The sequence below is a fragment of the Saccostrea echinata genome, unplaced genomic scaffold, assembly GCF_033153115.1.
Source record: "Saccostrea echinata isolate AGI-Se365-2 ecotype Australia unplaced genomic scaffold, CSIRO_AGI_Sech_v1 ptg000062l, whole genome shotgun sequence".
In the NCBI taxonomy this organism is placed as follows: Eukaryota; Metazoa; Mollusca; class Bivalvia; order Ostreida; family Ostreidae; genus Saccostrea; species Saccostrea echinata.
In genome coordinates, this window is record NW_026889811.1 from 7,777,402 (window position 1) to 7,849,490 (window position 72,089).

The 72,089-nt window shown below is 32.8% G+C and overlaps 2 protein-coding genes across 2 annotated transcripts; both read right to left on the reverse strand.

The window, feature by feature from the left end:
- Positions 1-5,432: 5,432 nt before the first annotated feature.
- Positions 5,433-24,936, reverse strand: LOC133175247 (sushi, von Willebrand factor type A, EGF and pentraxin domain-containing protein 1-like). Its single transcript, XM_061310349.1, has 12 exons — positions 24,804-24,936; positions 24,570-24,662; positions 24,239-24,468; positions 17,010-17,271; positions 15,023-15,202; positions 11,992-12,168; positions 11,125-11,304; positions 8,766-8,942; positions 7,862-8,035; positions 7,413-7,628; positions 5,949-6,125; positions 5,433-5,740 (listed from the first exon to the last, which is right to left on the reverse strand). Exons 1-12 carry the CDS (start codon positions 24,934-24,936, stop codon positions 5,433-5,435), a joined length of 2,307 nt encoding a protein of 768 aa, XP_061166333.1.
- A 1,681-nt stretch (positions 24,937-26,617) lies between these two features.
- On the reverse strand, positions 26,618-38,247 carry LOC133175249 (uncharacterized). The gene is made up of 3 exons (XM_061310350.1): positions 38,196-38,247; positions 30,177-30,497; positions 26,618-26,790 (listed from the first exon to the last, which is right to left on the reverse strand). Exons 1-3 carry the CDS (start codon positions 38,245-38,247, stop codon positions 26,618-26,620), a joined length of 546 nt encoding a protein of 181 aa, XP_061166334.1.
- Between the last annotated feature and the right edge of the window lie 33,842 nt (positions 38,248-72,089).

Here is a 72,089-nt window from a genome sequence, read left to right on the forward strand (position 1 = left end):
GAGGGTAAGTTGATATATCTTACGTGGTATTTGAATGTTATCAAAGTTTTACTTTATCATTTTTATAATAACAATATACAATTCAATGAGTATCATGTATTTTTCTATTAGCAACAATACAATTGAGCAACATCTCATCATCTAAATCGGGTAAACTTAGTTATTTCTGTTGCAAAATGTTACATTGTAATGAATGTTCTAAGAATATTTTACGTTTCTTCTAAAAAAAAAAATAAAGTGTGAACAATCACAGCTAACGAAATTATTCCCTTGTGAAAAAATGCCATGCTTGTAAATTATTTGTTGAAAACAAACAAATAAACCAAAAATTCTGTATTTTACTGTCCCAGTTATAATATACTTCAATTTGAATATTATGATATTTTTAATGATAAATTATAAGTTCATAAAGAGGAGGAATTGGCAATAAAAAGGTTAAATTCTCACGTTTATCATAAAGTTTAGTTGATAGTTTGCCATCAATGTCTTTCTCTGGTAAAATAACCAAAATTGAAGTAGTCATGACAGGGTTCTTATATTTCGATATCGATTTCAGTGGGTTGTATCGGGTTATATCGAATAAACGTATGAATGAATAATTGGGGCAATCAGTATCTTCATGAACATGTCAATTCGCCTGATCACTCTATTCTTTCAATGAGGGTTAGAATTTTGGAAAAAGTATACTATTCAACTAATAGTCCTACTTTGAGTACTCCATTCCGTAGACAACGAGAAGAATACTGGATCAGGAAACTAGGCACGGCTTATGGTTGAAACGACTATTTAAATTATGCAGGAAATCTCTCAAGCCCATAATCTGCGAATGTGAATGTAATGGGACTTTTTACAATACACCTAGACTTAGGCGTAGTCGTAGACATCGATCATACAATATACATGTACCAAATATACATGATGTTTCTTTTGATTCACTTTTGCCTTACGTCAATAAATAATTAGGGCTTCATCACATTCGAACTAAACTCTGCTTGGTTCCCTTGAAATTTTTGAATGGACCATTTAAAGAAGCTAAATCAAGTCCAAGCAAGTCCATAGTTTGATTCTTCAACTGCAGAATACTAGCTAGTATTTGTGATTATAAATGTTGGCCAGTAGGCCACCACGTGTGACGGAAGATAATTTTGACTCAATCTGTCGGTTCCTTAAACTTAAATTTGCCAACATTGTGAGTATAAATAACATTCTTAATCATATAAAAGTCCAGTCTTGCATTCCACCATATTTCAAGTTGAATTCTACATCCTGTATTAATTTCCTACAGATATTCCCTTGTTGCTTGCTGTTGCTTTTAAACTTTTCAATTATAAACAAACCTTGCAGTGTCTAGATATTGAACAATTATACAAAATCCTTTTAAGTATTCTTGCTCTTCCTCTTCTTTCAACTATAGTTTCGCTGAACACGTCATCACTGCTGATTTTAATATATAGTTGAAAATGACGACCAAAAAGCAATTATTTTAAAAGGTCCTAAAACAGGGAGAAGATTATGCTAGACGTTGGGCTAATTATAAAGGGAAGACCTAACCACGTTGTCAGAATGAATTAATTGTTTCAAAAATATATTAAATAATCATGTAGAAAGTTAAAAGGCAATATGCGAACCATTTATCCTTCTGTTTTTCGTAAATCGGAGGTGATAAAAGAATCAGAAAGACTAGATGAACAAGACATGTTAGTTATGGTTCCAGCAGACAAAGCTTGTAACAACATCGTCTTAGTTTGTAAGGCTTATTATATTATAACTGTAATTTAGAAAAAAAAATTATTCTACATTTGGAACTCCTACTTATACTCACCAACTGTAGGCCTTTGTTTTAATACTAAATTTGACTACAGATATATTCCTTGTACCTTGATCAATACATCGGTGTGACCGGTCAACATGAGGTGTTTACTCCTCCTAGGCACCTGATCCCATCTCTGGAATTTCCAGGGGTCCGTGTTATATGCCCTGTTCACAGATTTGTATTGTTTGTAGGTTTTCTTGGATCAATCACTGTTCGTTTTCTGTGATACTGATCTTATTAAAGAAATTGTTAACTTATGTAAATATAATATTACAAAACGCTTATGTAACTATATATATATATATATATATATATATATATATATATATATATATATATATATATATATATATATATATATAATGGACTTTGAAGGATCGAGTGACTTTGTCTTGAGTGTTTGGCCATTACGATATTATTTATTCATCTGTTGGTTGTCATTTGACTTGGTATCTTGATTGTGTACCAACATGGTGATGTCCATAAATTGAATTGATAGTAAACTTCTCTCTCTCTCTCTCTCTCTCTCTCTCTCTAGATTTTAAACTGTCTTATGTTGTGAGTTTCTGACGATTCTTCCCAAAGCTTAAGAAAAATATTGTTACTTGGTAGTTTATTTTTTCGTATTATAGATAATGATAAATGCATTTCTTTTCATAATGCAGAGTCTTTGATCGGACTAAAGGTTATGCATTAATATTCGAATCTTTGTGTTTCTGTAAGTAAACCGTACCCTATCTAAACTATGAAAAAAAAACCAATTAAACTTCTATACTTTAAACATTATACAGGTATTAAGGCTTGTACTTAACTCTTCTCTAGGTTACATTTCTGTCAGGGGCAGCTGGCCATTAACATTACCGAATATTAGTACTTCAGTAAAGTGAAAAATGTGATAATAACAATCTATAAACAATAGAAATCTGTGAACAGGACATAAAACATGGACCCCTGTAAATTCCAGAGGTTGATCAGGTGCCCATGAGGAGTAAGCATCTCCTATAGTCAATTTCCCCCCAAACATTAGATACTCAAATTTATTTCTGTAAGAAGCAACCACATTCTTGCGAATTCTTTCATTTCTTTGCAAACATTGTCCCCTCTACTATTAAATTCATATCAAACCAATGCTTTGTATATTTTATAATCTCTGATAAAGCTAGAACGTGCACAGATACAATAATATTTCGTGTAGAGCCAGCACATATCGCATGTACGGTAACTGTTCCCTTCCCCTCTAATTATTGGAATAAGTTGGAATTAATTTCCTTCGTCATCCCCTTGCTTCATAATGAATTATCTAATTATAACATGGCATGATTTAATTATGCTATAACTTTTTTTTAGCGATAATAATATTTGCGTTTTTACATGATAATATAGATTTAATCAAATACTTTTAAAAGTTAAGTTCAAAATGCACTACTTTATCAATACGCTAACCAGTTGATGAGGAAGATAGCGCTTAATTTTGAGTGCACTAACTTACGTTCATATTCAGTATATGCTTCAGGCCAAGGAAACAGAGTTTGCATTTAGAAATAGAGAACAAGGAGAATTTGCAGGGTGCTTTAATATTGCAGACAGTACTTTGATCGGATAAAATGCTAAGAAAACCAGCATGTGTAAGCATGACCATTTCTCCATTTTTTAATATCAAATTAATCAATTGGATTTCAAAATCGATATTCCATTTTCCAAAATGTACACACGTTTTTGTTCACTAGTCAAAACAGTTAGTAACGTCAAAGACTGAGATAGGATTTTCATTGTTGCGGATCTTGTAAAAGCAGTGTTATACGGTTAAAAAAATGAAAACAAAAACAATCGAATCCATGCTACTAAAATAATCATTAGAAAACTAAATGTTTTGTAGTACAGCAATTCTAATGAGAGGATATGGCGCCAGACCGAGTATGAAATGTATCCGGAGAGTATTTTTGAGACACTTATGCCGTTATGATTTTGATGTTACAATATTGTCAAGAGTGCTCCGTGGTGACAGAACATTGAGATTTTAGAATTATAGGAAACATGATTTCCATTGATTCACAAGAAATGAAACTCCAAACATTAAGGTCTTGCCAAAGGTCAAGATGTCCAAAAATTTATTTTTACTATAGCTCCAAAACTACGTGAGGTATAAAGTTAAAACTTTTACAGTTTATAAATATATCATTAATTAATAGATAGAAAGTATCACTTGAAAACAAATATTAAAAAAAATATATTTTTAAGAAAAAAAATTTCAAAAAAAATTGCATATTTTTAACAAAAATGCGCCTGCTTAATTCTGCACTTTTAATAAAAATCATCATTGCAGAAATAATGCACATGTATGTTTATCAATGAAGGGCAAGTTGGACGTGAATGGTCTCTGAAAGGCTGTTATTGAAAGCATGACATGTATAAAGACAAGACTCCTATAAAATCCGCCATTTGCAATGTACTCTTGGTTTCAAATCTTAACATTTGGACAAAATAAACAGGGAAAACAACTTTCCAGAGGCTATCGAAGTCCAACTTGCCCTTCATTGATAAACATATATTGTTTCTGCAATGATGGCTTTCACTGAAAGTACGGAATTAATTAGGTGTATTTTTAAAAAATATATGCATTTTTTTAAAAGAATTTTTCTCGATAAATTTTTTTTATTAAGTATTTGTTATCAAGTGATACTTTCTATCTGTTAATAAATGATATATTTATAAACTGTAAAAAGTTTTAACTTTATAAACCACAAAGTTTTGGAGCTATTGTAAAAATAAATTTTCGGACATGTTGACCTTTGGCAAAACCTTTAAAAAAATTTTACATATGATAATGTGCTGATTTCTTTTAAAAAAATAATATAGCAAAAACTGACACTGTCTGCGAACTTTTCGAACAGTCATCATATATTTATGAAATAACAGGACATCATGACCTAAGAAAAAACTTTAATTACAAGACAGACTATTGACAAATAAGTTAATGATACAAAGATACATGTATCAACAATGCCGTTCAAAGTTTCCATGGTCGATACATTGAATTTTTTTTTTGCAAATACAATCTGTCGTTGGGTCGAATATTGACTGATGTCTTTCATACAAATTATTAGACCATTATTTTCACACTGAATTTACTACGAATTTTTCCGTCTACCCGATTCACATTAAGGCACGCAGCGGGTGTGATTGGCAGGGGATGCTTACTCCTCCATGGCATCTGATCCCATCTCTGTTTGCAGAGGTCCATGTTGGCTCTGCTCTTTGTATTGCTTAAATACTACTTTTGAGAATTATCACTGTTCAACATCACATTTTATTTTCAATATTCTTTCAACCACTAATTTTCATTTTCAATATTCTTTCAACCACTAATATTTCACTATACATTACACTGCGTCTATGTTTCTTAAAGAATACATTAGATATATAAATCAATGGGATTTGATTGTCAGAAAAAAAGAAATAAAGAAATAATTTTAGAATATTTGAAATAAATAAAAGACTCATTTTAATCTCCTCATTTAACAAGCAAGCAAAATACTGAGTAGATGGTTTGTTTATAAAGGAAGTAAGAAGGTACATGTAACTGTTAGCACTCGCCGATAATTTAAAAACAAAGTAATTGTTATTTTATTTGTCTAGAAATAAGACGTCTTGTACACACAATTTTTACATGTCTAAGAGCTGATAATACATCAGGAACAATTATTAAAGCAGCCATAATTAACAGAAGTATCACCCAAACACTCCCAGAAGCATTGGTAGAAGGACGAAAATCTTTCACAGATATCTTTTTTCTCAGAGCAGCCGAAGTTTCTAGAACAAGAAGTTCTTCTCGCATCTTCTCGATCTCTCTGATCAGTGCTTTGTCACTAGTGTTTGTATACTTTGGCTCATGCACCATATTACAGGGACACATGCACTGTCCTAAAGCTGTCTCAAAAGAAGCAGTTATGAGAGATCTATATTTTTTTTACGATATTTTAGGTGGACGTGACTAAACATACTGGTAACTTTTGGATTTACATGCCATAAATTGACATATCTTATACACGTATTGTAAAATTAATTACGCTTGTGAGTAAAATTCATTTACTTTGGTGCGATTTTTCTTTTTTTTTTCTAGAAAACTTCTAAATACCTGTACAATTTGGAGGTTTTCCATCCCATTCTCCATAAGAAGTACATTTTCGCTGAAGACTGCCGTTTGCTAGAATATACCCTTTGTTGCATTTATAGCGCACTGTTCCATTTATAGATCGGTTTATGTGTGTAATTGTGCTATTTGGTGCCTCATCAAGTTCTGGACACAGGATTTCTTTGGTAGAAAATACAATTGTTTTAAAATCCCAGCTTTTCATAGATATATATTTTCATAGAGAATTCCAATTTTTTTCTATGTTAAGGCCCTCATGCGGCATGGTTTCAGACACTCCATATAAAAAAAAAGACACGCACAAAGAATCGGAAGCTCTCAAATTGATTTACGGTTATTCATAATTGAATAATAGTAGAGAATCTGTGAAATTAGATGCATACATGTACTTATACTTATTTCCAAAAAAAATCTTTCTACGAGAAAAATAGAATTATGAAATTTAATCGATTTTGATGATGATGAAGTTTGTGTTTTATCTTTCGGCTTGTGTCTGTTTATGTCAGAGAGTGAGTGTGTGTGTTTCTGTGTGTGTAGGTTTTTGAATTATAGGTGGACATTAAACTGTGAAAAAAAATTGGAATGGCATTATTTCATCTTTACATTCACCCACAAATTATCCTTTTATTCCTGTCTACCAGGATTCCGGATTAATCAATAATGAAATACAGGGTTGGGGTCAATTTATACTTTGAGATGTAATTAAATATGTACTTTAAAATACGTTGATAATTTTGTTAATTACTTGCAATTACAATTACATTGATTTTAACAAATGTAATCAAATACATATCAATTACTTTAGTTTTATTTCCAAAAATTTTGAAGAACATACACATGAATATTTTGAAGCTGCAATATTATTAAATTTGACCTTTCTTATTGCCCTGGGCAGTGCATTTATGTTGTACAAACATAAGGCATTTAGTTATTGAATAAAATCAAACTCATGACAACCAGTACTGATATGCATCATGACAAAACAACACTTTAAATATGTACTTGAAAAATAAAGTATTTGAACTGTAATTGAAATGTAATTACATAAATACAAAATACATGACATTTTTGGAATGCATTTAAATACATTCAATTACTTGTAATTGAAAACAAACTCAATTACAAATACTTTCAATTACTTTGAAAAAATGTATTTAAATACGGTAATTTACAATTACTTATTTCTATTACCCCAACCCTGTTGAGATACATTGAATATTTCTAGACTCTCTTTGTCTGTTACCAGACAGGGGCTAAACGATCAAAGTTAAAAAAAATCTTTGCTTGGTTATTTTCATGACCTTTTTTTAAACTGACATTTTTGAAATGAAGTTCAATTTTAGCTTCAAAATCAGTGAAACAATAACATTTCTTAGTAATGATTCTTGTTATTTTTCCTTCGATAACAAAAAGCTTTTGTTTCTCGTAAATACAGTTGTACATGCTCACCTGAGCAGCTGAATGGTGCCCCATCCCAACTTCCATTTACGAGACAGATGCGTTTGAAGATAAATACAGACGCCGCTATATAGTACCCGGGGTTACAGGAGAATGTAGCGATAGTGTTAAAGGGAACACCTGACATCCCAATATTCGTCATGGAGATGTTGTTCGACAATGTAACGATGCCATTTTCTGGATTTTCTACTACTGGACATAATATTTCTGTAAACACGAGTAAAGTTTAGGTAATAAGACAAGGTAATTAAATATGTTCATGTAATTTATCAATTTAATTAAAGGAAATTCTTTTTAAATAGCTATTCACTCATGAGTATTCATTGTAAAAGCATATATATTTCTCTCGCTCTTTCTTTGACTCTATCTATCTCTCTATAGACATTGGTATAGATGGAAAGAAAAAATATTTTGTTTACATTTAGAATGAGAGTATTTACCAGAGCAAATTACAGGGTCTCCATCCCAAGTTCCATTGTCCAGACATGTAAGATTTGAATCTCCACCAGATAACTGAAACCCGGGATTGCAGTAGCAGTAAGCTGTTCCACCTACAGAGGTGTTCTGGATGAGACCTCCATGTTGAGGAGGAATCAGTGATGGACAGAAAATTTCTGTAGGAAAACAAGGCTAGATGTAATGTCGCAACTAGCATTACTATGCAAGTTTAGTGGCAGTTAGCAGTTTTGTGTATATCGTGCCCTGGTTCTATTACTTATTAGGTTATTTGTTTTGTCTCGGACTAGAATGTCGCTCTGTCATTGGATAAAGGACGTCATGTGCCTGCAGTCAATATTTCTTTGGACGACGAGTAGCAAAGTTTGGATGGCAACATGACAGGTTGTTCAAGTCCATAGGCGCTGCAATCCCTATGTTTTGGTAGACGGAGTATTCCTTAGCCAAATTTAGTATAAGAATAAGGACCTAACAATTGGTATAAAATATGTCAATCAAATACTACCCTATGATAGGTTTTATTTGCTAACAATGTCAGTATAAAACGACAATTTACAAAATGCTGACCTTAAACGAGGTTGTTGAAATTCCTTTAGCATCAACTTATCTCTCAGTAGCCTGCCTCAGTTTCTAAATTGATCGTATTCAAAGCATGCTCTTGAGTGTCAAGTTGGGAGACATAAACATCAGTTGATAGCAGAATAGTAATACATGAATAAGAAAAGTTGACGATAGAACGGCTGAAGTGATCATACAGTTTAGTTTGTCCTTATCGTCAAGTTTTTTTTCTGTGATTGGGTTGTGTTAAAGAAATGCTGTACGCGCCCTTAATTTAGCTTTAACAAACCCTTGGTAAGACAAAACTACTAAAAATCAACATTGTAGTACCTGAACATACTGGGGGATCCCCGCTCCAAACACCATCCAACATGCAAGTTCTGCTCAGGTTTCCCGCGGAATTATGGAAGCCAGATAAACAGCTGTATTGTATGGTTCCATTTACTCCATTGTTTACTTCCACCACAATGGCATTCAAAGAAGAAAAAGTATCTGGGCACAATATTTCTGTGGAATGAATACGTTGAGATGCACACAACATAAGGTGAAATAATCTAATTAGCTAAGTTAGTCATGTTAATTTTACATGTGCAAAGAATTCTAGTTTTTCTTCTTTTTTAACAATTAGCAACCTTTGCATTAAGTTCTCACAGTTTACGATTTCAAATACCAAAACAAGGTCGAATAAGAAGTCGGTTTTATTAACCTTGGACACAAGACTCAACCTTTCTCAGAAAAAATATATTCAGATAAATGAAATTATTATGTCTAGTTTTCAGCAATTTTAGTCATATATTGGGACTTGAAGTCAAGATAGAAACTATATTGCAGAGGTTTAAAAACTGAAATTTTACTGTGACGTCATGATTTGGGACGACAATCTGTTCCCTAAACGCGGTTACATGCATGTATTCCAATTTAAAACGTTGTCTCTAAAACCATGAAGAGATCTACATCTATAATTACCAGTGGAGGTTTATTAAATGATAAGCTATTCAAAGTAATTTTGTTTTTGGGAATTTAAAAATAAACCTATATACTCCGATGTAAAACTTTTGATCCTCAAGAGACTCCACTCAAACCCCCCATGGGCTATAATTGAACCAACTGGAATCTATATTGCAATGTTAATAGACTGAGTGTTTCTTTCATTTTGGAAAAGGATATGTTCAAAGAATTTTTTGTTTATTTAAATATAAAACTTTGTTAACCTAGTGTTGACCAAATTGCTTCAGGAACAATGATTTGAACAAACTTACATCTTGATATACTTGTGGAGATTTCCATACTTATACCAGTACGACTAAGGGTTGCTCTTCTGTTTTCGACAAACAAGAAGTCTGTGAGCCAATGCTCACTAGTAATACCCCCGCTCTGATATGTATATACACTCTGATTTGAATATACACAAGTTCAGCAATGGACGGACACAGAGACGAATATGAAATTGACATCACATTCATATAAAAATGAAATCCACCACAATAAATGCTTCAACAAAGAGTGTGCTAAAATTTCAAGTATCTGCAATGAGTAGTTGCTGAGAAAACTGCGACGAAAATTTGTTATATATGGTACTGACGGACGCATGGATAAACAGGATATTGACATCAGATTCGCACAAAAATGAATCCAACCATATGGCATGTTTAAACAAAGTGTACTAAAATTTCAAGCATCCGCGATGAGTAGTTGCTGAGAATACTGCGACGAAAATGTTTTAGTTATGGTAGGGACAGACGCACGGATATACAGGAAGTTGACAGCAGATTCATACAAAAATGAATCCCATCATATGGCATGCCTAAGCAAAGAGTGTGCTAAAATTTCAAGCACCTGCAATGAGTAGTTGCTGAGAAAACCGCGACGAAATTTTTTTTTACGGATGGACACACAGACAGACAGACGGACAAGGGTAAAACAGTATACCCTCTCTTCTTCGGAGTGGGGGTATAGATATGATTTTTTTTCTATATATCCAATGTCGAACTTTCATGCCTTATTGCTACCTCACCCTAGCCCCAGGGGTGGTATTTAACAAACATGAATTTTGAAAACACTGGGATGTTTGTATGTTAAAATTACTTGGTGGAGTCCCTATGGTCATGAGTTTTTTTTTTAATTCTAGAGATTTTCCACAAATTTCTTTATCATTTCCCCTTGAAAGGCTTGTTGTCTTTAATCTTTTAAACTTGATCCATTACACCCATGTAAATTTGGTTGAAATTGGTCCAATAACTCTTTAGAAGTCAATATATATACATAAAAACCAAACAGATGACGGATGAATTTTGATCGTAAAGGCTTGCATGAACATTCAGCTCAGACGAGTAAAAACTAGACAATTTAAAACATATTACGCACGGGAACAGGTAGGAGGAGCTCCATTCCAACTTCCGGTGATAAGACACGTGAGAATCGCAACATCAGATAAGTTGAATCCTGGTGCGCAGGAAAATGCGGCTGATGCATTTACGGGCAAATGCAGCATCACAGCGACTTGTGTGAGGTGAGGATGCGTTATAGTTACAGTGCCATTTTTTGGATTATCAAGAATAGGACAAAATACCTCTGAAAAGTAAAAACATAATGGACCTTAAATTACCGAAGAAAATTCAAAGTAAAAAAATGATTAAAATTTCCTAAAACAAGGTAAGCATAGTTATAATTTGCTTTTAGAATGCATCACCTGAGCATGTTGCAGCACTACCGCTCCAATATCCAATGTCTAAACAGGTTCGAGTGAGATTACCCCCAGTTTTTACAAACCCTGGATTACAACTGTAAACAGCCTCATCATTGACAGATCTACCGGAACTTAAAACAACAGTGCCATCTGTCGGATCCGTTAACGCAGGACATAGAATCTCTGTGACACAAATGATACAGTTAGGTACATTCTCCATTTGATCTTTACAAAAATGCCCAGTGTATATATATTCATAAGCATACTATCTGTGATTGTGTAGAATCTTTATCATAATTATTGCCCTTGATATTTCATATACATGTGTAGATAGTTTTCGTATGGCATATTTTCCCTTCGAGTTATTTCACTTGGTCGCCATCTTGGAGGTCAAATTAGTGAATGTTCCTCTTTGAACAACCAATTTTAAAAATGTATCAGAGATATAAGGGCAATTTTTTTTAAATACTTCAATTATGTATTAAAAGAAGCTTTTGCTAACATATATTAATGGGGGGAAACTGTATTTTCTTCACCTTATTGTCCAGTATGACATGTTTAAATTGGTTGAATAATGAAGGAATCTGGGCTTGTTGACCTCTTGCTAAAATCGCGCCCATTGAAAACTATCCATACATTTAATCCAGATATACTTAATCTCTGGACGAGGGCACCTTTTACTGAATAGCATTCGACCAGGCCAATATTCTGCCTCAATTTGAGTTTGAACGAATAAATAACGAAGAGACAGTCTTTTTACTTGTACGAGAAGATATACATGTAGATGTAATTAAAAAGGCTTAAACGTAATACATGAAAAGTGTTTCATAATACTTCCAGGTAGCTACTGGCGTAATTGTTTACGATCACCTGAACATACGGGTGGATCCCCACTCCATGTGCCGTTTGGTAAACAAAATCTGCTTAGATTTCCCGCCAAAAGATAAAATCCAGTGTTACAAGAATATACCAATTCTCCGTCCACCGTCCTGTTTACAGATACAACTGTGCTATTTTCAGGAGCATCAACATCTGGACAAAACGTTTCTGTATGAATGAAAACAATAATACCTATCTGTAACTTCATTTGTTTTAGTGAAAATAAGTAAGTGCAATGATTTTAAAATTGGTTTATTTCTCATGAATCTTTTTTAAAGATGGAAAACGTTGACTTATTCTTGAGCTCAGAAAATATGAAAATGAAATGACGTGAACTTTTGTTTAAGGACAGATGATACAAACAAAAAATGAATGTCTGGATTGGTATATATTTTAACCTATTCTGGTTGTAAATGATACGAATATTAAATTTCTAAAAGTTGAAGAAATTTTAAATTTCTAGGATGTCTTTCTGCAACCATCCTTATTAATCTATGCAACTTTTTTGTCTCTTTAAATCACATTTTTGTGAAAGTTTGAAAAAAAATCTATGCGGTTAAGCTTATTCATTTTACTTATATAAATATGACCTAAGTTTTTTTTTCATGGTTTTTGATAAAATGTTGTTTGTATCATCTGTCTTTAAGAAGAGTATTCCTTTAAGTGAGTATTTCTTATTAAATTATCCCTGTTTACATGTACTGTATGATGGTTGGATGAAAAATGTTATATTTTAATTTTTTACGGAGCAACTGGTCCAATTTCAACTTTAAATAATGTTTATACATCACAAAGGTTGAATTGAAGCTGTATAGGGATCTTAAGGAATTTAATTTATAAAATTGAAAGGATATAATTTCTTTTTCAAAATTGTCTTAAAAAAAGAAGGTTTAGAAGGAAGCATTTGGTCTCCAAAACATGACCCATGGGGCTAGTTTAGAGCCCAACTGGGGGTCAATGTTTAATCAGAAATACCTAAGGAAGTATTAATTGATTGTATGTTGTTTTACGTCCCATTCGAGAATTTTTCACTCATACAGAGATGTCACCATATACATGTACCTGTGAAGAGTTTCAAATTTAAACCTTTACTCGGCACTCAGGGCCATTGAGCAGTGAGGGTTCTTTATCGTACCAACGCCTACCGTGACAACAGGCCTCGAGTTTTAAGGTCTCATCCGAAGGACCCGCAACTTTCACTTCAAAGTGCCGAGCGCTAGGTGGAGGAATAGTTGCTACCTATTGTTTTTATCGACTTAGGTCAGTCGCGGCAAAGGAAGTATTGAAGATAGAACATTATACAGAGATACATCTTTTAAAATCTTCCAAAGAACAATAGGACAACAATTTTTCAAATCAAAATCAAAGCTTTTTCATTTTCTATTTTGTGTAGCTTCAATTTCTTCAAGTCATCATTAAAAATGTCTTTTCTAAAAGCAGGACCATATTTTGTCAAAATTTAATTGAGAGCATTTCTTTAGAGGGGCGTTGAAGAGATCCAATAGTTTAAGAAAAATTCAAAAGAACAGCAAGGTAATATAATAGGTCAAATAAATATACAAGTGTTATGAAATAGAATTAGCATTGTGGATTGAAACAGATCTTGAATCATCCAGTCGAATCACTTTATATGTAGCCAATCAGCATTGACATTTCAGCCTACCAATTGTTTAGAATTACTAACTAATCAGTACTAATGGAGCAGATGCAAAATAATGTAAATACAGGGGCCCATCTAAGTCTCGTTTACTTTGGTGTAATTAGGTGACTTGGTCTAGGTGCTTTGGCTGTGTCGGGGAACAACAGAATTGTTTGTTAGACCACTCAGCTCAGGGACCTAGTTCCCTAGTGTCTTTGTGACTAGCTATAGTGTCTCGGTGACTTTATTTTGTGTCTGTAACAAAAAGTAATAGAGTGTCTTGGTGACTAGCGATAGTGTCTTGGTGACTTTAGTTTTTGTCTCTGTGACTGACTTCAGGGTGTCTCTGTGGCCTTGTGATAGGGTGTTTTAGGTAGTTGCAGGCTTAGCTGCAGTAAGTTCTGTATAGCGTATATAGCGTTATGGTCTTACATTTTAGTCTTTGACCATCACGCCCCATAATGCAAATTTTGTGCAATTAATGGCGCAAGATTTTCTGCGCACGGCTGGGGATGTATTTCTCCACTTTCCAGCATTGGACAATCAACTACCTTTCATTCCCTAATTCTAGACTTATTCCATTACCAAAAACTGATGTTTTATACACCTCTTTACCCTTTATAGTCGTCTCTGCAGACCAATAAACTCGTTTCTGCCATCCGACAAAAAATTCAAAATAAGAGTTTATTGGTCTGTAGAGACAACGTAAATTGCATAACATTTGCATTACTGGATAGCGTTATAGTCAAAGACTAAAATATAAATTTATAATGCTACAGTTCTGCAGCTATTGCAGGCTGTGTCAGGAAACAACAGAATTCTTTGTTCAACCACTCATGTTAAACCACTCATGCAGTCTGCAGAATCAGGGATAAGTTTATAGAGTTAGGTTGGAATCATTGATTTAATTGTAGTTGATTCTTTGTTATAATTCGTTATTGCTTTGTTTGACAACCATTATCCTGATAGGACCTAGGATAACTTATATTACAGATTTCAGTCAGTTTTCTACAATTGAGTGTAATTTTGTAGTTAAACAAAATTATTTTTGATTTAATATAAGCGTGATTCTTAGGAAGGAAACATAAGCGGAGGACTCAATTAATAAACATTTGTATTGTTAAAAAGTACACAAGCATCATTAATGAGAACTTAATTTGTTTAAATCATGTCAATGGGGCTAGGGTGAGGTTAAAATAGGGGCATAGATACATTTTCATAGACTTCATTAAAAAAGCATTATAATTTATAAATTTGACACCAATACTCATCAATATAAGGGTATAGAGAGAGAGAGAGAGAGAGAGAGAGAGAGAGAGAGAGAGAGAGATGCCCTCAATACACATCTGAGTCATAATTCAAGAAATATTGAGAGCATCTTACCAACACATTCTGGTTCACTTTCCTTCCAAATTGCGTTTAATTGACAGAGTACCGTCTGGAAACTGCTATTAACAAAATGGTACCCATAATCACATGTTACTTTCTCCTCCGTACACGGCCGTACCATGTTTCTTTTGATTGTAGCTTTCGCTAATGTTAAATCTGTTTTGTTGCATATACCTAAAATATGCGCTTAAAGTTGTGACACTTGCGAATTCTTTTTTTTTTTTACATATTATCATTCAATATACCGGTACGTCTCTCTTACATTTATACGGAAGTCCGTTGAGGCCAGTTCAGGGAAAGAAACATTTTTATTGCGTTTAAAAGCAATAATTATTGCATTTAAACGCAAAATATTGCGATTAATTGCAATAAACGTTGCGTTTAAACGCAACAGATTGCGTAAACGCAATACTTTTTGCTTTTAAACGCAATAATATTTTTGCGTATAAATGCAATAATTTTTGCGTTTAAACGCAATTATTATTTTGCTATTAAACGCAATACATTTTCGATCAAACGCAATAAATCTTTGTGTTTAAACGCAATAATCTTTGCGTTTACACGCAATAATCCTTCATTTTAAGGATTTGTTTGCATTTAACACAATAATACTGTTGTTTCAAAATCAGACATTAATTACCTAAAGCTTACAATTACTAGGATACGACACTTCAAAAAAGAACTATTTGGTTCTGTGACTTTTTGCAAAATTTTCCAGTTTTTAAAAATTGTAGTAAAACAATGGCATCTTAACAACCAGAGTATCTTAAACGTATTATAACCCAACATTCTTAATGAAGCCTATGATCAATTGCTTACGTATACTAACAACTAATTAAGAACGTTTCAGTGGTATTAATAGCCCCTGTCAATTTGGTAGTGCACATCGATCAATCTGTTTTTATTCGATTTTGATCTCATATGATTCCATCGCCTATGTACTCGTGTTTACTGTATGCAACCATAGGAAAGGTTGTAAATATACATTTAAGTTTAAATATTTCATTTAATTAAGTTTAAACACTTCTGTTGTACGCAATTCCAACATTTCATCCGTCGTTTCCTGAACCTCTTTATACATGCAGGAATAAAACGTGGGGGATATTTTTAAAACCATTTTTTCTTAATTCTTTAGCCTTCTATTAAGAAGATCCATTCTAATTGTTTACAGAAATTGTTAAAAAGTAGACAAATAACAAAATAGAAAATGTGATTTGTGATTGTAAGCAATTGACCAAATCTTCATTAAGAGTATAGAGATCTAATAAGTTAAAGACATGTCTTGTTGTAAGGTTGCCTTTGTTTTTATAACCCAACATTTTTTTTCTCTTCTATAAATTCATATCAGTGATTTTTCCTTTCAGAGAGCGTTTGCTCGGAGCAATCTGATTTTATAAAGCTAGACAATGCACAATTTCTTATAAGTAAAAAAGAAAAAGAAATAAAAGATAGTATGGTTGGGTCCATTGTTTGATACAAATGATTGCCTTTAAACACAAAGATTATTGCGTTTAAACGCAAAATTATTGATTTAAACGCAAAATTATTGCGTTTAATCGCAAAAGGTATTGCGTTCAATCGCAAAAGTAATGCGTTTAATCGCAAAAGTAATGCGTTTAATCGCAATCACAATCTTTTGCAATTAAACGCAATGTGTTGTGCGCAATGATTATTGCGATTAAACGCAATAATTTTGCGTTTAAACGCAATAATTTTTTTTCTCTAAACTGGCCTCAACGGGCTTCCGTGCATTTAGAGTGATTGTGAGTTTAAAATGCTGTTTCTTTATAAAATACTGAAATTTAAAATAGTACTCAAAAATTTTAAGTTTCGTACTTATCTTACATAAAAATTAAATATATGTTAAGAATATTTACTTATAAAAATAGCCAAGGTGTATCAGGAAATTTCAGCGTAGTAATCAAAAAACTTAGGCCTATTTCCGAAAATACATTCGCGACATGTGATTTAAGAACTTAACCTCTTGACATCATTCCAAGGGCGATAATGTCAATCTCCACGTCATTAGTTTGTTGGCTATATTTTCCGCCTCCCCATGGACTATCGATATCAAAAACAAAAGACCTTGAGGTAGGCTTGACCCTCCAGACGTACACCCCAAAATTGTTGTAGCCAAATACCAGACCCGTGTATCTATTTCTTGTGTCATAGCTCCCAGATGTCACTACTGAACCAGCGCCATAAAATGAGAAACCTACGTTTGGACCATCCACGGGTCGAATCTGTAAACAAATTATCGTTACATGTACATGTACATAGGCTTCAGAGATATGTATGAACTATTAATTTTTGGAAATTTGTCAAGTTCTATCTCAGTGTTTTGTTCTGTTAACAAGAATGCGCATTAAATATTTAATAAGCAAAAAAATAATGCGAAGTAAAAATAATGCGAATTAAACTACTGCGAATTAATGCCCTGTTCACACGGAGAGTTTAATTCAAATTAAACGTTAGTTTCTACGAATTATATTTGATTCGCGTTCACACAGAGAATTTAATGCGAATTAGTTTAATTCGAATTAATTTACTGCGCATCAAATTACTTCGCATTAGCTCTGTGTGACCGCTAAGCGAAGCTAATGAGAATTAAATTTTGACGCATGCGTAATGGCAAAATTAAGTCATATTCCACAATCATGTCGGTGGTCAAATATAGGTACGTGTGTTATTTTTTAGTGAAAAACAAAGGAAAATTATCTTAATCACTAAAATGTGGACAAACACTATGAAATTATGTCAAATGGATTTGCTCTACATAAGGTGACGTGATTTGCATATGACGTCATAATAGCCTTACTAAATAGCCTTACTGTAGAAATAAAATTTTAATTCGCATTAGTTTACTTAAGAAATAAATAACAAGTTTAAAAACCTCAATGGGAATTGAAGTGGGTCGGTCACGTGATCAAATCCTGTGAAGGCCGAAGGCCTTGTCAGAAGATTTGATCACGTACCGACCCACTTCAATTCCCATTGAAGTTTTTAAACTTGTTATTTATTACTTATATATACATTTGAGACGGACAATCGAATGTAATCGAATATAAATATTGCACTAACTGTACGTCGTAGATTTTGCTAGGTGTAAATCGGCTTGAAAAGCGGTTACGCTTCAAATTCATCTGGCAAAGGATTCTGTTTTGAAGGGAATATTCTGTGAAAGGCTACTTGTGATCAATTATAGTGAGCATATTGGTGTCTGGGAAATTCATGAGAACCCATATTCGATGTTAAAAAAACACATGTTTGATAATAAAAAGTTGGTGGAATTTCGGTCGGAAATGGATGGATGGAGACACTTGTCTGGACCAGATAACTTGAAATCAAGTACAAAATTTGATCAAAAACATAAAATCTACGATTTCAGTCAGGCATATTTATTAATTTATGATGTTGACATGGAAACACTGGCGACAGCTTACTGTGACAGTATTCTATATATGTATAATGATTACTCCCTATCATTATTATGCATGATACAATGACTGCTCCCTTGTCACGTGTTCAATAAAAGTGGAAGCCATGCCAAAGCCATGCTTGTTGTTCCTCATGAATTCAAGAGTTGATTTATGAACAAGTACATCGTGAAACATGGTGTCAGAAGTGTTTACTAAATCTTTATGGTGAGTCAAACGTCTTGATTACCTGTCATTTGTTTAAATTGCTCCAAATATTGAAGAATCTACCCGATTTTCCTTTGGATCGAATTTCCTCTGTTCGTAACAAACAATGCCTGAAGAGAATGAGCAAGTTGAAGCAGCACCTGCTGCAGTACAAAATTTACATGTTTTTCCTATGAATATACCATTTCCTAAGCCCTTAGATTTGAAAGGTGACCTCGCTACCAAATAAGGAAACATTTCAAAAGAGTGTTGGAAAACTATGAGATCGCTACGGGGTTAAGGGAGAGAGATACCCAACTCAGATGTGCAACATTTCTCACTTGTCTAGGATCTGATGGTTTACGCGTTGTAGATGGACTAAAATTTGATACAGATGACGATAAGAAAGATATTGATAAGGTTATTACAGCACTTGACACTTACTGCGTAGGCCAAACAAACGTCATATATGAGCGTTACACATTTAACTGTAGAAATCAGGAACAGTCTGAACATATAGATGCTTATGTTGCAGAATTGCGTACACTAGCGAAAACATGCAAATTTGGAGACATGGAGGATGAGATGATAAGGGATCGTATCGTTATCGGAGTTCGAGATAACCATACCCGTAAAAAGTTGTTACAGGAGAAGAAACTGGACCTTCAGTGTTGCATAGATATATGCCGGTCGAATGAGAAATCTGAATCTCAACTCAAATCTATTGCAGATGTTCACCATGTCAAGGTCAAACAGAAAGTGAAACAAGACAATCATGGTAAAAATGAGAAACGTAGAGACAACCGCACACAAACCATACCAACTGTTCAGACTTGTCGTTACTGTGGGAGAACACATCCGCGCAGTCGAGAGAAATGCCCAGCGTTTGGACAGACTTGCAACTTATGTGGCGAGCAGAACCATTTTGAGAGGAAATGTCCTAAAAAATAGCCTCCCAGAGCAAAACATCATGAAAAACGTCGTGGTACATGGAACCGCAGAAAGTTCCAAGTTCATGAGATTGAGACTCGTGAAAGTGACTCATCAGATGAACTCGTTCTTAGTATTGAACAAGTGCACTCGCTATCATCAAAACGTCATACGGCTGTTATGAATATCCATGATAAATATGTGGAGTTTCAGTTGGACAATGGGTCTACAGCTAATATCTTGTCAGCTCATGTGTATGTACGTCTCACAGGTGACAAAGAACTCCAGAATCTTAAGAAAAGTGATGTTACCCTACAGATGTACAACAAATCGGAAACCAAGGCTTTGGGCACCATTAGAATGTCTGTTCGAAATCCGTGTAATGGAGAGAAGTATAATCTAGAATTCGTTATTGTGCCAGGCAAAGAGCTACATTGTATTTTGGGTAAGCGAGCTATTGAAGGAATGGAACTTATTACTGTACATACTGACAAATTCCTCACAAAGACACAAGTTCAGAATGACGTCATTTCACAGATTGACATTAAAGAAGAAATAAATGAGAAGTATGCAAATGTGTTCAAGGATCTAGGTAAACTGGATGGCAAGCTTCATTTGGAGGTCAAGGACAGTGTGCGACCTGTACAGTTACCGCCTAGGAAAATACCGTTAGTCTTGAAACCAAAAGTGAAAGAAGAGCTAAACCGACTGGAGAAGTTAGGTGTCATTAAACCAGTTAACACACCAACCGACTGGGTATCTGCCTTAGTGGTGGCACCTAAACGCACGGTGACATTCGCCTATGTATTGACCCGAAACCACTCAATGAGGCATTAATGCGGAACAATTACCCAACACCTACTATAGAGGATATTCTACCAGAATTGCATCAAGCTCGTATATTCTCCATTGTTGATGCAAAGGATGGTTTTTGGCACGTTGAGCTTGACAGTGATAGCAGCTACCTAACTACATTTGCTACGCCATGGGGCAAATATCGCTGGTTAAGGATGCCATTTGGTATCTCTGTCGCACCTGCGGAGTTCCAAAAAAGAATGGACGACGCCTTAAGTGGCATTCCAGGTATCAGACCTATACACGATGATGTGTTAATTTACGGATGTGGTGAGACAGATGAAGAAGCTGAAAGGGATCATGATGTGAAATTTCGAGCCCTAATGCAGAGATGTAGGGAGAGAAACATAAAGCTTAACCAGAGTAAGATGAAACATAAGCTTACATCTGTTACTTATCTTGGATATGTGATCAGCAAGGATGGGTTGAGTGTTGACCCACAAAAACTCAAGGCGATACATGAAATGCCTACCCCAGAAGACAAGGCAGGAGTTCAGAGATTATTGGGAATGACAAATTTTGTGCAACGTTTTGCACCGCAGTTGTCTGAGATCACCAGTCCACTTCGAGATCTTCTGAGAGCAGAGACTCATTTTGCATGGGATCCGGATATCCACGGACAAGCATTTGACAAGGTCAAGGACACCTTGTCTCGTGCACCTGTTCTTAAATTCTTTGATGCAAAGAAGAAACTGACTTTGCAATGTGATGCTTCTTCTACTGGACTAGGTGCATGCCTTATGCAAGATAATCATCCTATCGCATATGCTTCACGTTCACTGACAGCCACAGAACAGAACTATGCACAGATAGAGAAGGAGACTTTAGCCGCAGTGTTTGGCATGGAACATTTTGAAAATAATACATATGGACGACATGTTATGATACAGTCGGATCATAAACCCCTAGAAATCATTGTACGTAAAAACCTGCATAATGCACCCAAGCGTCTGCAGAGAATGCTATTAAGATTGCAGAAATTTGACTACAGCATTGAGTACAAAAAGGGCACAGAGATGTATTTTGCTGACACTTTAAGTAGGGCCTATCTTATTACTGACTCTGATTCAGTTGAAGAGAACATGCATGACATACACAGCATCAACCACCGCACCTACTTAGCAATAACTGATGAACGATATTCACAGATAAAGGAAGCTACAGAAATAGATGAAGCTCTACAGTTGCTGAAGAAGATCATACTTGATGGATGGTCTCACTCTTCGAAAGAAGTCCACCCGGATATACAAGTGTATTTTCCGTTTAGAGAGGAGTTAGTCGTTCAAAACGGTGTCATCTACAAGGCCGAGCGAGTCGTTCCTAGATCTATCACACATAGTATAGTACAGCGTATACATAACTCTCATATTGGTATCCAAGGATGTATCCGTCGTGCCCAGGACTATGTCTACTGGCCAAATATGTCGAAGGACATTGAATCGTACATTGGTCAATGTGCTGCATGTAATACTTACCAGGATGATCAACAGAAGGAGCCTATGATCAGCCATGAGATTCCTATTCGTCCTTGGCAAACAATAGGATGTGATCTGTTTGAATGTGAAAGCAAAGATTACCTCATGCTCGCAGATTACTATTCAGATTACTTTGAGGTGGAGAGACTTCACAGTAAAACAGGAAGTTCAATCACTCGCATGATGAAATCACAGTTCGCACGTCATGGAATCCCAGATAGAGTAATATCGGACAATGGACCGCCATTTGGAAGTCGAGAGTTTGCAGAATTCAGTAAAAGTTATGAATTCGAGCATGTTACATCGTCCCCTAGATATGCACAATCTAATGGCAAGGCCGAGAATTAACTCTGTAAAGATTGCCAAACGGCTTATTCATAAGTGTGCAATGGACGGTAAAGATCCATTTTTGGCGCTTCTGGATCTACGCAATACGCCTACTCAAGGAATAGGCTACTCACCTGCACAACGGATTTTTGGTAGACGCACCAAAACGCTATTACCAGTAGCTGAACATCTACTCAGACCACGTTATGCTGACCGCACCAGGGAAAAACTCTATGAACGCAAGGAACGTCAGACATACTACTATAATCGAGGAGCTAAGGAGCTGAAACCCTAATCAGAAGGAGATACCGTTAGTATTAGACCTACAGGAAATAAAAAGGGATGGAAAAAAGCATTTGTTCAGGAACAGAGTGATATACATTCATACAAAGTGACAACCGAGGATGGTCGTGTATACCGACGCAATCGACGTCATCTCCGATTTAGTCGAGAACCATTCCGCCCTGATCATGAAAATTCAGAGCCTGAACTGTTGACTGATCAATCACAGTGCAATGATGACCCAGTTCCTATAATAGTCAGTAATGAACCAAAACCAGCTCCACCAACATCAGAATTACGCAATACACAAGATTCCGTACCTGTTCAGCGTCCCAAGCAACCAGTATCATCAAGTTCAATGAAAACACGTAGTGGTCGTGTAGTTGTGAAACCAAATGCGTTACCATGATGTGTAGGGCAAAGGTAGATAGTGAAAGAGGTAATAAAAACTCCTCTTCTACCTATTTCTAAGTTTAGCTTAGACTTCATTGTAAAGGAAGACTGTGTTGAGGGCATAATAATCCCTAGTCTCCTTAACAGGGCAAATAGCCTTGTATTTGCTAGTCAGTCTTGATTGTTATGAAATCTTGTTTCTCATTCTCTGACATAATATTGCATGTTGAATGTACAAACTGTTTGTTTAATGTTTAATTATTATAGTGATTTGGTCATGGTTTTCAAACACTCAAATGGACAATCATTCAAGGACAGTAAAGTTTCAGTATTAGCAGAAATTTGTAAACTTAACATTTTAAAGAAAGGGGGATGTGACAGTATTCTATATATGTATAATGATTACTCACTATCATCATTATGCATGATACAATGACTGCTCCCTTGTCACGTGTTCAATAAAAGTGGAAGCCATGCCAAAGCCATGCTTGTTGTTCCTTATGAATTCAAGAGTTGATATATGAACAAGTACATCGTGAAACACTTACATTGTTAAGACAACGTCACAACGATCTCGATGATGGAGGTGTGCCTACCGAACTTCCAAAGCGCAGTGTTTGTCAGCTGTTTGTGGCGTGATTGCATTACATTGATGTTTTTCAGCAGATTTTTAAATTTATTGTGAGTAAAGTTTAATGAAAAAAAAATTATTATCACAGAGGTCTGCGAGAAAAATAAGGGTAAACGTTGAGACTATGCAGCTCAGACATGAAACTTATAACACGTAGTTTTCTATTCTGTATGTAAAATCGATCAAGAACTGTATTAAATACTCGTTTACATTGTAAATAAAATGATTATTATTTTACTTGCGTATTTTGTACATTTTTATGCATGAAAAACATGCTATATTGATAAGTAAGTCCTTTTATGTAGATATTGCTGCGCTGCGTGATTAGGTCACGTAATGACCTATGACTTTCGAAAAACTTCATACAGGTATGAAGATATTTGCTCTCTGCATGTTTATATAATACAGAGATACCACAAATGTATATATTTCGCATTAGCTATCGTGTGAACACAGTTTAATTCACATTAGTTTAATTCGCATTATTTTACTTCGCATTAATTTACTGCGAATTAAACTCTCTGTGTGAACAGGGCATAAATTGCGTTCACATGGCAGTAAAATGCAACGTAAACTAATGCCCTGTTCACAGGGAGTTTAATTCGCAGTAAATTAATGCGCAGTATACTAATTCGAATTAAACTAATTCGCATTAAATTCTCCGTGTGAACAGGGCACTAAATGAATGACGTACCTTCACCATCACAAGAGAAGCTTCGGTTACCACTTCACGCGTGAATATCATCTTCGGACTTGTTTGTACAGATACTGCAATGTCTGTTGTCAATGTTTCTTTCCATTGACATGTGTTCACTGCATTGTCAAAAATCCAGGCAAGAATCCTGACTTTCACTTCCGAGGACATTAAACGGTTTGATGGATAGTCTCTGTCTCCCCATCCGTCTGCTGCACTAGTTATCGGATCTAGCAATTATTGGAATATTTCCTTATCTTTGTATGATATATGTTATTATCATTTTGTTATACATATAATCGAAAGCTAGAAGAAAAAAATGTTTTCTTACAGTTCAGTTTAACCCACAGTCGAACATGAGAAGCATTGTATGCAAATGACAGTCCACCAGCTTGTTCACCACAACCAAGACATCCCGGAACGCCTATGTCAGATGAATTAATAAAAATAGAGATTTATAAAAACGAAATAGTGACTCCTCTCTTCAATTTTTGCTTGCAGAAAATAATTCAATTTTATTAAAGTTTTGTTTGAAAATTAAAGTGAACAATTGCTACAAAACTACCGCCTCCTTCCGAAATAAGTCCCGGCATTTCGTCCAAAATTGTTATTGGTTCAGCTTGGACTACAATCATATCTGGATTTGAAGTCAAATTGATGGGCACCTCTAATTGAATTTTATCTACAAAGTATGGCATGTCAAACGTTGCAATATTCGACCTTTTCCATTTGTAATGTATAATTTTCCATTATTTTCTATTTGTATTGTAAAAAATACTTTTTTATTTGCATTATATAGTCGAATAATGCAACTTTTGACATGCAACACAAAAGAAAGATGAATTTTATTTTCTTTTTGTTTGCCAAAAAAAAGCTGAGAAGTATATATATTCGTTTTGTTTTTAATCAACTTTATATCCATTTAGGTTTTTATTTGCTTTGCTGCAAGGACTTTAATAAATTGTTTGAAAAAAGTTCTTCCTAGGGATGTTAAGTTTGCCGATAATTCATATTTTAATATTCAATGAGCATGTTAATATATTAGAATAATCGAGGAAATAAATAAGTTCTGATTTATCTTCATATGTGTCATCCTACCCTCATGATGCAATAGGTTTTTGACATTGGTATTAGGAAATAGAATTGGATGTAGACCTTTGTATGCATACTGTAAGGAATTCTACGTGTTTGTCAATGTTTGAAATAAGTATATAGATTTGAAGTGTATACAACCAAAACATAAATTTGAAAAATGACATTTTGAAGCTCCAAATGATGAAACCAATCGTCTTAAAAAAGGCTTGATTGTTACAGTTTTGTTAAATATACTGCTTGGGTTAAAATATTTAACAATTGTCGGCCTGATTAAAAAAATAATTATAATCTTCGATGCAATGTTTTGAAATATAAACAAACATTTCCAAACTTGCGACAATTTTTCTTAACCAATCTCCCGAAAATGCTTTTTAATTTTGGAATACGTATTGCCCCAAGATATTCAAGTTATTCAAGGATTAATTGGGAAAATAAGCTCAGCACAACAATACAGACTGATGAAAAATATAAATAAATGAGCACAATAAAAATAAAAGCGAGTAATTTTATTTCGCTGGTGGCGTTTCTCGCGAATTTACGCGATAATTAATTCCTCGCGTAAATTTAGGAATCTACAGTATGACAGGGATAATTCCGACACTCCGGAACAAGAGAAAGTATATACTACATGGTTATTTTTTTTTTTTACAAAATAAAAAATTCGTTTAATTAAAACTGAATTCATTAATATGACGACTGTAAATCACTTTTTTATTTCCGAGAACTTTATTAACGCTAGACCGCGTACTTGCGAAAATTTTAATCCCGCGTATACTTATGTCACTAAAGTTTATTTAGAACAATAAGCAAAATTTCGTGAAAATTAATTATGTTTCGCTATTGTAATACCATATGTCTGTTATACGAAAATAAGGTGTCACGAAAATTTTGTGATCTACATTATATCCCTTTTAAGGACCCTCTATACACCACGAAAACTGTTTTTTGGACTCTAAGAAAATTATAACATATAAAAGTTTATCTGTTTAATTTTCAGCATAGAGTACCTGCCACTGACCCCCAGAAAAATATTCAAAGAAATTAATTTTTGTTGAACTGAAATTATTGTTGCTTACTTAAATGGGAAAAGTACATGCAAATAAAGTATTCAATTAATCCATTTAGGCCAAATAAAACTAATTGAATTGCTTGAATTGATTACAAATTGACTTAAGATGTCAATTTATTTCATTTAAGATATAAGAGCAGATCACTCTAACTGCAGAAAAATACCATGGAATCGGAACTCTTTAGTGTGCAGTATATAGAGGGTTCTTAAACAGTTCACATTCCTATTTTACCTTGATGTCTTGATTTTATTGTGTATATGAAACCAGAATCGTACTGTGGGGGCAAATCGTCATATCGCCACATCTTTACTCGAACTTCCGCATCAACAAATTCATTTTTAATTTTCTCGTTTGAATGAGAGGTTGGTTGGTACCAAACGTCCTTTTCTCCTTTTAAAATAAATTTTAACATTACGAACCATTTTCCAGATTGCAACATAGAAATTGTGTTAACAAATGTACAAGTCCCGTAACAAATATTTTTCTTCATAAAAGTCAAATATATTAGAAGTTGTTATTAAAATATATGTATTGTTAATGCATTATATATGAAAAGTAAAAAAAAAACCACTTAAGTTTGTTTTATCTTTTTGTACATCCATACATAGTAATGTTGTAGTGATGTACAAATGGTAAACATAATCACAGAAAATGTATGATTTATTTAAAATTTAAAAACAGCTCATATTATCTCGAGAAAGTTCTATCATTAGTTGGGCCTTTCTCCAACTTGACGGTACATTTTTAAAATGCTGGAATTTACCACTATTTGGCCGTAAAACAACAATAAGGTTGAGGGGGCAGCTTCCAAATAAAAATTTACATATTTACATTTAAAACTACATCAAAAAATTTCAAATTTCTCAGAATGAAGAATAAGTGGAGGGCGCCTCCTCTGTCCCCCACCCCCACCCTGCGTACTACGGGCCTGCTCAAAAAATTTATGCCTGATACTAGTATGTCAGAACATTTCAATTATAACATGTATGTATGTATGTGTGTGTGTGTATATATATATATATATATATATATATATATATATATATATATATATATATATATATATATATATATATATATATATATATATATATATATATATATATATATATATATTAGGGATGGCAATCGAATACAGAATTGCTAATCGGTTAACCGAAAGACGTTCCGACCGATTTATCGGTTAATCGTATCAAAATACACTTTTTCCTTATATTTCATTTTTCATTTTTCAAGTAAACTCTAGTTATATATACAAGAAAACTGAAAAAGGCGTTAATGCTTGATTAGTACGCTACATATTATATTTTATTTCAACGGCAAGAACAAATAAGGAAACCATGAAACATCTCTTAAATATCGCAGAAATTGATATTGTTACAACACAAGGTCATTGTGCATTGTCACCATAAACAGAAACTGAGTCTGAAATAATTTACAATGTTTGTTTGAAAATATAATTTGATAGATAACTGCAAAGGACAGACTGGGTAAGATACACATATAGCAATCATTTAACAGAACTCAACAAAGATTTAATTAATATCACAATTAAGACAGGCTGGGTAACGACATGGTATTTAAACAGCAATTAACACTTCGCAAAGTGATGAATTACCCCCAACAAATTCAATCTTTAGAGTCTTAATTAAATTATTTACCTCCAAATCAGCCGAATTAAATGTGGAAACGTTATAACTTATCAATATTCGGGGGGTTTTTTTAACATTGTAAATCGTGTTTTAAGGAAATTTACACCTATTTTATTTTTTTCCGACTAACCGATTACAGATTTTTTAACCGATTACATCGTTCCGACCGAGTAACCGGTTAACCGATTACAAATTGCCATTTTATATATATATATATATATATATATATATATATATATATATATATATATATATATATATATATATATATATATATATATATATATATATATATATACGTCTTCATAAATCAAATCATCAAGCAGTGAAAACACTTCCAAATCTACCAAAGATTCGTCCTAAAGATTTGAATAATGAATTTCAATAAGAGACTGAAGTGAGCTATAACCATTGCTTATCGATTTTTGAAATCTGGAGATCAATACATTTTATGGAACTAATTATGTATACAAAGGGCCTTTCAAATAGAAGATAAAATCATTGTGAAATATTAAATTAGGGTACGGTAATTTTGTTTTCCTACTGAAAAGGAAGATTCTAGTTACGAGCAAGAGGCCTTTAAGGTCACCTGAGTCGTATCCGTGTTCGTCCGTCGTAGTGAGTTACTCGTCTGTTGTAAACTTTTGTGCATTTTTCAGCTTTTTCTCTGGGATGGCTGAAACAATTCTAACCAGGTTTGGTACATGTATGAAGCAATTTGTGAATTTAATGGTCTCTTCCTCCCCTGGGGACTGAGGGATGTGGCAAAAACTATAAAATTTATGCGATCTTCAAAAATCTTCTTTTTACTCCTGTTAATAGCAGTCTAAAAACTTGTGCTTCACTCATGGACAATGAGAAGGGAAAAAATGAATTATTATATTGTGTATTTAACTCTTCCAAAGTTGTAATATTCATGGCTTTTTGTTCCTGCATTCAGGCCCCAGAGTGGGGCTAAATCGGACATGCTAGTAATTTACAAATACATTACTTTTTTGAAAATTGTCCTCTTTTAAAAAGACATCTAGTTGGAAAACTTATTATATGATTTAAGGAGTACTTAACCCTATTTCTAAACTATAAGGTTGCTTCTTTTTCATATAGCTTAAGACCGCAGGGTGAGTCTAAGTTGATCAGACACTGAAAATGCACTATACGGGTAACAGAGAAACGGCTGTTTACATGATTATAATTAACACTCACTCTCTACCAAAATTGTAAAATTCATGGCCCCCTGATCAGTGGTTCAGACCCTAGGGTTGGGTTAGGTTGGTCATTTATTGCATTGCATTACATCATTCAATATCTTTTTTAAATATCATAGATATCTAGCAGACAAATTGTATGCATTGTTATAATTAGCTGTAGGCCTGTAATAAAATAATTTATGTCTCCGATGTCTATGGGTCAGGCTACAGCGTGGGGCTCAGTTGGATGTACCGGTATATGGAAAATTTATTACCTTACCTTCAGAACTTGTATGGGACAAACGGGACAAACTGTATGGATATAACAATGATTATACAGTCCTCAGCACCCTAAAAAATGTTGTCACATGGGGCCAGAGTTCCATTTCCAGGTTTGGCTAAAGTGGTGAAACCAGAGGTACTCATAATATACTAAGGTTACCATCAAGGCCCATGGGCCTCTTTTTTAAGTCCTATGGTCAGTTACCAACAACAAATTTACTATTTCTAATTTCAAAATAACTAGGAAATGCTAAACTTTTTTCTGTACACCTTATATAGCTCCAAAAGTTAAGATGCTTAATTGCAGATTTTTACATATTTAAAAACATAAAGGAGTGAAAGAGACCAGTCTTTGCATATATTTACATCATGTATTTGCTTTGGATTAGATTGACAACATTTTTACACTCACTTGTCTTTTTCCTTATCTTATGAAATATTTGCAGAAATTGTGATTCATGACATTTGCGTAAAAATTTTAAATTTATATTGATATTCACTTAAAACAAAACCTTGATTGTTCTGATATTTTTAATGCACAGGTCTGGAATGGTCTTTATTACGACCAAAATAATATGTTTAATTTCAAAATACAAAGAAACAAAAAAAAGTAAGAAAAAAACAAACAAACAAAAAATACAAGTTTACAAACCCAGATATACAGCTTTCCCGTCATCAGCTTTATTATACTTGTTTGGCAAGAAAATTAGCACACCACTAGCATTGTAGAAATAAACAACCCCGCCATATTTCTCATTTTTGTCATCATCTCGTGGCGAGGAACCGAAAGCGTTAAAGATGAACGATTCTCCACCATCTTCGACTTTTACTTCAACTATTACTTTGACAGGTCTGGTTGTTGTTTTAAAACCATCCAGAAAAGGGACGTAGAATTCACACTTATTGTCATCTTGAGCTTTTACGGTGATCCATTCACTGGTAAATGTTGGTTCATAAAGAGTTATTCCTTCTGCTATTTCGATTGATTAACATGAACATTATTTCATTTATAATTCGGTAATCAGAGACAGATATGTTGGTTCATAAAGAGTTATTCCTTTTTGCAATTTCAATTAATAAGCTTGAACATTATTTCAATTATCATTCGGTAATCAGTGACATAAATGTTGGTTCATAAAGAGTTATTCCTACTGCATTTTCGAATGATAAACGTGAACATTTTTTCAATTATAATTTGGTAATCAGAGACATAAATGTCGGTTTATAAAGAATTATTTCTTCTGCAATTTCGATTGATAAATTTGAACATTATTTCAATTATAATTTGGTAATCAGAGACATAAAAATGTTTGTTCATAAAGAGTTATTCTTTCTGCAATTTCGACTGATAAACTTTAACATTATTTCATTTATTATTCGGAAATCAGAGACTGTTTTACTAACAACTACCCAGATTCGCCTGTAAGTTTTAAATAAAATAAGAAAGTATAATTGCTATTCATTTAAGGTTCATCACCCTTCTGCTCACTCATGGTTTTTTTTCCCTTAGCACTCATGATTTTCCAAAAGAAATATCATTTATAACTAAAATGCACATAATTTCAAAATACCTTGCGGGGCAAAATTTTTTAAGAATGGCCTACATGAATTAACTTGACAATTTTATAAAGGAATAATAGTAATTTATCCCAATGAGAGTTATACCTCTTATCAGAGGGTCAATGCACCTTATTTTTTTCCTAATTACAGCACCTTTATTATAGTGTACTAGTATCTTTGATGACAACGTATATGATATCGTTGTCAACTTCGCGAATTAAAAATCAAACAAACAAACGATATTTAAAATACATGAAACACTTAATTCTATGAAGTTAGTAAACTTTTTTTTTTCAAATACCTACCACTGTATAACACAAATCCAATATGAAAGAAAGCATGCAAAAATTGTGCATTTGTCATTTTTCTTTAACAGTGTGTGAAAGTGAATTGTCCAATATTGACTGCTCGGTAATTGACTTTGTCAGATGACTTCTCATTGAATAATTGATGAGTAGAAAATTGTATAATGAAGTTGACGATTCCTTTATGATAAATATGGCTGACATATAATCAATAAAGAGGAAGTGCTCTGAGAGGGATATGATTTTTTTTTCTCGAAAAACAATTTTCCTAGAAGATATCAGCCAATTTTTGCATTTATATATGATTGATGATATTGAAAACAACTAAATATATATGACAATTCGAATGGAGAAGTTCTGTTATGTGTTTATTTTAGTTCATATCTTTCATCTACTAGTTTTTAACGTATCACGAGGAATGATTTCGGGTTTTATTTTCTTAATGGTTTAGAGTTATTGATATAAAAGGATCAAAAGCTATTAAGATTTGATATTGTCATTAGAGAAGATTAACAGCTTCTAAGAATAACGAACTCGGTTTTGCGTCTGTAAATAATATGAATAAGATCTGATATTGTCATTAGAGAAGATTTACAGCCTCCAAGAATAACAAACTCTGTTTTGCATCTGTATACAATGTATAATATGAATAAAATATCTTAGGACTCAAAAGATCACATCGCACCCAAACCAACAAGCATTAGCAATACTAGCCCCCTACCGGCAAGTGTAACCTGGTTCCCGTTAAAAATTGAAAATGCCATAATTCCGTCAAAAATCAATGAAGCGGAACATAATGAAACTTAATCTGTAACTCATCAAGGTAAAGTCACATACCAAAAATCAGATCAATATCTGCAAGCGTTTAGAAAAAAAATTGCGGAAAACCCTGAAAAATTGAAAGATCGTTATTCCGTCAAAAATCATTAAAGCGGAACGAAATGCAAACTTGATCTGTAACTCATCAATATACACCCATATACCAAAAATCAGCTCAATATCTGCAAGTATTTAGAAAAAAAAGTGCGGAAAACCAAGTGGGTCAGACTGACAGACAGACAGAGGGACAAACGCTCTACCACTGCGCCACGCGGGCGACTATTATAAATAAATGGAAGAGTGGAATTTAAGATGTTCTATAAATTATACAGGTATTTCTAACTCTGTCCATATAAGCGTAATTTTTGATAAATATACACACCATAAAGCTATTCTGAAAATCCTTTTACCAGTCTGATAAAAATCAGATCCTTTCATCCACTCAGATAGATAGCTACTCAAGAGTAGCGATCTATGCGAGCGGATCAAAGGATCAGATTTTAATTAGATCGTCTTCATCAGAACATGCGCTTTTTCATACAGGTAAGCACATCGCTACAAAATTTCTACCATGTTGTGACTATTGATTTGTATAAAAAGAAATTATTATGAAAATGGTATTTAACTCAACCAAATAAATTTTTATAAACTATATTTTAAAGCTTATAATAGCAAATCTTTTTCTTTTTTTAAATTCTAAGCTTTATTAATTGATTAAACATGCATGTAAACAACATAAAAATCACGTAAATATGTAAAACTTATCCCACTTGATATAAATCGAATTAAGATGTACCTTTTGAAATGGCTTTTGCATCCGTATTTAAACTCGTATAAATAAATTTTATGAGAGAATTCTTTAAATTATTTATAAATATAGACTTGTCCTTAGTGGTAAATAAAAAAATTTATTAACAGCGACGATTTCTTAGAACCCCTAAGATGCATACATGTATATTGATAAATTTTATTGCAGTGTGTTTTCATTTGCAATTTAGAGTATATATATATATATATATATATATATATATATATATATATATATATATATATATATATATATATATATATATATATATATATATATATATATATTAGGGATGGCAATCGAATACAGAATTGCTAATCGGTTAACCGCAACACGTTCCGACCGATTAACCGGTTAATCGTATCAAAATACACATTTTCATGACTTTTTTCCATGAACCTCTATTCACATAAACACAAGAAGACTAAAAAGACATTAAAAGTTAGAAACATTCTGTTTACCTTGATCACGAATCTTCATGTAAATATATATTTTATTTCAATTTCAATCGACAGGAAAAAAATTAAGAAAACCCGTGAAACATGCCTGAGATATCAGACATAGATGATGTCACACAAGTTTTCATACAGCATTGCTACCATAATCAAAATTAAGTCGGAACTTTCGCTTCATTTACAATGTTTGTCTAATAAATTATAAGACAAACATTGTAAATATAATTTGATGGATAACTGCAAAAGATACATACCAATTCACTAAGCTCATACTTGATTTACTTAATTATAATATCATTAAAGAGTAACAGGACTGTCGGGGTAACGACTTGTTGTTTAACCAGTAATTAACACTTCACAAACTGACCAATTACCCCGCGATCTCAATCCGGCGAGCCATAATTACCACCAAATCAACTTAAATAAGTATGTGAAAACGCTAAATTATCAACATCTATGCAGAGGTTTGTTTTATAAAAATGAATTTAAGAAAACTACATTCAAATTTACATACATTCTATTTTTTTTCGACTAACCGATTACAGATTTTCTAACCGATTACCATCGTTCCGACCGAGTAATCGATTAACCGGTTACAAACTGCCATCCCTAATATATATAAATATATATATATATATATATATATATATATATATATATATATATATATATATATATATATATATATATATATATATATATATATATATATATATATATATATATATATATATATATATATATATATATATATATATATAATACAACTATTGATGTTTTGTTTGTTTGTTTGTTTGTTTTTTCTTTTTCTTTTTTTTTTTTTTTTTGAGGTCAATACGATTATTTAGCCACCCGAGGAGTACAATATTGTACCTCGAAGGTGGCTAAATCATCGTATTAACTAAGAAAATCAGCAATAATTGTTGTATTTTATGATTCAATGATTAAATGATACGAACTCATTAAGCAGTTCATGCCATCTTACTTGTTTACATTTGCCGAAGTCCTAGCCGAATACAATGAGAGAAGCAGGGTTAAATAATTGGCATGTCAAACGTTGCAATATTCGATCTTTTCCATTTGTATTGTATAATTTTCCATCTGTACTGGGTTTTTTTTTAAATTTTGTATTGTATTATTTTGTATTTTTTTTTTATTTGTATTGTATAATTTTTATTTGTATTCTATAATTTTCCATTTGTATTGTATAATTTTAAATTTGTATTGTATAATTTTCCATTTGTATTGTATAATTTCTCATTTGTATAATTCTCCTTTTGTATTCTATATTTGTCCATTTGTATTGTAAAATTATACAATACAAATGAAAAATTATACATTACAAATGAAAAATTATACAATATAAATGGAAAATTATTGAATATAAAAATAAAAATTATACAATAACAAATAAAAAGTTATACAATACAAGTAAAAAATTATACAAGTAAAAAAATTATACAATACAAATGGAAAATTATAAAATACCAATTAAAATTATACAATAGAAATGAAAAATTATACAATATAAATGCAAAATTATACAATACAAATGCAAAATTCTACAATACAAATGAAAAATCATACAATACAAATGAAAAATTATTGAATACAAATGAAAAATTATACAATACAAATGAAAAATTATACAACACAAATGAAAAATTATAGAATACAAATGGAATATTATAGAATACAAATAAATATCATACAATACAAATGGAAAAATATACAATTCGAATGGAAAATTATAGACTGAATTTAAATGGAAAATTAATCAATACAAATGCAAAAGATCGAATATTGAAACTTTTACATGCCATATAAATGAACGTAACCAGTCGTGTTCATTTGGAATTTTTTTTAAAAATCTACTTTAGTTGACAGGCTCTTTTACAGGAATGATTTTGAAAGGGGGACATTATCAGGGAAAAATGACAGCTGAAAAAAAATCTTAACCCCTACGAACAGAGATTTTAAATCTTAAAACTTTGTTTTGGGGTTGGGTTGGGTTTAGGGGGTGGGTGAATAAGGTCCATTAGAGGGGGACTAGCCTTTCAATGAATATTTATAGTCTAAATTAAAAGTAAATATTTACGTTCAGCAAAAAAATTGTGTGGGGGTCGGTCCCCTGCACCCCCCATCCCACAACTAACCCCACCCCAAATTATAAGTTATGTTCACCTGAGTGGAAGTCGGTAGCTTTTCGAAACTATCTGTATCAATTTGGAATTTCCCGATCTATTTTTTTACCAATGTAGAGAAAATAAATCCTTATATTCACCTGGAAGGTCACGTGCAGGTGAATATAACGTAGTATTTTTTCTGCATTGTTGGATCTCAGCCAATCATAGAGTTAGGTATTATTCAATCATATAATGAATATATTTATTACATTTTCAATAGTGAAATACTGTGATTTATTTATTGAATAAATGTTATATTCTGTCACAGTGTGAAAGTGTGAAAGGATACCAAAGTGATATTCTGTCACAATGTGAAAGTATATCAAAGTAAGTAAAACATAATTTCTGGTCTGACATAAGATAGAGAGAGTAACTAAACCATCTTGATAGAGAGTAAACTGCCAATTTCTTCCCAAATATGTTGCTAAAAGTCCATGTTACAATGTTTTCAATCTCACAATAGCTAAGCTATGACGTCTCAACCGCTCCACTAAGACGTCACAGCCTATGACACTGTGTTGAGAAATGGCAGAGGGAAAGGAAAAAGTATTGAACAATAAAATGTGATTTTGAAGAATTTCATCCTAAGAAAGCGAATTGTAGTTTAAGTTCCAGACGTAGAATTAAAACCAAGTTCTTAAGTACAGATATAATAATGAGCCTTACAAACAAAGACAATATTGTTACAGACCTTTTCTGCTGGAACCTCTACATATTGTTCATGTAGTCTTTCTAATTCTTTTTATTACCTCCGATTTAGTGAAAATAAAAGGATAGATGGTTTGCATATTGTCTTTTAATTTTCTAATACGGTTCTCTAATATATTTCTAAAACACTTCATCCATTCTGACAAAGTGTTCAGTTCCCCCTTCATATTTAGCCCAACAATCTGGCATAATCTTCGACAGAATTCATAATAGAAATGTTTTGTTGCGAAAAGATCGGGATTTAGGACCTTTTAAATTGATTGTCTTCATTTCAACTGTATTCACATCACCGGTGATGACGTGTCCAGAGGACTATAGCTGAAAGAAGAAGAGCAGAGTACACTCAAAAGGATATTGTTTTAGCTGTTCATTATCTAGACTGTAAGATTTGGTTTCGAAGCAACAGTTTGAGAATACCTGTGGGAAATGCAGGGTGTAGACTTCAACTTGAAATATGGTGGAATGCAAGACTGAACTTTTGATTAAGCAGTGTTCCAGCTAGGGTGAAATGGAGGGGCGCCGGGCCCCGCCCTCAAATCAGTGCGCCCCTCTGCCTCCCACAGGCGCCCCTGTGTCCCTTGTTAGTTTCCCGTATCATTCTGACTGTCCTTTTCCCTCATTAAAATAATTAATGTGTTCCAAAGCAGATTACCTAAGGACAATCAGCAATTCACACCTCCTAACCATGGACGATTACGCAATGAAACTCGCATCACGGTACCTATGTACTATACAGGTGCTTACTTTCAATAACAGGTGATTAGGTAATTACTTTGATCACTTGACAGTCTGAATAGGGGTTAAAAGCTGAAATAATTTGAGAATGTCCAAGCTATCTGTTTTAATTAATATAAAACTAGGGTCTTGTATTATAGCGTTCTAAAAATAAATCACGAAGTGAAAGTAGCATTAACATTGACCTTCACCCTTCACTTTTATTGAAATCGTTAACGTTTTTCTAAAAAAAAAGGGAGGAATTTAAAATTTAAATAGTACAGAAACAAGTATAAATATTCAATTAACAGAAACAATTATTTTCTCCTTCATTATAATTTTTGACACTCTGGAAGGTATTTTATACATTTACAGATATGTAACTGTATTCGATTTCATTGCAGAAGTTTAAAATCTTAATTTAATTAATCAATTATCTGCCACCAACATGACCAATATGATAAAACAAGCAAAAATGATATTAGCTTTAAATTGTAAGTTTAATACTAATATGTTACTGATGACCTACAGATACTGTATCTATTTTATACATTTGCCAAAAACAGACTCAATCAGCACATGAACATCAACATGTACTGCACTGAATAATGAAAGACACTAGCTAGTTTATAATAAGAATTATAGTGCTATTATTGAAAATAGGAAATAAGAATAGAAAATGATTAAAAAAGAGAAAGAAAGTAATATTTATTCTCAGAGGATTTTTAAAACTCTTTTTATATATCTTAAAATCAATAAGGTTAAATAAATTAATATTTGAGGGAATTCATTAATATTATAAGATACGCCTATGTAACAAAGCTCGTGACAAACGGTAGGTTGCGAAAAAGTGCCCTTCTCTTGCACCCTTCCATTTTCAGATCCTAGCTGGAACACTGTTAAGGATGTTACTAATATTCACTGCATCTATTCCTTTGCTGGCAAATTTAAGTTTAAGGAACCAACGGGTTGAGTCAGAATTATCTTCCGACACACGTGATAGATAGATTTTGAAAGTCATCGGTCATCTTGAAAAGTTGTAGAATGAAATTTGAAGACGATGAAAAGTAATCATGCTCAAAAGTCCAATTATTGTTCACGGATCTCTGAAAATACTAGAGGTTGGATACTGTGCCATGGAGGAGTAAGCATCTCCTGTCAAACCCATCGTGAACCCCTTGTCTTGATCGGGTAGAGAAAATTCAATTTGAAAAAAAAATGGCCTAACGATGTTTATTAAATACGTCAGTCAACATTCAATCTAACTACAGGTTGAAAATGAAAGGGCATTGTATCGATCATAGAAATGTTGACTTTGAACGAAATTGTTGATATCCTTGTAACATCAATGTACTTGTCAGTAGCCTGCCTCTGTTGAGTATTGTTCGTATGCAGAACATATACTTGCATATAGCATCATGGGAGAAATAAACATCATACATGTATGCTGTTAACAAAGGTAAATGAGCAGATTTGACAAAAGAAAGGTTAAATTCATTTTGTTTATCGTAAAGTTTAGTTGTTAGTTTGTCATCAATGTCATTTTCTAGTAGCATTCAAATATAAAAAGATCTCTCTCTCTCTCTCTCTCTCTCTCTCTCTCTCTCTCTCTCTCTCTCTTCTCTTCTCTTTTTAGTTCACCTGAGTCACTCAGGTGACCTGTTGCTATCTGATTTGTCCGTCGTCGTGCGTCGTCCGTCGTGCGTTAACTTTTGAACATTTTCAACTTCTTCTCTAGAACCGCTAAACCAATTTCAACCAATTTTGGCATATAACATCTTTGGATAAAGGGGAACAAAAAGTGAGAATTTCATGGTCCCTGCCCTCCTGGGGCCCCAGGGGTGGGGCTAAAACCACCAAAATTGATGCAATCTTTAAAAATCTTCTTCTTTACTCCTGGACATCAAGCAGTCAAACTGTTGGCATGATTGTAATAAGCATTGGGCCCTCTACCAAAATTGTGAAATCCATGGCCCCAGGGTCAGGGGTTCTTGTGCTAGGGCGGGGCTATAAAGATCATTTAGTGAAAGTGCATTATTTCTTTGAAAATCTTTTTCTCTTCTCCTGGGTATCATTTAAACAAACTATGTGCATGTTATGATAAGCACTGATGCCTTTTCCAAAATTGTGAAATTCATGGCCCCTGGGTCAGGGCTTCTGGTGTTAGGGCGGGGCCCTATTGATTATATAGTGAAAAGCATTAATTTTTTGAACAGATGCTCGAGTTTCTGATTGACAATATCTATGTGGTTTTAGGAGACCAGGTCTTCAAACACTCTATTGGAATTCCCATGGGTACCAATTGCGCCCCGTTATTATTTTTTACACATATTAAGCAGAATTTGTTCAAAATATGTGAAAAGAAGAAAACACTTGCTGTGGCCTTCAACTCGACATTTAGATATATTGACGACGTATTGTCAATTAACAATGGTTATTTCCATTCTTTTGTCGACACGATATATCCCGGTGAGCTTGAGATAAAAGATACCACAGAGTCTGACACATCTGTTTCATATTTGGATATTTTATTAGAAAAAGACGTTAATGGTAATCTAACAACAAAGCTTTATGATAAACGTGATGACCTTAACTTTTCAATCGTCAACTTCCCTTACTTATGCAGCAATATACCCTTATCACCTGCATATGTAGTGTATATCTATCAGTTGATTCGATACGCAAGAGCATGTTCTACGTATGAACAATTTCTAATACGAGGTAAGTTATTGACAAACAAGTTGATGAAACAAGAATATCAACAGTCTCGTTTAAAGCAATAATTTCGTAAGTTCTATGGTCGATACAATGACCTTGTCAGCAAATACAATCTATCATTAAGCCATATGCTGACTGACTTTTTTCATAATAATTGTTAGGGCCGTTTTACACTTTAAATTGCCGACGGATTTTTCCGTTATTTACCGATCATGACAATGAGCACACGGTGGAAGGGGATGCTCACTCCTCCATGACATCTGATCCCATCTCTGATGTTTTGGAGGTCAGTGTTTGGTCTGCTCCCGATTTGTATTGTTTGAATGGACTTTGAGCTTGAATAGTGTTCGTTATCTCCATATTTCATTACTTCTGAATCATTGTAGACTACGGAAGGCCGAAGGACAGATTCTTCGCATTTTGCTGCTCAACCATTTAATACGAAATTTCACTGTCCATCTTTTACTTTTTATTCATTCTGACAAAGTTTCAATGTATCTCCTTAATCTTCAACAGAATCCATAGTATTCATACAATTTTGTCTCCAGTTGAAAGACTTGGGTTCCCTTAATTGTGGATCCTTTGAATGTGTGATTCCCTTGAGACTAGGATATGAATTTTTATCCTAACAAATTATTTCCATGAATGCATTGAAAGTTATTTTTTTTAAAGTAGCGATTGTTCAGTTGCTTACAATCAATAAAATGTAACATCTATATTCAAGTTTCTTTGTTTTGTTTTGGGTGTTTATCATTACTGAATACCACTGTGTATGAAAAATAGATATTGAAATCGGTCGTTTCCTTGATATCATATGCAGATGAAATAAAAGTTTCTAAAAATAATAATAAAGCATTTTCCTGTATTTTAAATAATTAATATCACTCCATCCATTTCAATAAATATTTCGTACATCATATTAGAATACAACTCACAGGATTTTTAATAGGCTTCATTCTTGTCTTAGTTTAAGATGCTTTTAGCTAATGTTAAACGTATCAGTCCAAGTCCTTTGAACTGACTTACAATAAAAACAAATGTTGAATCCATAATGGATGTCTTGCTAAGCCATCTCATTGGCTAGGTAAGATATGAGTCAAGGTCAACAACTTCGAATTTTAACTTTAATATCTCTAATATTAATTGAAAAGTCCACGAGCAAAAAGCAACCAATAAGTTTTTAAGTTTAATGCGTTAAGTGTTTATATCCGACTATCAAATAATTAAGGGCAAGTGCGATAATTTTGCTATTTTGTAAAATTGAAGGAAAGTTTGAAATTACATTTTTAGACAAGACTCATTATGTCTTGAAGCAATATTAGTATATTAAACAAAACATTGCAATCTTGGTCTAAGCAAATGGAGTATTTTACTTCAACTTTGCACAGAGACTAAAAAGCCAATGTTTAATTCTTCGAAAAAAAATCTTTAAACGCAATTTTGTTCGTTGAATAAGAACTGTGTCGGAAATGCATAATTTATTTTAAGCATTATTTCATTTCTCTTTGCCATAAATCACAAAGAAGAGTTATGAAAACTTGCATGCTTGCTCTTGATAATCATTTTACGGTAACATGTATAATTTACCTCCAGTGATCATTTCAAAAGATGTTTTTCTGACATGTTTTTCAAAAATTTACTTGTGATCTAGCATTACATCACAATTTGTGTTTTATTGACACATGAAAATATAAGAAAATATAAATGTAAATATGAATAATTTATATAGCGACCTGTGATGTTAATCGGTAGTCTGTTCTCCATCATCTCTAAAGCATGAAGAAGTGATCCTTTATCTTTATAAGCTTTGGAAGTAGAAGTGAATTTAGTCAAAATACAAATCTTCCAAAGTCAATTTAAATGTTTTGTAATTATACTTATTTAAAAAGAATTTTGTGTAACATGGACTCATTACAAAACTCATCACTTATGTTCAAAGTGGTGCATTTGTCAATTTTCTGTCACTTTAAACCCTTTCAATCACAGAATCTTTTATCTTACACTTATCGTGTACAAGATTCTCAGTATCGTAGTTACTTCCAATAATTATTCGGACTTACACAACACTTTAGGCTACTTGAATTATGTACGTTGAAGTGTTGAAAGAATAAAAGCATAAAATTTTGAAAAAACTCCGTTTTTCAAGCTGTGGGTATATAGTGATAGGGATGTCTGTCTGTACTGCCGAACATTCATAACCTGGGGGTGGGGTGGGGTGGGGTTACCCATCTTTTATCTGCAAGGTCTCCTATACTGCTTAATAGAATAATCAAACTTTCAGAGAATCTTTATTACATTGTGCCACTGTTCACCTTTTGTTTCATTTTTCCGAGTCGCTCGCGTGGTGCAGTGGTTAGAGCGTCTGTTCTACAGTCGCGGAGTAAGGAGTTGATCCATACGTCGTGGGTTTGAATCCCACTGCGGGACGTGGGGACCGGTAGTGGAGACTAGTACACCACTAGCCCTCCACCGGCAAGTGGTGGCGTCTCCATGTGAGTGAAAAATTCTCGCGAGGGACGTTAAACAACAAACAATCAATCAATCATTTTTCGATGAGGCAGGTATATAGGGTTTCCCATAGCAAAATTTGGACACTGCCATTCTTTCTATAATAATAGAGGTATCCATCTCTCATCCGCAACTCTTCCTGTGAAATTTAATGAGACTTTCGCAGAATCTTAATTACCTAGTGCCACTGTCCCCTTTTATTCAATGTTTCGATCGAAGAAATATTTGGGGTTAATTTTCCATAGCAAAGCATGTACATTGTCGTTCTTTCTATAAGACTGGGAATACCCATCTCTTATCCGCACATCTCAAATACCATTGAATAAAATTTAATGAGACTTTCAAAGAACTCTGTCACATAGTGCCATCGTGCATCTTCTATTTTATGTTCTGATCGCATATATATTTGGGGTTTCCTAAAGCAAAAAAATGGACTTCGTCATTGTACTCATATTGGAGCGGAGGATACCATTTTGCTCTAGCTAAATGCTCACAGTACCAGTCTAGTCTGTTTTAGTTTTAAGGGCATTGAAAGCTCTCACTTTACACCGATGGAAGGCTGCGAATTTAGACAAGTACTCGCCACTTTTGTCTTTTGAGCAGTCAGTGATAAAACATGTTACATGAATACAAAATTAGAGAGACTCAACTACATGAAGCATGATTTTTCATAATTTTCAAACAATATATTTAAAGAATACTATAGACTTGAGTAATCCTCAACTAAAAATAAAAATACTCATTTCATCCGGCATTAGGCATCAATGAAATACTAATATAGTGAAAATAGCATTAATCAACTCATATGCGTCATTTATTAGATTATTAGGCATTTGGTTTTTAAATGTGAAAATGATTGAACAAGTCACTTTCGTTTCCTGTGTCACAACTCGTGTGAATGCCACTTCAATTCTAAGAATAATTAAGGAAAATGGTCTTGAGAAAATCATTGCTAAATATGTATATATAAATATATATATATATATATATATATATATATATATATATATATATATATATATATATATATATATATATATATATATATATATATATATGAGAATAACATGCAACCAGATTTCCATGTTTATATTCCCTCCAATTAACCACAGTTTAGGGTAATTTTGGATATAGGAGCGTCTGAAAATTAATTTTTAGGCATGCATTTCTTCATTTCCAGAACATACATGTAGTTCAAATATATGTCAAGTCATAATGAAACATTCCTCAATGCTTCCCAATCAAGATTTACTGCAGGAGCTTGGGTACAATCTTTACTATGTTGTCAATAACAACATTGTATTTTAATGTTGATAAAGATGGATAATTTATTAAAACCTACGAGCATGGAACACAAATGTATAGGTATAAAATAAAGATGTATTTATTCGAAATGGAAACAAGTGATTATTATCAGGGGAAGGGTGTATTCATTTCTTTCAGAACGATTTGGTACTCTGTTTCATTTTTAACCTAAAAACTCGATGAAACAGCACTGTGGATATCGTTGGCGTATTGACATATATGCTTATCATTGCACTGTTAACACTTGATCTACCCCATTGGAAACTTCAAATGTACCTCGAATCGTAAGATTTATATGTTTTCAAATACAAGAACTACCACCAATACATTAGCAATGAAATGTGAAATAACGAACAATGATCATTCTCAAAAGTCCATTTAAACAAGCATTCTGAGAGTATTGCATTAGCAATACTAGTCCCCCACCGGCAATTGTAATCTGGTTCCCTCTAAAAATTGAAAATGCCATAATTTCGTCAAATATCAATGAAGCGGAATGAAATGCAAACTTGATCTATAACTCATCAAGGTAAAGTCACATACCAAAAAATCAGCTCAATATCTACAAGCGTTTAGAAAAAAAATTGCGGAAAACCCTGAAAAATTGAAAAGGTCGTAATTCCACCAAAAATCATTCAAGCGGAACGAAATGCAAACTTGATCTGTAACTCATCAAGATACACTCACATGCCAAAAATCAGCTTAATATCTGCAAGCGTATAGGAAAAAAGTGCGGAAAACCAAGTGGGACAGACTGACAGACAGACAGAGGGACAGACAGACAGACAGACGGACGGACAGACTCAGAGGAAACCTATAGTCCCCTCCGGTTTCACCGGTAGGGGACTAATAACACGAATTATATGTAAAGCCAACACAGACCTCTGAAAACAGAGGTGGGATCAGGTGCTATGGAGGAATAAGCATCCCCTGTGGACCGGTCACACCGCGGTGTGTTCTTAGCACGATCGAGTAAACGGACACAATTGAATTTACACACACAACTAACATTATGTTTAAGTAATTAGATCCAACACCTGATTCGTTGACAGTCAGTTCAGTAGATGAGAAAGACAATTGCGGATCTAGGGGCAATACATATTCTGGAGTGATGATGGTATCTGTTTCCTTTATAGATTATCACTGTGTCAATTAAAAGATTACTATTATAAGAGCTGTAATTTTTAACCTTCTTTGACAAGTATAGCTTACCAAATGGTCGTATTGCTGTTTTGTAGGAAAAAAAAATGTATTTGGTAATGAGAAGCATCTGTTATTTTGCTACTTGGTTATAAAACTATAGTCTATAAGAAGTTTTATTCCAACATCGTAAAAAAAGAAAAACACTTTTACAAAAGATTTAGAGATTAAATTTGAATTGATGTTCCAATGGATTCGGAAACTGGAAAATATTATATCCCTTTCTTTTCAAAAGGCATCTTCTTTTTTTAATGATTTTCCCCCTTGATATTCAAGATTATGGTATAGATACTATTCTATAATAATTATCCTTTATATTTTTCCCAAGTTCTATGGTCTTCTCTCGGGACGAGTACGCAAGAGACTTGTAAACATTCAGTCAAAGTTAAAAAGAATCTCATATATATTTAACACGCTTTTGTTACACAACCTAAGTAGTTTCACATAGGATAAAACAATCTACTTTAAAGTGAGATAATTAATATTGATAGGCTTTTGCCAACGTTAATTTAACAGCAAATAATTGACACTTCTTCAGTTGAACATTTTCATAACTTTTCTTGATTTCATTAGATACGTAGCAGTGTTTACATCGCCTATTGAAACAACATATGAAGCTTTTATTTCCTATGCAAATATTAGAGATCTTTTCTGTTTTCTAATTAAAGGTACACGTATCTAGTTTTGATTTTTGAAATAAACAATAAGTTGGAGTAAAAACCTCACAGTTCTCAGTGTGTTCAGTAAATTGTTGATTAATTTAGAATCAACATGTTCAATAAATAAGTTTAAGGTTATGGTAGTGAAGTTTTAGTTTACACACTGAAAGGTATTGACAAATGACCGATTCTAATAATTTTTACGTCGTTTCTTAGTTTGATATGAACGACCTCTGGAAAACTCATGAAATTGTAGAGGGCAATCAAAATTCATTACTTAATCAGGTTTAGTACATTAACTCCTATTCTTTTCAACTCAACCAACAGTAATGGGGAATCCAAAGCAACAATTCCTCCCACGACTAAGACAATGATAATAACCCCAATATAACCAAAGGTTTTGGCGGACGGTCTTGGATCGTCTGCTGATGTTCTCTTCCGGATAGAAGACGACAAGGTGGATTTCTTCACTCTGATCTTTCTTTTTATTTCTGCAATTATTGCGTCCAGTTCTTCAGAAGAATTTATGGTGGATGTATATCTAATGATACAACCATTCGGACACGTACAGTTTTGTGGTGAATGTGAAGAAGTTGAATATTCCATGGTGGCAGTTGATAGAGTTGATGTTGATTCTTTTGCTGTTGAGGTTGAGGTTGAAGAAGCTGCCTCTGTAATGATGGCAGTAGATTGAGTTGAAGTGGACTTCATGGATGTTGAAGTCATTGTAGACGTTGATTGTGATTCCGTTGTGGTAGTTGGGGTGTTGACTTGGTAAAAAAAAACAAAATGTTGACCTTTAAGTTCTTTGTCATAAAAATTCTAAGGTTAATTGCATTAATTTGTTTCCTTCAAACAAAATACATTGCGTTGCCGAAGGAGGCAAAAGAAAGCTGGTAAATCTATATTAAGAAAAGCTCACTTTACCTGAATAAATAAAATGAAAAGGATTGTACCAAAATAAATGAATACGTTATAATGATAACTCAGTTTTTTTTTTCCTTTTGATATTTTTTAACACATTCTGGACTAAATAAAGTTAGTTTTTTTATAAAATACTGTGCATACAGTTAAAAAAAATTTAAAAAAAAAAAAAAAAAGATTCGACATACACATCAGTCGCCTACAGCATTCAAACAATTGTAGGATTTTTTTATCCTTTCGGGAAGTAGAAATAGGGTGATTTTAATCAGACTAGCATTGAAAGCTATATATTGATTTGTTTCTACTCAGAAAAGATTTTATAAATTTATTCATACATGTATATGTAGTGCTCGGTTCTGAGGTGTAATCCCTTAAGTTTTTCTGTTTCCTGCATGAGTGAATTACTTGATACCGAATTGGAAGAAAATAAAAACTCTAAATTTATCTTCTCTTGGATATAAAACAATTTTTTAACAACGAAATAAAATACTATCCATAGAAAAATTGAAATGTCTAATTATGTCGATAGTGTTGGAAATCTTTCCAGTCCACAGTGTAACAATGTAAATGTGATGGGACTTTTTAACCATACACAGAGACGTAAGCGTAGTCATGGGCATCGGTCTTGCAATAAACCTTTAATACACGATGTCTCTTTTGATTCATTGCTACCTTACGTAAATCAACAGTTAGGTCTACATCATATTCGCACCAAACTTTACTCTGTCCCTTTGAAACTTTTAAATAGTCTTCTTGAAAAGGTCAAGGAAAGTCCATTTTTGATTCCTCGACACCAGAATATAGGCTCGGATCTGTAGTTATGGATATTGCCAATCATAGGCTTTTTAAACCCCCGCGTTTTACTGAAGAAAATGCAGCTAAAACAATCCGTTTTTTCCTTAAACTTCAATATGCCAACAAAGGAATTGACGCGGTTAATATAAGTAATATTCTTAATCACAAAAGGGTCCAGTCTTGTATTCCACATATTTCAAGTTAAAGACTACACCTTGTATTTCCTACAAATATACATCGACTATTGCTTCCAAACTTTTTAATTACATGAAAACTTTACAGGGCCTGGATATCGAATATCTGAAACATAATCCTCCATCGTGTTCATGTTCTTCTTCGCCCTATAACTATAGTCCTGCTGGACACGTTATTACTGGTGACGTAAATATATTAATAATGAGGACCTTAGATCACTAATTTTAAAAGGTCCTAAATTCAGGGAACCCAGATCCTTCAACTGGCGTAAGAATTTCATAAATATTATGGATTCTGTAGAGGACTACGCCAGGCGATGGGCCAGACATGAAAAAGACCTTGACACTTTGTCAGAATGGATTAAATGTATCAGATGTATGTTAAAATCGCGCATAAAAAGATTGAGAGGCAATATGAAAACCATCTATCCTTCTGTATTCAATAATCCAGAAGTGAAAAAAGAATTAGATAGATTACATGATCAGTACGCACTGGTCCCTGCTGACAAAGCAGGTAACAACATTGTCTTTGTTTGTAAGGCTCATTATATTAAATGTATTTTAGAGGAACTTGGATTTAATTCTACAAGTGGTTATCCAACTTATACTCATAGTTCCCTTTCTAAGGAAGAAATTCTTCAAAATCATATGTCAGTTTTGAATATTTTTAATATTCCAAACAACCAAAATGAATTCGAATTACCATATTTATATTGGATTCCGAAACTTCATAAAAATCCTTACAAACAAAGATACATAGCGGGTTCCAGTAAATGTTCAACCAAGCCTCTTTCTTTACTCCTCACTAAAATATTAACAGTAGTGAAGGAGAAACTTCAAGAGTACTGTGCAACAATATATTCGAGAAGTGGTGTAAATCAAATGTGGATACTTAAAAATTCCAAGGAACTTTTGGAAAATTTGAAATCACAAGATTTTACCAAAATCAACAGCTTAAAAACTTACGACATTTCAACTTTATACACAACCATTCCCCACGATAAATTAAAGTCCAGGCTTTTTGATATCATTGACAGCTGCTTTTTCAATAAAAATGGAACTCGTAAATATACTTACCTTGTCATTGGTCATTTGCAAAATTATTTTGTTAAAAACATTCTGATTGTACACACAAGTACTCTGAAGTTGACATTAAAAAGATGCTTGAGTTTCTGATTGACAATATCTATGTGGTTTTTGGAGACCAGGTCTTCCAACAATCTTTTAGAATTCCCATGGGTACCAATTGCGCCCCGTTATTAGCAGACCTTTTTTTGTATTCATATGAAGCAGAATTTGTCCAAAATCTTGTACGTGAAAATAAGAAAACACTTGCTGTGGCCTTCAACTCGACATTTAGATATATCGAAGACGTATTGTCATTTAACAATGGCTATTTTCATTCTTATGTCGATACGATATATCCTGGTGAACTTGAGATAAAAGATACCACAGAGTCTGACACATCTGTTTCATATTTGGATATTTTACTTGAAAAAGACGTTAATGGTAATCTAACAACCAAGCTTTATGATGACTTTAACTTTTCAATCGTCAACTTCCCTTACTTATGCAGCAATATACCTTCATCACCTGCATACGGGGTATATATCTCTCAGTTGATTCGATACGCAAGAGCATGCTCTACGCATGTACAATTTCTAAAACGAGGTAAATTATTGACAAATAAGTTGATGAAACAAGAATATCAGCTGTCTCGTTTAAAGTCATCATTTCGTAAGTTCTATGGTCGATACAATGACCTTGTCAGCAAATACAATTTATCATTGAGTCAAATGCTGACTGACGTTTTTCATACTAATTGTTAGGCCATTATTTACACACTGAATTGTCAGCGGATTTTTCCGTTATTTCCCGATCATGACAAGGAGCACACGGCGGGTGTGACCGGTCGGCAGGGGATGCTCACTCCTCCATGGAACCTGATCCCACCTCTGATGTTTGGAGGTCCGTGTTTGCTCTGCTCCTATTTTGTATTGTATAATGGACTTTTGAGCTTGAATACTGTTCGTTATCTCCATATATTTCATTTTAGAAGAAGATGGTAATAAAAATGATAAATTGAAAATTTCAAATATAATCAAGGGTTAAACATAGTATTGATGGTAATGATAAGACCAGTAAAACGTAATAGATGTAATATGTGAAAGATCATGCAATAAAATTTTTGTCATTTATCATTAATTACTGGTACGTAATGTCACATTATTTTATTCTGAATCTTATTGACTAGTCAATTTAAGGGGTATTCGTATTCCTCCGCTTTACATAATTTGCTAACGATAAAAAAACATCATTACATGATAATAAGAAACACAGTGAAGTTAAACTCAAATAAAATAATATTCATTTAAATCTATGTCAAAACTTTAAAGAGATCACTTTGAGAATTCGAACATACCTAGATTTGGGATAGTGCTGCAAAGATAAAAGTAGTATGAGTCACAGGTCCCTACAAACCAGCTGCTCAAATATAGATAAACACAATGCCAATTTGCATTATTGATATTTTTGGCGTAGAAATTTTCGTATTGTTGAGCCTCTCCAGATAGAGTTTTAAGTTTGTAGGATGACGTCGTATCCACGTCATATCCGATGTACACATATGACGACTGTCGCCTGTAAGACAGATATAATATTTATATTTATGTATTCAATTAATTATCTTTGAGTACAAGTATCCATACCTTTATCTAAACTCCCCCTATTTCTATACACTGAGCAAAGAATCTAAGCGGGTATTGCCTCTTTAAAATGAGGCATAAGAATGATAAAAATTGCTTGTCCAGAATGAAAGCAAAGGTATAGCTCAAGCAACGAAGAAAGATTTTAGTAATTTTAAAGAAATCAACAAAATTTTAAGCTTTTTCATCGCTGAAGTCAGAAACGAATAGGGCATTGACTATTGTCCAAACACCCTTGCATCCCTAATATAGAAGAAACAATGTGCTCCTGCAAAAAGTGAGCAAAATTATTCAAAGTTAGAAAGAAGTGAGGAAGAAGGGGCGATTGATTCTTCCCAGGAATGAACAAAAGATGATGTCATACTAATGTTTTAATAATGAATGTGACTATGGTAGTAGAACTGATTGTATCAAGAAGAGATAGAGTAGAACTGTTTTGATGATGGCACCGGTTGATATTATATTATTAAATTGTAAATAAAGTGAAATTTCCGACTTAGTTTTAAGTATAATGAAAATGCAGTACGAACCACTGGAAAATTATCAATGTCTGATTTCTCAGACATGTTTCATGGATTTTCTTATTTTTTCTTGTCTATTGAAATTGAAATAAAATATATTTACATGTAGTTTCCTTGTCAAGATAAACAGAACGTTTCTAACTTCTAATTAAAGCGATATGAGCTGCATTTTTGAGAATTTTTCTTTACTGTTAAAATGTGATTTTATGATAAACCTGTATGTAACTTAAATCTTTACTATCAATTAGACTAAAATAAAGTATTGAATTGTTTCAGAAGAAAAACTTTCTGTACAGTGGAAGGTAGAGTATTATCTAAGAAATCCATATTGTACAGGACGACAATAATATGGTTCTGTTTCAATCGTTCTTCCATCGTAAATATAAAAAATAAATGTTTATAAACTGAAATTGAAATAGTTAATTACAATATTGCAACAAAAATTTCCGACATCAAAGTTGCAGCTCATATTGCTTTAATAGACATAACAATAAAGAAATATACTAAAATTTACCCCACTGAATCCAGAAAAGTATCAATAGCGGATTCCATTGAACTGCCAGCGATGATTGCTAGAGATCCTCCATCATTCACACAAGATGTCTGGGCGTTGGTGCGATTTTTCTTAGCGGTACTCACCCAAAAACAAACATCACCATAGTTGCCATCCATATAAAGTATACTGTTCGATCCCATTCCGTTACAAGTTACCGATTGACTGTCTGAAAATTCGGTTCATTTAACTTTCCTCATTCAAAAAAAAAAATGAAAACTAGAAAATTGGATTAGACAGACAACAGGCTTAAGCTCTGGGGGGTTGTAATTAAAGTTGTTCAAGCACTGCACTTGAACTTTATCATAACTTTTTTATAAATCAACCCAGCCACCAGCAAACAAACGGACTTTGGGTTGGGGATATATAGAAATCACCTTGTCTGTCTGTCCGTACAATCATGTCCGGGCCATAGCTTTGTACTGGAGAAACATTAAAAGATCATTCTTGACACGAAGATTGCTCATTATCTAAGGGTGTGTCATGGCTTTAACAAAAACATCTTTCCAGAGAGTTCAAGGTCACTGACAGAAAAAGGCAAAAATTCGTTTTTGGTCTATAACATTCTAGTGGAAAAACACTGGATGTTCATACAAAAACTGCTTATGACCTGTAAGTTGTTCATGATCTTGACACAAGGTCATTTGCTCAATATCAGGGTCACTTTAGAAAAAGTTACAATTCGTATCCTGACCACATACTCTGATGGAGAAACATTGGAAGCTCAAACCTGACACAAAGATTGCTTTTAACCCCAGGACGAGTCTGGATTTCCATCCAAGTCATTTAAGCAAGTTCAAGATCACTGTCTAGGAAAGTGTAAATTTCATGCTTACAAATTTAAAAACATAAGTTCATTCTTCACGGAAGTATAATTACTTATGATCTTTCTTTTTGGTGTGTGTCATGACCTTGATTTAAGGTTATTCCAACAAGTTCAAAGTCACTTTCAAAAAAAGCATGAAATTCATGTCAGGTCTACAACTTTTTAATGGAGAAATATTTACTCTATATATATTTGTTTCATTACTAAAACTTGTGTATCTTTGATACTGTGTAATTTTGAAACAAGTACAGTACCAAGGCCAATAATAGAGATGATTAACATTCTGAAAGATGTTAACAGAGCATCTTATATTTAGTAACCATAGCAAAACCCTCTACAGTAGAACCACACATAGAATAGTATATCTGGATGTTGTATACATGTTCGTTAAGTTTTTTTTTTTTTTTTTTTTTTTTTTTTTGGTTTTTGGTTTTTGAAATGCACGTAAAAAGAAATCTTACGATTATCATTTGAAAAAAATTAGAATCATTCTATTGAGTATCCATGGCAACGCAATTTGTTAAAATCAGAACCTGTACTCCTACTATTCTGGTCCTTCTTCAATCAAACTTGGTACATGAGTAGACTGGGGGCAGAAAAGTACATATCAAATAAGTAGATGGTTTTTTTTAATTTCAAGGGACATTATTGCCATTACTATTAAAAAATTAATTAATAAGTGAAATTTGTTTTAAATGCTACAGTAGTCACCCACAAATATCAATTAAACTTGGTACATAGATAGAAAACAGCAATAAATATTATGAAACAGTAGCGCTTAAACAAAATTATTTATTTTTAATAACTATTGCAACACACTTTACGAACACCAAAACCCATACAAATATTATTTAAAATTGTAGGAAAAGTAGCATTTTGAATCAATTTCACAAAAATGTATTTTTAGTAGTCATGGTAACGTTATCAAAATCGAAAACTGATAGCCTACATAGATTTAGCTTGTTATGGTTCCCTTGTTTCCCAAGTTTTATTGAAATTGACGAAAAATCGAAAAGTACTCTTCAATACTCCAACTTTATTATGATTTCAAATCTGATTAATTCCTGCATGGGGGGGGGGGGAGTTAAAATAATAAATAGGAATACACTTTTAATCGAATTTTGTTTAAACTTTGACTGGAGGCCGTGTACACAAATTTCCTTCATTTAATCATTCATTTTGTTCAGTTGTGCATTAGATAAGCCTGAATATAATGATGTTCATTTTTGGTTTAATGATTTTTTTTTCTCTTTTTATAAAGCATAATCAGTATGGCTTCATCTACTAATGGAAATAAAATTAACATACAATTTATAAACAATTATCAAATAACCTTCACGACTTTTTATTTTCGAAGATAACTTTAGTCATAATTCCTCTTTTTTTTGGGGGGGGGGGGGGATACGACACTAATTTTAAAGCTACAGTTCTACCCAAAACGATTTAAGAATAAGTTTTACGTCAAATAAAATATAAAATTTGAAATGAAAAACAATCATGCGTTTATACTTACATGTACTTTTAAAAACACATAAGAATAAACAATTCCAAAGGATTAAATCAAACATTTTTTACAAGAAACTGGTATATCAGCAAATGTAGAGTAAAAATAAAGTTGTAACTCGTTACTAGCAGATAAGTGTATTTTTCCCGTCAAAATAGGTGTACAAAGAATATTGATTTTAACAAGCTTGTATTTGTGTAGAAACAATTGAAACTTATGGCATGAAATAACCTCAACAAATATTGAGCCCATCAAGAGCTAAAATTATATTGATGCTTGTATTCTCTGTCATTATTATTACGAATTTAGCCATGAATTGATTCTACTACATTTTAATTAGAATGTTTAAATAAATATTTAGGATGATAATGAGGTTTAATGGGGTTCATTAACTTGTTTACGAATCTTAACAAAATATATGAAAAATCTTGTTTCTAATAACCCCCCCCCCCCTCCTATCGATCACGGTAGTCTAGTGATATGGAATTCGCTTCATGATCGATCGAAAGATGGGTGAATTAAAACAAAAATGACCAGACACATATTTATCAACCTGCATTAAAAATACAGGCAATGGGAATAAATTTCTACGTATCAGCATATGTCTTTTGATATTTTCTAAATACCGGTCAAAAATCTCATTGATATCTCAAAAAAAGTCACAAAAAATAATGCTAAAATGTCAGGAGTGCAACACCTTTTTGTGACATTTTGAAAATTCATTTTTTTTTAAGCTTTGTGAAATAACAAATAATGGTTTTTATTGGAAATAGACTTTTCTGATAGTATTCAAAGTATTGAGCTTTGACCAAGTTGTGGTCACGGCTGATGCTGGAAAAATGTTATACCATGGCAGGAGTTCAACAGAAAAAAATGTAGTATTGCCAAAAAATATTGATTTTAAAAATCTGTATAACAATTAAGTCAAAAAACTTTTTGAAGTGTTAACAATAACTGATACACAATGTGAAACTTAAAAATGTAATACAAATCATAAGCAGCATTAATAAGAGTCAAGTAGCTGTGCATATCTAATTTTGTCATGAGTGTAACATTTGATGTTTTGCTCCCAAGTATGGAAAAACTTTTATCAGTATATGATTCTCTGATTTCTATTTTGGAAAGTAAAGACACAAAGAACATCTTTACCAAATAGATTTATCAATAACAAGGTCTGTCTGTGTTTCAGATCTATATTTCTATGGTCAGAAGTGCATCACATTTTATTTTTTAAAGATCCAAGTTTATGATGAAAAGACTTCTATTCATACTAATAAATATTCTTTCATCATTAATGATCTATTTGAATAATATTTCGTACTAAATTATTGACAGTTTTATTATTAAAATACGTCTTTTTTTAAATTATATCAATCCATATGTGTTTTTATCTTTTCTTTGATTTTTTTTTATGAATGTAAAAAAAAATACTTAAAAATTGTTATAAAATTTAAGCAATCCCACCTCAACTTTACAGAAACAACAGAACAAGTTCTGGCCCCAGGATCACGAAACAAACTTAGACTTAAGTCAAATTTTCAATTGCCTGTAAAATGTTTCGTAATTGTCAACTTTATCTCTAAATTTGCAGATAGCAACACTTACATAAAGCAATATTGAAAAATATTTTAATTTTGGTCTGCTTGACTTCTATAGCATTTTAGAACTACATGAAGATTTTGACTTAAGCTTAAGATGTTTCATGATCCTGGGGCCTGAAGTAATTTATTCTTAACAATTCTACTTTAAAGACTCACATGCGCTTGGCCAAGAGTGCAACAAAAATGTAAGAATTATTGTTTATCAGATATTAATAAATGAAATATATGGAGATAAAGAACAGCATTCAAGCTCATAAGTCCATTAAACAATACAAATTTTGGAGCAGAGCATACACAGACCTCTAAAACATCAGAGGTGGGATCAGGTGCCATGGAGGAGTGAGCATCCAATGCCGACCGGTAACACCCGCCGTGTGCTCCTTGTCATGATCAGGAAATAACGGGAAAACCCGTAGACAATTCAGTGTGTAAATAACAGCCTAACAATTAGTATGAAAAACATCAGTCAGCATTTGACTTAATGATAAATTGTATTTGCTGACAAGGTCATTGTATCGACCATAGAACTTACGAAATGACGACTTTAAACGAGACTGCTGATATTCTTGTTTCATCAAAATACATGTATAAAGAAAAATCAATGAGTAGGATGTTTCTGGTTGACCTCAATTACTTACAGTGTTTGTCCTGTGAAGGAAGGTGTATTCTAGAAAATATATTTTTATCTTCTAAATATATTATTAGCTTTTTTTTTTTTTACATAATTAGGAAATAATTCAAGATATAAAGCTAAGTTGAAATACTTTTTTGTGTTTTAACCATTAAGTATTGGACCATAAATATTGTACAATTTCGTTACCACTTGACGTTGCCAAGACTCAATGAATTTTTGTATTCTAATATTTTAATTTCTTTACTGCAACCTAGAGTACAACAAAACTGTTTTATAGTCATTAATGAACTTCATCTATCTTAAAGTTTACTAAAAAATAAATTACAGAAAATGTGTATGTAGTTCAAATCATTATGTCTATCAACAAATTACAGATATTGTTTGGACATTTTACACTCAATTCACAGAATAGTTTTTATCACTTAACATTTATTTTTAAATATATTTTACACAAGCAAATAATGTTTTGAAGTCTTGAAAATGTGAAAAATTTGCCCTAAATGATAAAAAATATTAAAACGACAAACTAATTTACAAACTTTGAATGAGTTATTGAATGTTATAATTTTTTAAACAATGTTTAATAAAATACATATCAGATGTCAGGAGTGTAACAAAATAAGGTAAAATAGGATCACTTTTAAATCTAGTTTTTTTTTTTTTTTTTTTTTTTTTTTTTTTTTTTTTTTTTTTTTTTTTTTTTTTTTTTTTGCTTAGATTTATGAATTGACTTAAATGAACAAAATGTAATTTTGGGTGAATTTATTATACCATATTTCTTTCATATTAAAACTTTTCAAACCAGAATTGAAAAAAATAACGTAAAATAACAATAAAAAGAGCCATTTTCTTAAATATAAACAAGAGAAGAAACTCAATCAAGATATAGATTTAATCATTTATATCCCACCTGTCACCATTTTGCAGCATTAAACGATAATTTCTTTTGATTATGTATTTTAGAAAGTCTTTTAAGATGTAGTAATATTTTTTTTTTCAAATAAAGTTTTACCAAAAAAACATTCTGAAACTTTTTTATGCAATTGTCTATATATACTATTGCCACTTCAGGAATTTTAACTAGAATGCATGTACAGTATGATAATATAATCGAAAAATTTAGGGTTACTTGAATTTTTCCCAAATATTTAAGTTTGGTGGTCATTATTTTTGAATTCACCCAGCTGCCAACAGGGGGCATCAGTGTTTCACAAACACATCTTGTTGTCGTAATCTTTTCTTTTTTTTTTTAATATTTTATTTTTTTTTATTTGAGGTGTTTTTCCTAGTTCATAATTAATCAAACCAAGTTTGCCTTTAGGTCTTCATATAACTATTTTTTTAAATAGGATTCCCTAACGAGATCTAAATATTAGTCGTAAAATTTTCGGTAGACTTGTGACTTGATTCAGCGTTGCAAATAAGACATTCCCAGTTAGTTACTTCAACAACAACATTAGTTTTGGTCATATCGACATTTTTTTGTAATTCCATTCTTTTTTAATACATAGTGTTCGTTTCGTGGTCGGGAGCCCCGGGTTCGATTCTCGTTCGCCGCGCCGCGTCAAACCTAAGACGTAAACATAGATAGTGACTGTTCCTTCGCCAAGCACCCGGCACTAGAAGTGAAAGTCACGGGTCTTTTGGATGAGACCTTGAAAACCGAGGTTCCCTGTTTCTGTAGGTGTTGGCTTGATAAAGAACCCTCATTGATCAATGGCCATGAGTGCCGAGAATAGATCTTTTTAAGCCCTTCATCGGTACATTATATGAGTAAAAAATTCTCGAATGGGACGTTAAAAACATACAATCAATCAATCCCCCACGGAACATCATATAAGATTTTTTTTTCAAATGAAAAAAAAGTTAGTTTTTATTATACAGGACTTATACAAATATTGGGTTCTTGCAGGAAAAATCGAAAGTAACTATAGTCATTTGCATGCCTCAGTCTCCTTTACAAAAGCAATTAAAAAAGTCAAGTGTTCAATCAGTGATTTATCTCACTACTCTTGAAAGAATAAGATCGTGAACAGGGTTATAACAAAGATCCCTACATCGGAAACCCAAAGGTGAGATCAGGTGCATAGACGGAGTTTGGCATTTCCTGTCAACCGGTCACATCAGCCATAAGTCTTCAGTTTAAATCAAGTAAACAGGGTAGTCAAAATTAGTATACATACAACAGCTCAATGATTGGTATGAAACTACGGCCCAACGATAGGTTGTATTTGCAAACAAGGACATTATGCACCAAAGAATTTGCAAAATGTTGATTTAAAACGAAACTGTTGATAGCTGTGTAACATCATTTATTCACCATTATTGTCCCCCGCTTTCACTGAAAGTGGGGGATATTAATTTGGGTCTGTCTGTCCGTCCGTTCGTCCGTCTGTATTTCTGTCTGTCTGTAACGCTTTCGTTTCAGCACGATATCTCGAGAACTCTTTGAGCTTTTGCAATGAAATTTTGCATAGCAACTCCCTATGGCCTAAAGAAGAACTCTATTGATTTTGAGGTCAAAAGGTCAAAGGTCAAGGTCATAAATTTTTAAATTCTGTCTGTTTTAACACTTTCGTTTCCACGCGATATCTCGAGAATCCTTTGAGTTTTTGCAGTGAAATTTTACATAACAACTCCCTGTGGCCTAAGGAAGACCTCTTTTGATTTTGAGGTCAAAAGGTCGGAGTTCAAGGTCGTAAATTTATACATTCCGTCTGTGTGTAACACTTTTGTTTCCGGGCGATATCTCAAGAAGCCTTTAAGCCTTTGCAATGAAATTTTATACCATAACTCCCTAGGGCCTCTCTCGCCCCTCTCAAAGTGTCCCACCCCGTTTTTTAATCATTATTTACATATATTGTATTAAAAGTGGCATGGCACTATTTTTACATGTAGCACAGGGGCTTGTGGAGAGTTATTACGTATAATACAGGTTGTCGGCGAACCTTATATTCTTATTACATCTATTAGAACTGTTTAGTCAAGGCTAAATTAAACACCATGTATTGATTAAAATTTTGACAATATCAAACGTCAATATAAACATTATATGTAAGTTAATGTTTGAATTTAATCTGCTGTATAATCAATTGCCTCCGTGGTCTAGTGGTAAAATTGTAAAATTACCCTCGGTGTTAGGCGCAATGTATGCAATTATATGATTTATAGAGAATTGGGACGATATCCACTTATTATACAAAGGAAATTGAAAATTATGAAATTCTGGTGTAAATTATTAAAAACAGAAAACTGCATTTTAAAATGTTCTTATGAATACCTGCGATATGATGCAGAGAATGAGTCGGGAACAAGTATAAACTGGGCGCGTTATGTAAAACTGGAACTATTTAGATTGGATCTGGGAGAATTTTGGATAAAACAGCAAGCAATAAACTTTGCTCATTTTATGCACGTGTATAAAAATAGAATCCTAGATATATACCTCCAAGAGTGCACTGCATTTATGGATAATTCGTCAAAATGCTTTCTATATAAACATATTGTCCAATCTGACTTCTGTAAAATGCAATCCTATTTAACAAAACCTTTTCAGAGAAATTTAAAAAAACATATTTCCCGCATTAGACTTTCGTCTCACTATCTTAACATAGAATGCGGAAGGTACCAAGGCAAAAGTAGAGAGGATAGATTATGCGATGTTTGTAATACACGTGAAATAGAAGACGAATTCCATTTCATTCTTCAATGCCCTAGATATCTAAATTTAAGAAAAAAATATATAAATGAATATTATTACAAATCGCCAAGTACTTTTAAAATAATCCAATTGTTGGGTACCAACCGCATATCTACTTTAGTTGGTTGAGGGAAATATATTCATTATGCTCTAATATTACGTAACGAAGATCAATCAGGTTAACCTAATTTCTATCTATGTAAGGTTTATATTTTCAGATGTCTGTACATTTAAACATCATTGCTATATATTGTATTATAAATTTGAATTATGTATTGTGCTGCTTATTGTATTGTACTTAATTTGTTCAATATATGTTATTGTATACTATAAATGAGTGGAACTGTGGGACTGAGGAACACTTGACCAGGGGTTTCACCACCCCCCCCCCCCCCCAGTTTAGGCTCACTGAGAGTCTTAAATTTTGTAATATATGTTATTATATGTTATTTTTGTAAACTGATGGGCTGTATTGCCCAAAGTTATATCCTGAATAAACTAATATGAAAAAAAAAGCAAGCGAGAGGTCCGGGTTCAATCCCCGGACGATTCTTTTTTTTTTTTTTTAATTTTTTTTTTATTATTTATTTATTTTTTTTTTTTTTTGGATTTACTAAATGATACTATTCAACATGTGAAATGAAAAAGTTATGATGTCTGGCGTGTACAAACTCATAAAATCATTATTTACAGTGTGATAAATTAAATTTTCTGTATATTAAAAATAGTGTTCTATACACATATTAAAGAATAAGCAATGAAATCTTTATATCCATATTGGCATTTTTTTTAAATTTGCTTCAATATACATGTATACATTTAATAATTCTACAAATACAAGGGGCAGTGTGACCCCCCTCCCCCGAACTGCCCATGCTCTTCTTTTTTCCCTAAGCGGGGTACACAAATTCTCTGAATTAGCTTGTTTTGATTCGACTTGAATATAATCTTACTAATATGTATTGTTCGTTTATATCGAATCAGCTGAGAGCTATTTGAGAAATGGTGATTTTTTCTTCAAATTTCTAAACCTCTATGAAAGGATAAAATGAAATGGTCGATTCTTGAAATGATTATAAAATGTTGATGGCTCAGATAAATTACTTCAAACCTATACCCCGACATTCGCATGTTAAGGACACGGTTTCTCCAATCTAAATGCAGCTGCAAAGATTACAGACATGTCCATCATGTCCATAGACATACTTTAGAGATCTTAAAGTCATATTTCCCAAGTTTCTGTTTGAAAGTTAAATACAGTAAGTAATTGATTCTACAATCAAAAAAACTTTCGTCATGCATAAAATCTTAATTTTTCATTTATTGTATCGTGAAAATACAATTTAATTTTTTTTTTCTTTATTGGGGGGGGGGGGGGGAGGGGGGTAATACATTGATCATTCGAAATGCTCATTGTTTCAAGTACTGAATTTCCTTGATAACAAATTTAAATGCATATATTACAGGCGCGGATCCAGGAATTTTTTCCAAGGGGGGGGGGGCACCCAAGTGATAAAAAATTTCCAACCCAAAAATTTCTTGACAAGCAAAAACATAAAAAAAAAAAAAGAAGTAAAATCCATTTCCAAAACGTCAAAAACACCTATTTTGTGGTGGTTATGGTGGGGTCCACGTTTTCTGGAGGGGGTCCAAAGTCATTTTTTATTTGCTTCAGTATATACTTTTAATAATTCTGCAAATTCCAGGGGGGTCCAGACCCCCCCCCTCCCCGACCGCCCCTCTAGATCCGCGCATGTATTATTTAAGTGATATTGCAAATTGATGAATTTATCGAATTGTTGCTGTTATATGTTGAATTATAAACTGAGAACATCTGATGGGCAAACACATGGAAATTGACAAACGACCCGTATCGGAAGAAAGAAAAATTATTCATTTTCATACCTATGAATTAGCCAAAACAATGTATATACATGTAATATACTTGTGTATGTTAGTTGTGTCTCCAGTAAAAGATACAACACTGAGACATAAAAATATGTCAACGGTGGGTTGCAAATTAGCAATATACAGTGTACACTGACATCAAACACTGTCACATTCATTTTCAAATCACGTTGAAATCTCGCAAGATTTGTGAAAAACAATTTGAAAAGTGTTCTGTCCTGGTAGGGATAACCTCTGCTGAAACAATGTATGTCAATGATAGACATATATATGGGAAGAGAATGGACAATTCATTTCTTAATGAGTTTTATTGCACATGCACCAAATTTCTTTAGACCAACTACAAGCATGGGGAAATCCAAAGCAACAATCCCTCCAAGAACGAAGGTGATGATGATAATTCCCACAAAACCGAAAGTTTTCGCGGAGGGCCTGGAATCGGTTGCTGATGTTTTTTTGCGGACAGAGGAGGATAAGGTGGATTTCTCAACCTGGATTTCTTTCTTGATTTCTGCAATTTTGGCATTCAGTTCCTCCGTGGAATTGATGGTTGCAGTGTATCTCACCACACATCCTTCAGGACAGGTGCAGTTGTGAGATGTGGATGAAGTAGCGGTAAACATTGTACTGGGGGAAGTGGGTTCGATGATTGAGGAGGTGGATTCGGTGGTTGTCAGAGATTTGGTGGTGGTCTCTGGAGACTCAGTGGTGGTTGCAGATTCCGTTGTGATGATGTTGGAAGGAACTTTTCAAAAAATAAATAATAACTATATATTTTTAACACATTCTTTTTTTAGCATAAATATGAAATCACTTTAGTATTTCAAAACGAACGAAAAGATGGAAAAATCCTATACGATTTTCTGTTGGTTGAGGACTCCCTTTTCAAAAATCCATGACGACAAGTTGACTAGAAACGCTATATGAGATAGATTTTACTGTTACATCTACTTTTTAAGAGAATGTTTAATATTGAATTTAGATAAAACAAATGTCAGAACATTTTTTTAATTCAATAAGATATATTAATGAAAAACTATAATTTTGAAAACCTAATCATCTTTGAATTTTGAAAATATTTCATTGACAAATTGTGTGACAGATATTGACTATTGTAAGCTATTGTAAACGCGTGCATAGATTATTATGTTTTTTTTTTTTTTTTTTTTTTGATGACGTAATTTGTACATCCATTACTAAATAATATTTTAAAAGTAGCGATGCAATTAGTTTCTTACAAAAAGTCCCATTAAGCTTCTCATTTTCATCGATTACTGACCACATTAAAATCCATTTGAGGCATCCAGAAATATAGCCCATTGACGGACTCCTTTTTTGCTATAGGTTCGGATTTTTTTTTTCATGTTCCTTAACATTTTTAATGTACTAATATGCTTCATTTACTTTGTGATTTATATGTCACATTTTGTTAAAAAAATCATTATATACGTAGGATTTTTTAAATTGCTTCTGCTGGCATTCTCGTCTGATAAGGTCTTCAAAATAAATCCACTGCATCTAAAAGTATGGAATTTTTTAACGCTTTTGTTTCTTTTTAATTAGTCGGGACCAAATTAGGACTTTGGAAACAAGTACTTTTTTTTCGATAAACACTTGGCAATAGAAAATGTGTGTAATAGGTCCTTAGTTTGAACCTATTTAAAAATCGCTAGCCTGTAGTCGCAGTAAAAGAACCCGACACTCCATTACTCAACAGGACATAGAATATCGATTTGAACGAAACATTTTACGTATGACTGATGTCGAAATGAAAAATTCTCGCTTGTAACCGCTATAATTTCAATACAAATGTTGATATTTCTCGTTATCAAATTAAAATCAATTTTTGATGTAAGGTCATTCACAAAAGGTTGTAACAAAATTTTCGGGAAATAATCAATGGTTACATGTAGACCATCAGTAAGAAAACAAAAGCCCATTCAATTTACAATAAGTACACAAAGGTTACTCATGATTCCTCCGTCAGTGATAATGAAGTGATAAAGAAGTCAATCAATATGATTTTAAAACACATTTTAAACACACAATTAATACACTAAAATTTATCATTGCATGAGTTCAACACACCTCTGTTTGGAATAGTACTACAGAGAAAATAGTAGGAATGGTCACATTTCTCTGCGTACCAATATGTCAGATACAGAGACACACAATGCCAGTCTGCGTGGTTGAGATTTTTTGCGTAGAAATTTTCGTATTGTTGAGCCTGTCCTGACAGAGTTGTAAGTTTGTAGTTTGATGTTGTATCCACGTCATACCCAATGTAAACTTCTGAATTTCCTCGACTATGTGCAAATAAGAAAAGTTCATAAATTAGAAAGCAGGTTCTTGTGTTTTGTAATGATTACAGTCCCTATGGTTTATCTGTATTCATGAAAATAAGATATGAAGCTTGGAAGTTTAAAATAAATAATCATAATGATAAAAATAAATTACAAAAAAATGTCAATTATGCAACAGAGTTTATTTTCATTTTCAGTGAATTGTGTCCAAAAAGCCATATTTAAACCAGTATATTTTCCCCTCATACTTACCCTACGGAATCCAGAAAATTGTTTACAGCAGTGTTCGTTGAATCGTCCTTTACGATAGCCAAAGATCCTCCTTCATCAACGCATTTCGTTTGAGCGCTGGTGAGATTTCTCTTGATGGTACTCACCCAAAAACAGACTGGACCGTATGATTCATTATAGAATAAAGTATTTGTTCCCAAGCCATTGCAGTAGTTTGTCAGACCACCTGTAATTTTATCAACGTTGAAATTGAACGAATTACTAATATTACTTGAGAATTTATACTTTCAAATTTAGTCACCATATGCTATTTTTGAATACATAATTTTTTTTCTCGTAAGTCAACATAACTAAGGGGTCACTAACTATCCATTTGGTACAAGGTCCCGCTTTTAGTATATACATGTTATTTTTCAACTAAATTTGCAATTATGGTAACCTTATTATCCGAGTAGCTTAAACATCAGCCCCTACAAAATGGAATCAATTACGACTAAACTATACAAGTTTATGGATATCATCAATTTATCCAAAAAGGAAGTCTTGTCCTTTTTTCAGGAAAAATAACGTAGAAGAGCAAAGGATACAGTTTTTATTTCCACATACAGGTAGACTACTAAACAGTAAGGACAAAAGATGTGTAGGTTGTGGATGTTGTAAATTCATTAAGACTATGGATTTCTTAAGGAAATATAATTGGTCAAATGTTAAAAAAAAAAAAACTGTTCAACAAAGTTTAAGAACATTGAGAAGGTTGAAGGTTTTTTTATTTTGTTTGTTTGATTGTTTGTTTGTTGTTGTTGTTGTTGTTGTTGTTGTTTTATAACTATCTAGAAAATAATTTGATTTTGCCCCGAAACCAACAAAACAAATGAGAAAACATTGTAAAATATTTGTCTGAAAAACAATATGACAGAAGGCTCAATATATGTACATATACATGTATGTCCGAATCTTGATCCTACGTTGGGTAAGCAGAGAAAGCCAAGGAACAAGTATTTCAATCAAATAAACCTGTGAATTTTTGTTTTAAAACGTTCTCTTACAAACGAAGAGGGAATTATTTAACCACACCGGAAAAAAAAACTCACTTTAATTCTTTTTATTGATCGAGAAAAATGTTGTACTCCATTTTGATCATTCCAAAAAAAAAACCGATAACGTTAACAGTTGTTTATTTATACGAATCAAGCGTTTAAAATATTTGATAAAAGTTATAATTTATACTGATTCTAAAATATTGTTAATTACTGTATATTCGAAAAGTTGTGATTCGTATTCGTGGTCCATAAAAAAATATGAATATTCATATTCGTAAACATGTGATTTTATTTGAATCAAATTTTTACATACGAATAACAAGTTCTCATAAATGAATGACAACTTTTAATCAAATATCAGTCATAAGGTCATCGTATATTATTCAAAAGATTATCGAACATGAATTAAAAGTTTTGGAAACAAATAACAAGTTTTCGAGTATGAATTACAATTTTTCGATTATGGTTTTCGTCTATAATTTACAAGGATATCGCATACGAATCACAAGTTTATTCATAAAAATTATACGTTTTCCTACATGAAGTTCGATTTTTGTAAATAAAGGTAAAAGATTATTGCTTATAAATTGGAAGGTTATCGAATTTGAATATATTAAAGGTTTTCGACAATGAATATCAATTTTCCAAATATAAACCACAAGATTTGTGTCTTTAAATCAGAAGATGTACTATTGCAACGTTTTACAAGCCATATCAGACAGCAATTGAAATCATTTTTCTTTTAGAAAAAATGATTACGAAAATATACTTGCTAGCTTAAATAACAAAATGAGTGCAAATTTACGGAAGCCCGCTTAGGCCAGTTCACAGAAAGAAAAATTTTTCATTGCGTTTTTGCGTTTAAACGCAAAACATTGCGTTTAATCGCAATGTACTTTGCGTTTAAACGCAATAATTTTGCGATTAAACGCAATACTTTTTTGCGATTACACTCAATAGTTTTTTGCGTTTCAACGCAATAATCTTTGCTTTGAACCGCAATAATCTCTGCGTTAAAAGCAATAATACTTCCTTTATAGATTCGTTTTGGATTTAAACACAATGATACAGTAGTTCAAAAGTCATCAATTAGCCAAAGCTTATAATTACTAGGATTCGATACTTTAAAGAAAAACCGTTTGGTTCTCTGCCTTTTTGCAAAATGTTCCATATTTTCAGAATTGTAGTAAAACAGTGGTATCATAACACTCAGAATGTCTTTAACGTATTAGAACGCAACATTCCTAATGAGGGCTTTCGTCAATTGCTTACGTATCACAACTAAATAAGAACGTTTCAGTGGTATTAAAAGCACTTGTCATTTTGATAGTACACATCCATCAATCTGTTTTCATTTGATTTTGATTTCATATGATTCCATCACAACGTTCTTGTGTAACCATAGGAAGGGTATAAGTCTAAATACTTTATCATGTTGTACGTAATTCCAAACTTTCATCGGTCGTTTCTTGAACCCCTTTGCACATGTGTTAAAGTGACCGAAACGTCATGATTTTTAAACAATTGGTTTCCAATAAAGCATCGGCAAAGGTTTTTTTAACCATTTTTTCTTCTTTGGTCTTTTATTTAGAAGATGCAATCTAATTGATTGCAGAAATTGTTTCAATGTAGGAAAAAAAATAACAAAAGAGAAAAAATGTGATTTGTGATTGTAAACAACTGACCAAAACTTCTTTAAGAATATAGAGATCTAATAAGTTTAAGACATGCAGGCATGTTCACGAAGCTATCTTAGGACTATGATGTGTCCTAAGAACGTCATAGGAAATATCTTAGTCTTAAGTCAGTTTCTCGAAGCTTTCCTAAATCTAGGACCTCGCCATAAGTTCGTCGTAACTTTAAGACAACATAAATCATATCCTAAGATCATCCTAAATTTGTGGTGATGCTTATTTTTCTGAGTATCGCAAGTATAAGCGACAATTTTGCGTTCCTCAACAGTCTGCGTATTAGCTGACCTGGCAGTAGGATCCGGGGGGCACGGAGGGCAGTGCCCCTCCCCCAATAATTTTGCCGATATACAGAATATAATAGAAAGCACAGCTACTATATGCTTGTGCCCCCTCAATAATAACGTCTGATGACCTTTTCATTTTTGCTTGTCAAGGAATTTTTGGAAGATGATAGCGCCCCCCCCCCCAACTGAAAATGCTTCCTACGGGCCCGGATGAGGAATTACACAAATCTTTTTTTTTCAAAATGTTATCCCAAACCCTCTTCTTTGCAGCATTAGTTACAATGTTCGATAACCTTTTTTTCCACCTCATCAAAAAGCTCTTGAATTCTGCACTTGAAAATTTACACTTCCTCTTCTTATTCATAATGCGGACACGTCAGATACCTTTTCAAATTGGGGAAGGGGGCAGAAAAAATAATTGACTTTTAGCATAAGGGGGCAGAAGAATATAATTGACTAGCCAAAAAATAAAATTCCCTGAAAAACTTTGACATAACAAATAAAAAACTGCCGCACTCAAAAACCTACTTAATGTGTGTGTGTGTGGGGGGGGGGGGGGGGGGGGCTCCGTCCATACTGCAACAGAAAGTGGGGGTGGCAGCCTTTCAAAAAAAATCCATATTAAATTAACAGTAAGAGATTATTTTCGGAAAAATAATGAGGGGTCAGTCCCGTCCCCTCTCCCGATGATAAAAAAACAAAACAAAAACAAGCAAACAAACAAAAAGAAAACAAAACAAAACAAACCATTCATACACGTTTTATGTGTAAGGGACCAAAAGTTAAATTTATGCTCTTATTTTTATCTATCGCCTTGGTATAAGTAAATCGGGGTATATTTTGTATTGATTTACATGATCAATTAAAACTATTGAGAGTTCCAAGACTCCGGGATTAAACATTGCCTTTAAAATAGTGAAACATTTCCCTGTTTGAATACCATAGTACATGGTTTCAAGCCCTGCAAAATTCATTTCATTTATCAGTTTATTTTTCAAAAAAGGAATAATAATAATTCAGACTTTTATAATACGTCATTTCATACATGTAATCTTCATTGTGGTAAATTTCTGAATTCAAGATTATTTTTTAACTTTTGAATTATCCATGTAATCTTCATTGTGGTAAATTTCTGAATTCAAGATTATTTTTTAACTTTTGAATTATCCATGTAATCTTCATTGTGGTAAATTTCTGAATTCAAGATTATTTTTTAACTTTTGAATTATCCAACATAGTGTAGAAATTATTGCTGAAACACCGTTTTTAAAATAAAAATGAAATTAAATCTTTCACTTTGATAGAAAAAATTCGTTTGTTGCGACTTACATGGGGTATTAAATATTTCTTTTATAATTTTAAAGATGTAAACATTAAATTATACTGAAGTAATCTTGTAAATGGATAATTTGTTATGTAATATAGAAGATTTTTTGGCTGCAATGTCTCCCAAATTTTATATGTATGTTTAAAAAACAAGAGTGTTCATCGTATGTTAGTTGAGTTGATTTCTTGATCATTCTACCGGAATGCAAATTTTGCAAAGCGAAAGGTCAGGAGCTAAGAAGGCCTAATATGCATGTAATTCTCGTGCGGCTGTCTTTGTGTCTGACGCTAAGGAGGCCTAATATGCATGTAATTCTCGTGCAGCTGTCTTTGTGTTTGACGTCAGCGGGCGGGGACTATTGAAATTGACATGTGAGGCCTCGTGTAATTTAAATCTATTAGTCTACATTTTAAAATCTAAATTTACAATTTTATTTCACAATGAAATGGAAATATAAGGAATCACTGTCTAGTTAGTAGAGTATGCCAGGGACATCAACGATAGTTGAAAACGTGGGATAATTTATGCATAACGGGCTTCGCCCGTTATGCAAATTATCCCACGTTTCCAACTATCGTTGATGCCCTTGCATACTCTACTAACTAGACAGTGATTCCTTAATAAAAAATATTTCTTTCATGTACATAAACTAATGTAAAATAAAAGTCAAATGTATGATAATGCATTACTTTAGTGTAATTTAGAAAAAAAAATCTTTCCTTTAAGATAAGATAATATTTACTAGAATTTGTCGGGTAAGACAACAAGAAACATTAGCTCTGAAGAGCTATTTTCCGAATACATATTATTATAACATATAAAATACAACAATCATACAAAATAAACCAAGAAAAAGTGATAATTACGTTCCGTTCGTAATTTGCAAAACTGTTATATATATGAACGAATATATTTTTTTTAATTCAGTTATACTTTAAAGATTTCTTAATATGACTCAATAAAAAGATAGGCAGATTGTTAAAAACGAATTCCATCAATACCTACTTTTAAAAAGACATAAAACAATATATATCCCAAGTTGTAAAGCTACCCACATTCCTCTCCAATGCACTAGTAATTCAGCAAACACCAAGGTTAGAATTATTGGACAATATTAAAACACAATTTATATATATACATTTTTTTGCGGTCGTCACGAGATTCAATGCAGTACGGATATTGACATATTGACTTGTAACCAATCCCTCGAGACCCCGAGGTTGGATAAGATACTGAAAACATGGTTAGTAACACTGAGAAATCTGACCAGCTCTAAGCAAATATTATGAAAATCATCGCTTTAAAATTGATTTAAATAAATTCTAGCACAATTCACTTTTTGAAAACTTATGTAAATACAATATATAGATTGGTGTTTGGAATCGCAATCGCCGAGTATATTAATTACCTGATGTCGGTGATTTTCAATGTGGAGTTTATTAATACTGTCCATATTTAAAGTTACTGATTTTATTTTACGACCTGGAAATTTTTCGGAGTAAGTAATTTATAATTTCCTTTAATAATAAAAATCATAACATTATTTATTTAAAACCTGACTCCACATCTCCGCTACAAACTAAAATCAGAATCAATACCCCTGTCTTGTACATTAGTATCAGAGTCATGATTTTTAAACAATTGGTTTCCAATAAAGCATCGGCAAACTTCTATCCGTTTGTTGGGTAAACCATCTATAAATTAACACAAAAGACCATTTGTTTCTAATGACATCTGCAAATGATATTTTGTTTAAAAAAAAAGTACATTAAAAAAATGTCGGTTCCGATTTCAAAGTACATGCACATGGTTTGGAAAGTAGTAACTCTGTCGGCTTAGGCATGGGTAACGTAAAGAGTTTTAAACTATTGAACAGAAAACATTGATCTATTAGTTGATACTAGTTGTTTAATGTAACCAAATCAATGTAGGTTCATTCTTATTGATAAATCAAATTTCATTGTTTTCCATCTGGCAGAGGATTAAACCAATCAACAAAAACAGGTCAACGTATATTCAGACAACAAACAGCTTCAAAAAATCTGGTCAACACGAGACTTTAATTAAAAGGTTAGAGACTTTAAGAAGCAGCAGGTATGCTATCGAAGCCATCTTAGGACTAAGACATATCTTAAGATATATCTTAGTCCTGAGTGAGGCCATCGAATCTGTCCTAACGTAAAACATATCTTAAGATTTCTCCTAAAGTTAAGACATTGCAAGACCCGTCCTAACATGAATTTAAAAGGCTCTAAACTAAGCGCAATCGTTCATTTCTAATCAGACACGTAGGCGGGGGAAAGGTATCATATTTTTTACCGAAAAAAACTTTTTTGTGTATTTTTCGTCTAGCCCCCCCCCCTCGAAATAAATATACGATGTTTACCCCCTTTGTTCATCTATTTTCTGATTTAATCAGGAACATTTTCTTTAATCTGTCAGACATTTTCTGGCTTGTCCCCCCTCCAACTTCGAGAAACACTGAGTGCTTCGTACCTATGCATAAATAATTGCCCAGTTGTAATATGTCGTACTATAAGGATATTTATTCTAAGTAATTGTGAATATACAAATTAAATTACATGATTGAATGTTTGATGTATTGGTCACTATGTCCAGAAAAATTTAAAGTTATATTTATGGAGAAGTTGGGATTTCTTTGATGGTTCATTACATAAACGTTGAAACCTAAACCTCAGACTGGTTTATTATTCAGTCGAAAATTACGAGTGAGTGAGGATAATAGCACTATACAGTATCGTGAAGCGGTTCCCCATCCAAGGGCTATGCATGCTCGCTGTAGCTAATATGTAAAAAAAAAAAAAAAGGGGGGGGTGTATACCGCGTCAATAAATAAGTTAACTTACTAGCAAGGCTGTATTTCCCTGTCTAGATACTGTCCGCTACATTACTATCGAAAACTACGTAAAGATGAAATACCTGTTGGTTTTTGAGCTTGTTAATTATATAAAATTTATTTATCTAAATTGCTGTGCAACCATACTGAAATGTAAATTTTGTCAAACATAACTTTAAACTTTTTTCAATATGTATGTTTTTATATTTTCTTCATATAGAGAGAGAGAGAGAGAGAGAGAGAGAGAGAGAGAGAGAGTCCCAATAAATAATTTATGAAATAAAAATCTATTAGAATTAGACAATTGTTTTGTAAATATCTATCTCTAATTTAATTTTTCACAATTCATTAAAAGAATTGAAAGTCCCACTTATTACTTTTTCTCTATCATATAAACATAGTATGTAATGTTACAATATTTAAAAATTATATTTAAAATCTCGCAAGTCTATCCTAGTTAGGACATTCCTAAGAGAGCTTCTATGTCTATCTTAAGAACTCTCTTAGGATCGTCATAAGTTTTGTCCTAAGACATCTCTTAAGTCATATCTTAGGACTATTCATACGACACTTTCGATAGCATGCCTGCAGTATTTCATTTACAGGGAGACAAAAATTTAAGGTACAAAATTTTATAAAGCTTCATTCTATTTTAATATATGAAGACTTAAAAGTAAACAGAAATCAAATTGATTTATGCATGAAGGCATTTTTTTTTGCTTGTCAGATAATTTTGGGAAGATGCCCACCCCCTCCCCACTTTTGGTGAGTTCAGGGGGTTTTCTTCCCTTGTCAAATTATATTTGGAACCCCCCCCCTTTCTGAAACCGTTGCTACGGACCTCCATATCTATATTCTAAACATGTATTTCTATTCAAGTTAGATCAATGCACCTCTCCAAAGAAAATTCATTAGGAGCGTGCCCATAAAAACTTTTTTACATCGATTCATGTACCAAAAAGCATGATCATTTACAATTACTTAAAATTTTAGGCTATAGAAAGATGGAACACTATTGT

Coding starts and splice junctions, on each gene's coding strand:
- LOC133175247 (XM_061310349.1), bottom strand. CDS start 24,936: ATGCCATACTTTGTAGATAAAATTCAATTAGAGGTGCCCATCAATTTG. Junction 8,943..11,124: donor TAGTGCTGCAACATGCTCAG/GTGATGCATTCT, acceptor TTCATTCCACAG/AAATATTGTGCCCAGATACT. Junction 6,126..7,412: donor GGCACCATTCAGCTGCTCAG/GTGAGCATGTAC, acceptor TTTCTACCAAAG/AAATCCTGTGTCCAGAACTT.
- LOC133175249 (XM_061310350.1), bottom strand. CDS start 38,247: ATGGGTTTGACAGGAGATGCTTACTCCTCCATGGCACAGTATCCAACC. Junction 30,498..38,195: donor GGCACAGTATCCAACCTCTA/GTATTTTCAGAG, acceptor CAATCGAAATAG/CAGAAGGAATAACTCTTTAT. Junction 26,791..30,176: donor CGGGAAAGCTGTATATCTGG/GTTTGTAAACTT, acceptor TTTTAAAAGGAG/AAAAGGACGTTTGGTACCAA.